Here is a 61,406-nt window from a genome sequence, read left to right as displayed (position 1 = left end):
ATCACCCTTTCATCACATCTCCTGTGGCTGTCATTTCCTGCCCCTTGCTTTAGTGACAGGCAGATCACCACCATTGGGCATTTCCCCTCCCTCTGCGGCCCACTTCCTGCGGGGAAGGGATGTGGCTCAGACTGAAGGCTGCGGAAATCAATGCCCTACCGGTGTCTCATCTCACCCTCCTCCTGCTCTGGATTACGAACTCATCACACAGACAAACCAGAGAGCTTGAGCCACCTTGAGCGGCAGGAGCAAGGTTTGAGAGCCCTAGCCCCCTGCATCACCGTACCTGGGATGCTCATTTCCAGGCCCTGCTTTCTCCTCCAGTGCTCAGCTTAACATAAGAACAGCCATACTGGCTCAGATCAAAAGTCCATCTAGCCCGGTATCCTGTCGTCTGACAATGGCCAGTGCCAGGTGCCCCACAGGGAATGAAAAGAACAAGGAATCATCCAGTGATCCATCCCATCGCCCGTTCCCAGCTTCTGGCACACAGAGGGTAGGGACACCATCCCTGCCCATCCTGGCTAATAGCCATTGATGGACCTATCCTCCATGAATTTATCTAGTTCTTTTTTGAACCCTGGCATAGTCTTGGTCTTCGCAACATCCTCTGGCAGAGTTCTACAGACTGTCTGTGCATTGTGTGACAAAATATTTCCTTTTGTTTTAAACCTGCTGCCTATTAATTTCATTGGGTGACCCCTAGTTCTTGTGTTATGAGTAAGTAACACTACCTTATTTACTTTCTCCAAACCAGTCATGAGTTTATAGACCTCAATCATATCCCCTCTTAGTAATTTCTTTTCCAAGCTGAAAAGTCCCAGTCTTATTAATCTAGCCTCATATGGCAGCTGTCCTATACCCCTAAGCATTTGTGTTGCCCTTTTCTGAACCTTTTCCAATTCCAATACATCTTTTTTGAGATGGGGTGACCACATCTGCACGCAGTATTCAAGGTGTGTGCGTATCATGGATTTATATGGAGGCAATATATTTTCTATCCTATTGTCTATCCCTTTCTTAATGATTCCCAACATTCTCTTCGCTTTTTTGACTGTTGCTGCACATTGAGCGGATGTTACCGTGCTGTGGCCTGGGATTGGATGGGAAACTAAGGAGGCTCCCTGCTGGCCTCCAGTGCAAGGGCAGCAACAGAGCATTGACTAACTCGTCCCCTCTGAAAGCACTTGGCAAACATTCATTAATGGAAAAAACCGTTAACACCTCTTCCCTGTCCAGTGGGGAAACCGCAGCACAGAACAGGGTAGTGACTTGCCCAAGACCGCACACACTAAGTAAATCAGAGCCAGAGCAGGGCAAAGAGCTGCAGGGCCAGGTTTGTAAATGTTTTTACACACCTAAAGTTACAAACAGGCAGCTGGTGGGATTTCAGAACTGCCTAAGTGCACTAGGCACCTGCCTTGTTCATCTCAGTGGGACTTAGGCAGGGCATGTGCCTAGGTCAGGGGTAGGCAAACGTGTTGGCCCGAGGGCCACATCTGGGAACAGAAATCATATGGGGGGCCATGAATGCTCACAAAATTGGGGTTGAGGTGTGGGAAGGGGTGAGAGGCTCTAGTTGGAGGTGCGGACTCCAGGCTAGGGCCAGAAATGAGGAGTAAAGGGTGCGGAAAGGGGCTCCAGACTGGCATGGTGGTGTGGGGTGCAGGGGGGTGAGGGCTCCGGCTAGGGGTGTGGGCTCTGGGGTGGGGCTGAGGATAAGGAGTTTGGGGTGTAGGAGCGTGTTCTGGGCTGGAACTGAGGGGTTCAGAGGGGAATCGGGGCTGGGGCAGGAGTTGGGGAAGGGATGCAGGCTCTGGGGTGGGGATGAGAGGTTTGAGGTGAAGGAGGGTGCTCTGGGCTGGGATTGAGGGGTTTGGAGGGCTGGAGGGGGATCAGGGCTGAGGCTGGGGCATGGGAGGAGGCTCAAGGGTGCTGGCTCCAGCTGGTGCTTACCTCAAGCGACTCCCAGAAGCAGCAGCATATCCCTTCTCCGGCTCCTATGCGCAGGCACCACCCCTGCAGCTCCCATTGACCATGGTTCCCGGCCAATGGGAGCTGTGTGGGTGGTGCTTGGGGCAGGGGCAGGGGCAGCGTGCAGAGCGGAATGCCCTGGCTGCCCCTTTGCATAGGAGCTAGAGGGGGGCCATGCCACTGTTTCCGCGAGCCCTGATCCTGCTCCCTGGCTGGAGCATCAGAGGGGTGACATGCCACTGTTTCTGGAGCAGCATGGAGCGGCCCCCCAACTCCGCTCCCTGGCTGGAGCACCGGAGCGGAGCAAGCCCCGGAACCCACTCCCCAATGGGAGCTTGACAGCCTGGATCTGGCCTGAGGGCCATAGTTTGCCTACCCCGGCCTAATTCTTTTGAAAAAATCCCAGTAGGTGCCTCTCTGCATCTTCAAATCTGGCCCCATGTCCTGGCTCTTGGCACCCTGCTCCAACCACTCACTCACCATCCTCTGCCTGCAGCCCGGGACAGTGCTGTCCTGTGGTTATCACAGAGCATTCATGGGGAGGGACGGAGGGTGTTTCTATGACACACAGATGATGCCACAGGTGCTGCATTTCCAAAGGCAGAAAGGGCTGAGGGCAGCGAGCTCCGGAAGTGCCACTGGTGGAAAGATCCAGCTTCTCTCTCCTGCCTGGGACAGCAGGAGTGACTTCCCTCTGCTCTCTTCCCCCACCCTGCTCAGACTTTGCAGCTCTAAAGCAGCTGCCTGGACAACTACTTGATTAAACAGAATAAGGTGAAGGAGAGAAAGGGGTCCAGTGAAAACGTGCTACAGAGAAAAACCCCAGTAAGTCTCTCCCACAGTATCTATTTCTCCAGTGGAAACAACAGTGATTTGTCCGGGAGCTGAAGAGCCCATGGGAGGATTCTCATAGTGGTTGTCTGTGGGGGCAGGGCACAGACCAGACCCCCACCATGGGAACTGTAGCCATCAGCTTTTGGTGCCATTTCTTTAGGATCATCAGGAATAGTAACATACAAAAGCCAGTAGGAGAACACTTCAATCTCCCTGGACATTCTATAATGGATTTAAAAGTAGCTATACATGAAAAAACCTTCACAAACAGACTTCAAAGAGAAACTGCAGAACTAAAATTCATTTGCAAATTTAACGCCATTAATTTGGGCTTGAATAGGGACTGGGAGTGGCTGGCTGGCTGGCTACAAAAGCAACTTTCATCATCTACATCCACCCTGATTAAATTGGCCCTGTCAACACTGGTTCTCCATGTGTGCAGTAACTCCCTTCTCTTCACGTGTCAGTATAACAGTGCCTGCATCTGTAATCTTCACTCCATGCATCTGAAGAAGTGGGTTTTTACCCAGGAAAGCTTATGCCCAAATAAATCTGTTAGTCTTTAAGGACTCCTCACTTGTTTAGGATTAAACCCAGATTCCTCTTCACGTTTGTGTCTAATGAATCTTCTTTACATAAATGGATTCATTAGGGATGCTCTAAACCACAGCACACGTAGAGCTGCTCACCCTGCATTGTACTGCACACATGCCATCCCTATGCCTCCTGCTGCACAGGGGAGCTGAACTGCTCCCTCACCTCCCAGAGAGCACGTGTAGGGGAGGCCAGGCCCTTTGATGATTGCAGGCCTGTGCCCTTGGATACACCCAACAGACCCATGGCCATGGCAGGGGGCAGAGAGCCCTGGACGTTACTCGGGTGTTCCCACATACACAGAAGAGGCATGTGAAAACCAGCAAGGAAGGAGGAGCTTTTCTTCTCTATCCAACAGGGACAAAGAAATTAAATGCCTGACCCAATGATCCCTCCAGCCCAGTATCCCAACTCTGGCAATGGTCAGACAGAGGAAGACACAAAAATCCTGCCATGGGTTAGGGTGGCATAACATCTTCCTAGGAGAATTTCTTCCTAGCCCCGGCAGGTAGCTTGTGTGTCCTGAAGCATGTGGCTTTAGATTCCTTCCACATCATATTTGCTGTCGCTATTCTTATTTTTCACCTTATTAGAATCCCACTAAGCTCTAAGGGGAGAGCTGGAGAAAGGAGAACCAGGAAAGGGGATTTGGTCTCATTCCCTGGCAGGACTCTATTGCAAAGTTGTTCTGGGAAAGCCACTCCCTGTCCAGAGCACCAGTCACTGCAGGCAGAAAGCCCAGTTAACAGGAAGGCCACAGGGACTCCCTGGAGCCACTTAGAAATTTCTCCCAAAGCCCTCCTGACCTGCAGTCACCAGCTGATCAGGCAAGGCCCTCTCTATGCACATACAAAGGGTGGCAGGGAGTGGGGAGATAATGTATTTGCATTAGAGTTCATTGGCCGACCCTGTTGGAGTGGCCTTGGGTTTGGAGATTAGCTGTGCACCTCCCTCTCCTCTCCCTGAAGCAAATCAGTGCAGACAGAAGCTAAGAGAAGGTCCCTGACCCCCACACTGGGCACTACCAGAAGCAATGGCTCCAAAGCAAAGTCATACAGGATTTCAAGAGCTAAAATGCCAGCCACCAACTCCTCTGCACAACTGTATTTGCTCTGGCAGTGGCACAGCACAGGGAGACAAAGCCTGGGGCAGCTGTGCCATAATCACCACCTGAGCCAGGCTCTCAGACACAACTGAAACCTGCAGACGTCACTGAGATTCTGGCACAAACACTCACTGCACATCACTGTCATGGGGACCACACCTGTCTGCATAGCTAGCGTCTTTGCTGCAGCGTCTGACCTGTAGAAAAGCCTGTAGCCACAGGAATTACTACACTGTAATTAAAAAACCGAGGAGTTCTTGTGGCACCTTAGAGGCTAACAAATTTATTTGAGCAGAAGCTTTTGTGGGCTAGAACCCACTTCATCAGATGTATGAAGTAAAAGATACAGGAGCAGGTATAAATACATGCAAGGATGTGGGTTGCTTTACCAAGTGTTAATTCAGTCTAAGGAGATAAATCAATTAACAGAAGGATACCGAGGAGAAATAACGTTGGAAGTGGTAAGAGAGTGGCCCATTACAGATAGTTGACAAGAAGGTGTGAGTAACAGTAGGGAGAAATTAGTATTGGGGAAAGTACGTTTAGGTTTTGTAAGGACCCAACCACTTCCGGCCTTTATTCAGGCCTAAGCTGATAGTATCTAGTTTGCAAATGAATTCCAGTTCTGCAGCTTCACCTTGGAGTAATTGTGGCCACTCCACACTGTGAGCTGTGTATGCTGCTTTAGCAGATACCCTGCCTGTCCCCACAGGAGGAGCTTCCCAGGGTGCTGTCTGCCCTGCAGGGAGCAATGTCCAATCCAACACCCAGGCCATTCAGCACCCCATTCACCTAATGAGGTACTAACGTCAAAGCTTCCTTTCCCCATTAATACCATCAAGCTGGGAAACAAGCCAGCAGCCCTTTCACACTGTGCTGAGGTAACTTGGTATTTAGCACATTCTGAACATTAAGCTATTGTTCGTCAGCCCCCACACAGAAGGGTCTGCCCAGCACTCTCTCCACTCTCAGCTTTCAGTCACTCCCACTTCTACTATCTGCAATGGAGAATCTATGCTCTGTGCTTTTTGGCTGAATGGATCACCTCATAAAATATCAGGGTTGGAAGGGACCTCAGGTGGTCATCTAGTCCAACCCCCTGCTCAAAGCAGGACCAATCCCCAGCTAAATCATCCCAGCCAGGGCTTTGTCAAGCTGGACCTTAAAAACCTCTAAGGAAGGAGATTCCACCACCTCTCTACACCTGGCAAAGGGCAGTGCTAAAGTGGAGGTGGGCAGGTCACAAGGGGGCACAGACCTGGCAACCAACATTCCATCAAGCCAGGATGCCAGTCTTACTAAGGTGCCGCTCCCCGAGTTTGACACAGACCACCCGCTTTTGTCAGACCATGGTAAGCACTGGTGCCCCTGTGCTTTACTCCCAAGAGGAGGTACTTGTACAGACCTGGAGACTGGAATGCTCGTCAGTGAAAAACTGAGCGGCCCATGGCCGGGCCATGCTGGACGCAGTCTGGAGCACAGGCTGCCGGCTCTCAGGAAGAGACACTGATTGTTTAATGGGTGCTACGAATACACCAAAGTGAATCAAAATTGCTGTCAGGAACGCAGAAGACACCTCCTCCTCATTGAGAGCTAGAGCCAGAGATACGCCACTGGTTTATTTGTGCTCTCTCAGGCCGATCATTCTACTTGCCATCCCTGGCCTGTAAGAGCTCCACAGCTCCTGCAGGTTCCAAACATGACCAGCCCCACCTCAGGCCATTCCGGGCTAGTACCTGCTGCAAACCCACACAAGCACTCATCCATTGTCTAATCCCCTCCCCACACAACATTTTAGCATCTCGCCTAACTTAGCTGCACAGGAGGCTTGGATAGGATCTTGGGCAGTGGGTAGTGGTGCCCTTTTACGCACACATGGAGAATTTGCAGTTGTCTTTATAATGTACCTCGCTCACACTGGCACATCCTCCTCCAACAGTCACTAACTCATTGCAATACCCAGAGCATAAGCATGGCAATGGTGCCACCTGCTGTCTCCACAACAGAGCAGCAGCTTTGTAGAGGCCACAGCTGGGTGGAAGATCTGGCTCAGCTTTCTGTGTCTTCGTTCCCCAGATAGGGGCACTTGCGGATGTCACCTTTCTCTGGCTGTTTGTCTTCCTGTCCTCAGGCTACAGAAAAACCGAGTTTTTCCCCGGGCTGGGGGCAGGATGGGTATTTACAACTGTCCACAACTGTTGTGCGTCCATGCGCTGACTGGCACAGCGACGCTCTCAGGTGGTCTTGTGCACAGCACTTGCCCCCCAGACTGCAGGGCCTCCTGCCTGGCCCCTTTAAGTCTTGTAGTGTCTTAAATTAGCTGAACTGCTCCCGAGGCCACCAGGGGGGCAATGGTTTTGTATCTGATCAGATGCTGTGAGCCCTCCTCCAGGTCAATCACGTATTCCCTGAAGGGTAAAGAGAGACAGGTTTAGATGGAAGAGCTCAGGCTGAGAGGAGAGATGTGCTGCATTCTCCTGGGGCTCCTGCTTACTTTTCAGGGTTGCAGCAGCAGCGTGACCAGATTAGGCAAGGAGGAGTGCTGCTCCATCCAGCCCACCCATCCACCGCTGGACAGGCAACTCACAGAGACACCCCCTGCACTCTCCGCGGCGGGAAGTTGAGCAGAGTACAGTCAGGATGGCATTTCTAAGGCATGCATGTATCAGTGCACAGAAAAGCAATAGGTCACTTACCTCTGCTCATCGGTCTCTGGCTCCACCAATATGTTTTCCTGCCTCTCCTGCACCCTCAGGAATACAAAGGAGTCCAGGTTGGGTTTGGGAACTGCAAGGAAAGTGACACACTCAGAGCCCTGACCCTGGCTCAAGTGATTGAGCACAGGGCACTTTGTGCTGCACAAGCCACTCCTGTGAACAGTCTCTGCTCCTCTCCAGGACCTTCACGAAGAGCAGAAATGCTCATGAGGACACAGTGCAATGCTGGTCAATAGCACCAGCAATGGGGGCATCACAGGCGACTGGCCAACCCCAAATGCACCAGCCAACACATACTTGAGACGGTAGGAAAGTCTGAATACAGAGACCTGTGTGAATAGCTTGGTGACCCCCTTGTCTCTCCCCAGAGGGCGATTCTAGGAGAAGGCCATGTGAATATATCCAGACCACCTAAAGGGCCAGCAGCGTGGAAACGGCCGTGCTCGGACACCTGCTTCTTCTAAGCACTCACTGGAGCTCTAGCGCTTACACTACTTGCTCTCCAGGACTTCAGGTTACTCCAGGGCTCATCCAGGATGTGTCCCCAGGGAACCTATGATAGAATTCTATTGCCTGTGCTGCAGTCGGGCTTCCCTTACCCAGTCTCAGGAGATCCACTTTCTGCAGGTTGGGAGGCATGTGTTTCAGGGCCACGTTTTTCAGGTAGGTTTCTGTGTTCGCCATGTACCTGAAACAAACAGCCCTTATTGTCTGTCAGATCATGGCAAAAGCTGCTGTGCCAGAACTGACTCCAAGTGCCAGCAAGACATGCTGAACCCACAAGCACAATGGGAACACAGCAGCAGCGGCTTGGTCTGGAGGAGCAGAAGCTGAAATTAAGGCTTCTCTGCTCCAGCAGAACAGCGCACGCAAATCCTTCAGTACCCAAGGGCACAGCCTATCTCCATGGGAAGGTGACACAAAAGGCAGCGAGGGCTCTTCCCACCAGCAGGATTCGGGCAGCAGAGGGAACTTTTCTGGCATAAGCAGGAAAGAGTCCTGTGGCACCTTATACACTAACAGACGTTTTGGAGCATGGGCTTTCGTGGGTGAATACCCACTTCATTGGATGCATGTAGTGGCATAGTTTAGGATGGCTGAAGTGAGATCTCCTGGGCCAATGGCCTGCCACAAACTGCCAGCAGAGGGCCGCATAGAGACAGGCGAGGAAGCTGTGCAGCAGGAAAAGGCTCCTGTCATGAATCTGAAATGCACATGAAAGGAGGCAAGTAGCTAGACACCAAGGCCTTGTCTACACCACAAAGTTGCAGCGCTGGTGAGGGGTTTACAGCGCTGCAGCTTAGGAGGTGTATACATCTGCAGGGCATTACCAGCGCTGCAACTCCCTGTTTGCAGCACTGGCCTTACACCCGGTCGAACCTCGGGTGTAGAGGATCCAGCGCTGGTGATCCAGCGCTGGTCATCAGGTGTAGACACTCACCAGCGTTTTTCTTGACCTCCGTGGAATAAGCAGGTATCCCAGCATACCTGAGGAAGCCTCTCTGGTAATCAAGCAGGTATCTTTCCCCGCGGTTTGCTCTCGCGTTCCCCGAACCCCCCCGCAAGCAGGTCTCCTTCCCCGCGGTGTGCTCTCGCGTTCCCCGAACCCCTCTGCAAGCAGGTCTCCTTCCCCGCGGTTTGCAGGGGGGTTGGGGAACGCGAGAGCAAACCGCGGGGAAGGAGACCTGCTTGCGGGGGGGTTCGGGGAACACCGGAGCAAACCGCGGGGAAGGAGACCTGCTTGCAGCGGGGTTCGGGGAACGCGAGAGCACACTGCGGGGAAGGAGACCTGCTTCCCCGCGGTGTGCTCTCGCGTTCCCCGAACCCCCCTGCAAGCAGGTCTCCTTCTCCGCGGTTTGCTCTCGCGTTCCCCGAACCCCCCTGCAAGCCGCCCAACAGCGCTGCAGTGTGGCCACATCTAACACCACTTGCAGCGCTGGTTGCTGTAAGTGTGGCCACTCTGCAGCGCTGGCCCTATACAGCTGTACTAATACAGCTGTAACAACCAGCGCTGCAAAATTGTAGATGTAGACATACCCCAAGACTGATGGAGGCTGAGCAGGGATCTTTTTTCAACCGCTTCCCAGACTGTTAGGAGCACTCAGGGCCAAGCCTCTAGTTTCACTGCAGACCCAACAGAGAGCGAGGGACTTGTCAGCTGGTCACTAGGGGACAAGGTTTTCCAACCAAGATGCCATGGCCAAGTTTGCCAAGGGAAGATCTACACATGTGAAGCATAGGCTCAAAGGGAGAGCCGGAGTGCATACAACCCCAGTTCTCCAGGCCTTGATCTAGCCTGCAGAGTAGACCTGGCTCGCCCCGCTGCCCAGCCTCCTTCCACACCTACTCACTCTTTAGCAAAGGCAAACTCCTCTGGAGAGAGGATGGAAGGCTCTCCTTCCGCTCGGGACTTCTCCTTCTCCAGGATATGGGGGAAAAACTTCTCGATCTGCCAGGGGAAGAAAAACCCCAAAGAAGTATCAGCAGGGATTGAAACAGAGAGCTCCATCATCATCAGCTCCTAGCATTCTCCCTCTCCAAATTCAGGCTTCTATAACCAGATGGAATCTGTCACTGCGGATTGGTGAGGTGCAGAGGTGGCGCATCTACTTTGGGACTAGTTTCTGACCCGCGCAGGGCTGTCTGTGCTTGAGAGGCAGGATGACAATGGAGTTTCCAGGAGGAAGATGGCACTTTGCTGACCCTCCATAGGGTAATAAACTTGCTCACCGCATCACTGTGACACCCCACACCCCGCAAGTCACTGTGATACCCAGAACAAGATGCTGCGCTTGACACCAATGAGGACTGGATTCCCCAAGTGAACCTTGGTCACTCTAACCATATATGTCAAGGGACCGTAACTCAGAGCCCTGGGCCAAAGCAATATGCTTTCGCTGGGGCCAGAATGCTGTCCCTCCAGCCACTCTCCTGAGAGTCATGTTCCTATGGCACAGCACAGCAGAGTGTTACCTTCACAAGCCTGCAGCGCAAGTAGCTGCTGAGGACATAGCGGATCCTCTCAATCTCCATACGGTGGATGCTGACCTTCAGGTCTCCGTGCTTGGCTCGTTTCAGATTTGACTCCTGCAGAAGGGGCACATAGGGGAATATCAGACTGTTCAAACACTCAACACCTAAAGACACAGAGAGGCCAATGGCCACAGACACAGCCCCAGGAAAGAGCCAGACTGCAGCTGCCTCTTGCAGACAGAGCACCTGTACCACGAATGCAGGTTACCGCTCCTTCCTGCCACGTGGGAACCAACACGTGGGACAGCTCCTTGGAGAAGGGAATCCAAGAACCAGGTGCCAGATTTTGCAGCATATATGATTTGGGCAGGTAATGGTCAAGACTGCAGATGGTTGATTCTGTCATCCAGGCAACTGCGAGGGCTGTCTGGCCAGGAGATTTACACCACCTCTGTAGCAAACAACTGCATAAAGAACCAGGTACTGGCTAGCAGCACTGCCCCCAACACCAGCCCACACTGGCAAAAAAGCTGCATGCCAGGATGAACAGCAATCATGCTGAAGGCCCTATGGAATAGCAGATGGGCAACAACAGCTAATGCTTATATTAAACTCTGTGACTAACAGCAACATGCCAGGAGCACGGGGGCTCTTGCTGCTCTTAGCACATAAGCATGAGCCATCACTGCTTGGGCAGAGCATGCAAGTTAATCATAAAGATGCTCAGAACTACATCCACCCCCGTGGAGGACACTGGAGAGGAGGACAGATAGGAGCACTAGCTGGAGCTTAGGCACAGGACTCCAGTGCATGGAGTTTAGCAATGACAGTATGAACCTGCCCAGCCATTCCCAAACCCTGACCCCACCTGTGTCCCCAGACACGCACCATGTGGTCCAGCTGCTCCATGACACATTCCACGATTTCAGACTTGCTCTCCAGCAGTTCTGGGGCAAACTTCTCATTCAGCCAGGCCTGACAGCATAGCAGGACAGCGAGTCATAAACCAGCCTAACAGTGAGCCCCCCGATCTGACCCACCAGGACCTGCTCCCCTCCTAGAATCAAACCCAGGAGTCCTGGCTCCCATCCCCTGCTGCTCTGACCCACCAGCCCCCACTCCCTGCCCAGAGCCGGGGAGAGAACCCAGGAGTCCGGCCCCGCCCACCTGCTCCAGGCTGCGGAGGAGCTGGGCGGGGGTCAGCACCAGCTCCTCGCTGCTCCCATCCGAGTCCGGCTCGCGCAGCTCCAGGCCCTCCGCCATCCCGGCCCGGATCTCCCGCCAACGGCGAGCGCGCGGTGACGTCAGCGCGCTCTGCCCGGCGGCCGGCGCTTCCCCTCCCCCGCGGCGGCTTAAAGGGGCCCCGAGCCTGGCGCAGGGCGGGGCAGCCCGTCGGACGGGCGGATCCGGGGACCGGCCCAGGCAGGGATGGGTGAGGGATGGTCGGTGCCTTGCTCACTGGGATGGGTGGCTCCATGGGGGATGGAGCAGTTCCTGGATGGGCGGACGGACCTTGGTCCTGACTGGCTTGTGCAGGCCCCTGCCAGAGGCACCCACCCAGGTCCCCCCCCCCACAACCCCAGGAGCATCCGCGCCCGCTCCTGCGGTGCAGCCCAGGCCCGCGCTAGCCGCCTCCTCCCCCCAGTATGAGCATAATGGCGCTATGGCCTTGCGGCCCCTTCGCAGTCGGGGGCCTCAGTGGGGAAACGACCCCATCATGCGAGGCACTGCTCCCACACAGGGTCACGAGTATTGTGAGGGTGTGGGGCCAGCCCCCCCGCGGTGGGTGACTGACACACACACACTCTCTCTCTCTGACTGAACTAGGGGACTACCACAATTTTCCTTCAGTTATACACAGCTCTGTAGAGTAACGTGACCAACTAGCCTAAGCCTCAGCTCAGCACAAAGCATCAGTCCCAGTTTTATTAGGCCCCAGAGAACTGTAACAAGGGGAAATTTTTATTTTAATGCCAGGTTCTATAAAACAATTAAACACGACAAGGTAATTTAAGAGTGAAAGGAGATCTAAGAATGTATTGAAAAATATTTTGTGATCAAAGGGGGAGGATTTATTGATGCAATCAATGAGAAATAGGGGTAGCTACATGGTGCAATAAATGTGCAGAGCATTGTTCATTACTTTAAATTACAGCCTTAGCAGACACCCTGAAAGGGCTAGCCTGGCTGGAACACCACTCTGCCTGCAGAAGTCCCAGCTCCAGGGGTGCCAGGCATAGACTGCAGAACTCAGCACCCATGAATCCACTCATGCATCATTCCAAATGGAGCTGGTCAGTACGTACACAGGCCAAGACTCCTCTGGCTGGGATACAGCATCCACGGTCACTCCTCTCAGATCATCAGTCAATAAGGAGGCCCTCACGGACCATCAAGACTTTGGGTATGTCTTCCTTCACATTGACTAGCATGGAGAAGCATCTCGTAAATCAGGAAGAGAAAGATAGAGGGAAAAAAGATACTGAACTGGGGTGGTTTGGTACCACATGATATTGTGATTAAACTAGAATGGTATCAAATTAACATTGCACACATTAAATAGAATAAAAGATGGCTAACTGATAGGTCTCAATGTTATTGTAAATGGGGAATAGTCATTGAGGGGGTATGTTTCCAGTACAGTCCTGCAGTTTTTGGGCCTACACTATTTAACATTTTTATGAATGGCCTGGAAGAAAACATAAAATCATCCCTGATAAAATCTGCAGATGGCACAAATTGGGGGAGAGGTAAATAAGGAAGAGGACAGGTCACTGGTTCCGAGCAAGTTTGATTGGTTGGGAAAATAATATGCATTTTAATCTGGCTAAATGTAAACGTATCCATCTAGGTACAAAGAACGTAGACCGTACTTACAGGATGGTCCACTATATCTAGGGAAGCAGGGACTCTGAAAAAGATTTGGGAGTCATGGTGGATAATGAGCTGAACCTGAGCTGCCAGCGTGATGCTGTTAGCAAAAGAGCTAATGCTATCCTGGGATGCATAAACAGGGGAATCTCAAGAAATAGAGAGGTTATTTTTCTCTCTATTTGGCACTGGTGCAACCATTGCTGGAATACTGTGTTCAGTTCTAGAGTCCACAATTCAAGAAGGGTGTTGATAAACTGGAGACAGTTCAGAGAAGAACTACAAGACTGATTAAAGATTAGAAAACATGCGTTGTAGTGATAGATTGAGCTCTTTGAGGCTATTGAGCTTTAGAAAGATAAGGTTAGGGGGTGACTAGATTACAGTTTATGTAGCTACATGGAGAACAATTATTTAATAATGGGCTTTTCAATCTGGCAGGGTAAGGTTAACACCATCTAGTGACTGGAAGTTGAAGACAAATTCAAACTGGAAATAAGATGTACAATTTCAAGAGAGAGAGTAAATAACCATTGGAACAATTGACCAAGGGATTCTCCATCACTGACAATTTTTAAATCATAATTGAGAATAATATCCATAGATCTCCAGGAATTATGATGGGGAAATTTTCTAACCTGTGTTATACAGGAGATCAGACTAGATGACCACAATGGTCCACTTTGGTCTTGCAATCTATTAATTTATTTACAGCCTGACCTACAAACTCATGATTCTCTGAAGGCGAGCCAGGACACTCCAGAACCAGTCAGTGGATACACAAGTTGAGCTGCCCTAGGAAATGCTGCATCCAGGATCAAGTCTCTCCAGGTTGGTTATGGGCAGGGGGTCACATCCTATTTCTTGATCATTACTGCATTCCTTACAGGGAGGTGCTCAGCTATCTTCTATAAACAACCTTTACTTAACCAAACCAAAAACTAAACTATTCAGAGAGAAACCTATTCATGTCCTCTTGACTGTTAAAAATCCAATTTATCATTAATTCAGACAATTTTGTAATACAGAGCCATTTTTCCATTTACTAAGCTCCCTTACTGTTCCCACTTTTGGGGAACAAACTTCACAAACTTTTGGCTGCTTATCTAAAAATATGGAGTTGCATCCTACATTTGTAAATACTGTCTAATTGTAAGCACTGTCTATAAGATATTGATGTGTGCAGCCTGAGCTACAGTGCGCTCAGACATAGAAACCTCTAGACTGAAACCAACAGTGCGCTCAGACATAGAAACCTCTAGACTGAAACCAACATGGGCTCAACATTAGATGTGATCACTAATGCTGCTGCTAACATTTTGTGTTTACACAAGCAAAAATCTGATGCTTTAATGAAGTAGAAAGCAGGGCTTTGGAGCGGAGCCCGGAGCAGCTCTGGAGCTGCAGGTTTTTGCCTGGGGCTGGAGCACAGCTCCAAAACCCTGGTAGAAAGCCCACTCTCTTAATGTGTAACATTCATTAGATTAGTAAGATAGCAGTGTAAGTGTATACATATTTTAGAATCTTGGTGAGCAGCCATCAGTTTTACTTAGGGAGTTATTATTGGATTCATGTCAGTACCATAAAGTATGACACAGTTTATTTAAGAAAAATTTATTAATCCATTAATATTTATTCAAAATTATTGCAACAGGTCTGAAAAGGCCAACACACTGTTACAGCTTAGAAAAACAAGTATTTTGTACAGTTAAAATATTACACAAGCCTCCAGGAAAAAAAATCAGTGTATGAGAAATTAGATCTGGAAGCTTAGATCCAGTATTAGCACCTACAGTATCACAAAGCAGAAAGCTCTCTCTGTTCTGGACAGTTGTCTTCTTTTGTAAATCCCTTCCATGGGAAAGGATGATAGCTCTCAAAACAGAGGGACTCTGCTAACTTAAGCCAAGGCTAGACAGAGAGCTCACTTTAATAAGGGAGAAAGAGACAACAGAAAAATATTACACCAACTTGATCTGTAGGAAGTTTTACTCAGAAGATGTCCAAGGTATTTTAACAGATGTTGCTGAGGAATGTTTATGCATGGGAAATATGACATACTGCACAGCTCTACTCTTCAGCAGTTTGCCAGACTAGAGTTAAGAAACTATCTTACACACTATTTAGTACTTTGTCAAATCAAATTTTCCTATAAATTATATTTATAATAAAACCATAAAGAAAGTTTATTACACTTCACATATTAAACATTAAGGGATAGAGTAGGGATGATTACATTAATTGGTTCAGCATTCATTTTATTGTGCTTACATAGCTTAATGAAACAAGCAATACATTATCTCCTCCCTATAAATTTAGGACAATGCAGTAACAGTAGATTCTCAAGCAGTAGCAAAACACCCAGCAATAATGTTAGCTAATGGTTCTTAGGAATAAAACAAAAAGCATTTGCATTATAATTCCCAGAGGACATCAGCTCTGGAAACTTAAAATGCTCTATGCCTTGAGTCACTTGCTGCCAGGCAGAGGCACTCTGTGCAACGGACATATCTACCTGCTTCCTGTTCCCCTTCCCCCCCCCCCCCAAGGACTTATTCTGGAGTGAAGATTTTGTTTTTGAGACACACACATGCTCCCAAAGTTAGACTTGTTGCTTTCTGAAGTCTGTCTGCTGTATAGGAAAGCCTGAGTGGCTGTGGAGGAACAGTACTGCTTTCAGGTGGATGATCTGCCAGTTAATTTCAAGTGCAAACAGCTGAACTGCCTTTTCCTTGGAAATTAAGATGATCCTGTCACTTAAAGCTTGCCTAAGGACAGAAAATGGATGCTGACCAGCCAGAGGTTCACCCCATGTGGAGCAGAAGTCTAGGAAGTTAGTCCTTTAGTGGATGACACCATGGATCTGGCAACGGAGAGGAATGATGTTCTAGACAGGAGGTAGGTGAACTTTTTGGTATAGCAAGTCCACCACCTAGCTGGGTGCTAGAAAGCAAGACAGAACAAGTTTAACAACATTAGGGACACTGAATGAACCATGCATGGGACCTTTACATAAGGGTGTCCGTTCTCCCAGAAGTACTGCAGCAGGGAGGAGATAGCATGTGTAATGGTTCACAATAAGGGCCTGGGAGCCAGCACTTAGTTATATTCCCAGCTGTGCCACTAACTTGGCAAGTGCCTTCACCTGTAGGTCCCCTTTTGCAAGACAGGGCATAATACATCTCCGTGTCTCCCCTGCATCCTCTGCCAATGAGGCCAGCATGCCTACTTCACTGCTTCTTCTACAGTTAGCCTTATGCATGGAACATCCTCCTCGTCTAAATCTATAAAGCCATTCTCCTCTCAGGACCCGCTTCTGCTGTGGCATCTACAATCGGCCACCTAATGACGACTGGGCTGTAAGGCAGCCAGGAGAGTTTAATTTGTTTAATGAACAAAAGATTAAAATGATTTGGAACTATCATATAGTGAAACAGCTACCTCTGTGGCCACAAGACCACTACTATTACCATGTCATTTCTCCTATAAGCAGCTGGCTTCCTCAGGAGCCTTGCAAATTATCAGCCACACAAAGTGAGGCTTCACTCCTTGGTTCCAGGCTCTGTTTATTGTCCAAATGACCACAAATGATAACAAAGCTTCCAAGTAGGGCTTCCTATCCTGCCAAGTTTACCACCAGGAGTCTTCCTTCTTCAGGGACTACTGCAGGCCACCATCCCTTCCTGAAGCTTCCCCAGCCATCCACATTCAACAGAGACACTTGCTGGTTTTTACAGTTACCTACTCCCTTCCCAGGTGAGTCTGATAATTGACCAGGGCTGGCTGGCCCCAAGCCTCTGGCCCTTAAGTACACCTCCCCATTTCACTGTAACCCCCTTTGGAGCAGGGGACTATGTCTGTCTGTGTTCGTATGGTACCTGGCCCAAAGGGTTCAATTTCATCGGGAGCCTTTGGCTGCCACTGCAATACAAACGCCTGTGTCTCCAGGTGTAAGGAGTGGATGTGAAGTACTTTGGAAGCCAATAAGGATACTAATTATGTAATTCTAAAATTAATGCAAATTAATCCACTTTTCATAAGTGAACACTGAATATTTTCAGCAGACTTGGTGAGGGACACCCAGATATTTTGATTGTGCAGAGTGGGATGACCACATTCTGCTAGGGAAGATTACTGAGGCACAAAGAGCAGGTAAGCACTCAACTCCACTTCCCCTTTGTACCTCTGAAAATCTCCCCCAGGGACCTGCAAGAAGATTCAGACACACCAGTCAGAAGTCTCTCAGACCATGGTCTTTCCAGACAAAGTAATCAAAGTTAGAGTTAACTTACAGCTAAAGTATCCAGAGAGTTGGACTATTTAGTGTGTACTGGTAAGAGCTACTGGCAGTTTGCATCTCTGCTCCTAGCATGGTAATGTAAGATGCAAGTTAGTGGCAGTGACAAGCTGGAGGGACTGCACTAATGCAATTTCTCGACATTGTTGAGTAAGCTCAGAGCCTGACTTCCCACCAAACAAATCTTCAATGGATCACTGAATCAGCAGGCCACATTCTGATATTAGTAATACTGGTGAAAGTTACTCTGAATTTACAGACATTGCTGAAATCAGAATCTGACTTAGAAAGTGCATCCTGTTTTCAGCTGTAGGCATGTTCCCTGCTGTTCGAGATTCTTTCACTAAACTGTATATGTAACTCACATGCACTATTCAGCAGTCAAACAGATTGTCTAGGACACTTTGCAGGCTGCAGGTTGGGGGTGCTGGTGGTTTAAGTTTGGGAAGACAAACCTAATAAGACCCTTGTTCCAGATTGGGCATGCTCCTGATACATATGCAGCTTCAAAAACAAAGTTGTGCTGAACAAAAATATTTGCAATTCATGAAACTATCCAGAAGTTCCTAATGTAAATCTTTCCCCATTTTAGAAATTTCACAGTTGTTTGAACTTTGATAGAGTAGGCTCTTGTGTGTAATTGCTCAAAACCTACACCACCTAGGAAAAACATTGTTTAGCAATAATAGCTGTGAAATGAGTCATGACAAATGGATTGTGCCAAGCGGATACAGCTGCAACTGATAAAACAAACTTGCTCCCAATGGCAGAAAACAAAAACCACATAGTATATCAGGCTCCAGAGTGCTAATAACTAGAGCAATCAGTTTGGACATTCTAAATCAGAAGAGTCATCTCTAAGTAACACATTGTTACAAACTACTCTGATATCTCACAGCTTATTGTGCAGCTAAAAGAATATTCAGCCATCTACTCTAGGAAAGTTTCCTGTCATGGCTTGGTGAGCCTCTCAGGGCTTGTCTATACGTACAGCGCTGCAGCCGCACAGCTGCACTGATGCAGTTGTGCTGCTGTAGTGTTTAGTGAAGACACTACCTAAGCTGATGGGAAAGCTTCTCCTGTCAGCATAGATATCCCACCTCCCTGAAAGGCAGGAGCTATGTCGATGGGAGAAGCCCTCCAGCAACATACCACTGTCTACACCAAGAGTTTGGGCTATATAACTGCATCACTCAGGGATGCAGATTTTCTATACCCTGATATAGTTATACCGACATAAGTCTGTAGCGTAGACCAAGCCCCAGGGCTTGTCTCCATGGTGCTGGCAAAGCACATTAGAGGGATGTGATTTGTAGAGTGCTCTAACATGCCGTGCTCTAACTGCCCCATGTTGACCCTGATGGGGGGAACTAAAAAATACCCAGACAAAGTTAATGCAGACTAAGTATCTTTTAGTTCACACCAGCAGGGTCTCCATGGAGCGATTAGAGCACAGCAGGTTACTCGCATGTGATTTGTAAAGCTCTCTAACATGATTTATGCACAGTGTAGACAAGCCTTTGAAAAAAAATCCCATTTAGAAGAATTGTAGGCACAGGTTAATCAAGAGGCACCCAGCAAAGCAAAGGAGGGAAAAGCGTTGGGAGGAATTCAGCTGTACATGTTAGGTAGAATTTGGCTTCTGCTGTGTGATATTCCTGCTCAGGCCAGCAGATAAAATACTTTGTACTGAGACTGAGATTCTTGAGTGGGAGGCACTAAGTGCTTTATGAACATGAAGAGTCACAACCTTGGTTGTAATTAAGAGATAAATGGGGGATCACTTCAACCAGCATTGAAATGCAGTGACTTAAGTAGTGCACAGGAAGTGAATACTTCATCTAGTTGAACCAAAAAGGTAATGCCGATGGGGTAAGATAACTACACTCTGCTAGGGAACTGGAGTCAGGATACTGGGGTTAATATCTTGATTCCTATGAAAAGTGCAAGAGGAAGCTTTAAGCACAAGATGGCAGCTCCAGCAACAGAGTCCCTAACCTCAGGCTGTGGCATTGATTCAGTACGGACTATAGGGAGCAAGCGGCACCAGAGCACCTACTAAATTGCCAACACTGCATCTTGCAGCTCCTGGATTTTTCTTAGATGTCTCCCACCCAAGTACTGACCTGGGTTGACCCTACTACTTAGCTTGAAAGAGCCGATAGCATTCACACACTAGTGTGACTACAGTGTTAGCATGTTAGACTGAATGGGAGTCCCATATCACCTTATGCAATAAGTAGGAGTCACTCTGAAATCCAGAATAGCCATTTAAACAGTGATTAAATTCAATCATTACGTTTTAAATATGATTTTTAAAGTTCTGCACTGATCAGCAGAATTGGGATCTACTAAACTTATGAGAATGATTTTTGATGCAGTACGGCAGAAATTAGATTTAGGTTTATGCATGTTTAATTAAAATCTAGTTTTCATCAAGGTTAAATTTGGTGTCATCTGAAGTACATCATCATTCAGCGGCATACTGCCAAGTATTGGTGTTTTTACAACTTCCGCTGGGATTTCAAAATCTAATCCACACATAAGATGTATTTAAAAAGCCTTAGGATTACATGCAGTGGTTGGATAAACATTCAGTCTCAGCAGGGGAGAAGACCTGCATCTTCTGAATTTACAGAAGCAGGTTATTGACCTGATATCTAATGCAAAGTTAATATTTACCTCAGACTCCTTAGTTTTATCTTCCACTGCTCAGTCCTCTGTCTTCGTAAATGGTAATTTCAATCTGCACAGCATGGCTGTTAAGAAAACATGCTATATAGAAAAATCATGGAGATAAAACAGGCAAGTGAAACAAAAGCAAGGCAGTGAAGCACTTGATCTTTCAGCCTCACATCTGCCATCACAGAGAGGGAATTTTGCTAAATTTCTGAACTATAGTAAGCAAAAATTCTTTGTGGCTTTTGGCTTTGCATGCTGTCCTGTGCTACAACCTGCCTTTAGACAAAAATGTCCGTTTGGAGGCATAAAGAATTTGTAATATTGCAGTAAAGCGGTTAACGTTTTTATGAACAGACGGTTTGGTCATTAGGCAAGTTTTTGCTTTCACTCTTCCACTGTTCAATTATTAATCAAATTACCAAATTAAATCACTATTTACATGTCTGTTTACCAAATGCAAGTCACTTTTCTGTACTTACAGTTCCCCAAAAAATGCACAGCACATCAAGGGTAATGAAATTACACAACTGACAGCTGTAAGCTATTTGGGCCACTACTCAGATAGACTCAAGGAACTGCAATTAATTAGGATGACAACTCACCACACACTATGAACCTATGTATTTCAAAAGGGGCTTTGAGTTCAGAATTCTTGACAGATGAAATGTATTACTCATACTTCCTCTTTTATTGCTAAAAGATGCCCCCACAACCACCAAGAAAAATGGTGACTAGAATGCTAAGCCATTTGCAGCCAGGACCAAAGCCTAGAAAAGTTGTAGGGAGGACAGCTGTAGCCAAGAGCTAAATCCAGGGGGACAGACCTCATCACTCAGGCAGATTGTGGAGGAGATTTTACCATAGGCACCAGTGGGAGCAACAATGCATTGTTTCTAAGCCAAGACCAACATTAAAAATAGTTCTACAGAGCATTTATATTCCATGTTTTATTTCTATTAGGAAGTCAGCTAGCCTTTCTAAATGGCTAAGTTGTATCTTCCAGAGGTAGCTGAGGTTGAAGGAAGATACTCTGCTTCTGAATAGTACCGAAGAAAGCTCTAGGGAACAGATTTATCCAATTCATATTTTATTAAACAGACTTTCTAAACGGATAGTATTTTTATCCTAATAAAGTTTGAGAGGAACCGCCGAGTATGTTACACATGAGACCTTATAAAACACATACTCCTTGGTGTTTATAACATCACAGAATCATGGGTGCCTGCAGCATGCAATGCAGCCTCTGTGAGGTAAGATGCACTATTATCGCTCTGAGGACAGAATTCAAAAGAGGATTAAGAAGCCATAAAAAGATACAACTCTTAGTCCTCGCTCGATGGGGTCCGTCAGGAGGAGGCCCTGGGGTGCGTAGATCTTCTCATTCTGTTCCTGAATGAATTTGGCAATTTTCTTAAGAACCTGGTGACAGAACACACAGACTTTACAGTTTTTCCGTTTGAGTTTTCACATCAGCCTTCCTTTAAAAGCCCCATCTACACTACAAATACAACCAGGTCAGGAAAGACCTAGCAACACAGCTCCACTAACACAGCTGGGACTGTAGCCCTGTGGCATAGCTAGGCTATTATTTTTTCTTTTTTGGCAGGAAGTGGGTGGGAAGGATACATGGGTACTGTCTTGTCTATACCAGCACTGAAACTATATTGCAAGGAGGTCAGGAGACAGCTGTATCGTAACAAGATTCTCTGACAGGGGGACATTTGTATAATAGTGTGTCTGTGCTACATGAGGTTAATATAGGCTATAGCCTGGAAAAAAGACCTGTATAGCGCTATGAAAATATGCAGTTTAAATTACTCAAGCAATTTGCTTACTATATGTTATGGTGTGACTCTAAAAGAGAGAAGAGGCCCCTTTCCTTACATGTCAATTTCCCATTAATAATAGAATGCCAAATACAAAGTGCTGATCTTAGCTACTCCAAAAATAACTGTTTTCCCCCTACATGCGTCTTCCACAGATTCAGAGTTCAAGGCCAGAAGGGGCAATTAAATCATCTAGGCAGACTGTCTGTGTATCACAGGCCATTAAATTTCACCCAGTTACCCTTGTATTAAGCCAACAACTTATGTCTGGCTAAAGTATAACTTCCTGAAAGGCATATCGATTTGAAGACTTCAAGAGATGGAGACTCCACCACTTCCCATGGTAGTTTGTTCCAGTGGTTAATCATCCTCACTGCTAAGCCTTATTTCTAAATTGAATTTGTCTGGCTTCAGCTTCCAGCCAGTGGTTCTTGTTATGCCTTTCTTCACTAGATTAGAGAATCCTTTAGTACCTAGTATTTTCTCCCCAGGAAGATACTTAATACACTAATCAAGTCCCCTCTCAATCTTCTTTTTGACAAGATCAATAGATTAAGCTCTTCAAGTTTCTTACCATAAGGAGTTTTCTCAACCCGCCAAATCATTTTTGTATCTGCTCTGATTTTTCACCATCCCTTTTAAAATGCTGACACTAGACTGGTATGTGGCATTCTAGTTTCAGTCTCACGAGGGCCACATACAAAGGTAAAAAGAAATGACCTCTGTGCTCCTATTCACTACACCCTTCATACAGCCAAGCATCACATTAGCCCTTTTTGTCAGAGCACTGTGCTGGGAGCTCATGTTTGGTTGCCTGTCCATTATGATCCCTAAATATTTTTTTCAAGTCACTTCTTTCCAGAATACAATCCCCACTGTGGGTAGGTATGGCCTGCACTCCTTATTCCTAGATGAATTTTTACTACCGTTTAAATGCAAAATTATACATTTTGTTTGAATGGGCCAAGGTTACCAAGCGATTCAGATCAGACTGCCCTGTACTCATTATTTACCACTCCACCAATCTGTGTGTCATCCACAAATTTTATAAGTAGTGTTTTTGCATTTACTTCTAGATTACTGATAAAAATATAGAAAAGCATGAGGCCTTCTTTGCACCATTTGTTCTACTGCTTCGACTCCTCTAGTCCAACAACCGTCTCTTTACTGGATAGCATTCTTCTCCCCCACCCTTCAAAAACTCAGAGGTGCTGTTGCTGTCTCCTAATCCAACAAGTCCTGATACATTACATGGTGGGGGGGGGGGGGGCAGTTTTGAAGAGGTTGAATTCTGCTGGTTGTTGGGTGGGGTGTAAAACTACTATTTTATATTTTGTTCTAATAACTTATGGCAGGCGTACCCAGTGTCTTGGGTGTAAGTCCAAATAAAACAAATGTGTCTGCTGATGAACAATGTAGCTACCCTTTTTCCCTGCATGAATGTCACCTTTGTGATGTACCAGTTGTCACCTGTCTAAGCAGCAGGAGTCCCCAGGCCAGCATTCCCTTTAAATGAATCCTTTTGCATGTTAGCACAGAGCACTGCCCTTATCGAAACAGTGCCTGGGGCAAGTGCTAATTTGCATTTCTGGTCTGTGCGTAAGCCAAGGCAAACAGACTGCACTAGTTTTATATGGTATAATTTCCAAACGCTTTGATCCAAATAGTTCACACACTTGATTGTTAAAGTCAAAACAGAAGAGCCATCCATACACTTCTTGCTTCATACAGGTTCAGTCTACTTTGCCCCAGATAGGACCCTGATAGTAGACTTAATGCAGACACAGGACAGGCTTTTAGACAGATGGTGTTGTTTTTGGTCACTTCACTACAGAAATGTTTGGGAAACTGATAACTTCAAGTACAGAATTCACTGAAAGCTATTTGATAAAAAAAAAAAAATGAACAGAACCCTAAAGCAAGATCAAACCTGGCTTTTGCAGTTGGCTAAGCTCCAACATTACTAGTTCTACCAGTTTTATGGTATTTCCACAACCCCTGAGTCATGCATCTATTTAAATATTTAAGAGACATTAGAAAGAAAGGTGGGAAAATAAACTGAAAAGGGTTCTAGAACATAAAAATACCAGAGCGCTGGGAACGCTTAGTCTGCATATATACTGGGCCAAGAAAAGTTAACATACTTTGAGATATTAGATCTAATAGTCACCAGCAGGGACCCTTAGATAATCTAGTCTGACTTCCTGTCTAACATAGGTTGTAGAATTTCACCCAGTTACCCTTGAACGGAGCCCAACAACTTGTGTTTGACTAAAGCATATCTTCCAGACAGGCATCCAGATTAGGATCAAACCAAGAAAGTAATTTCAGCAAGGACACCTTCATATAAAGCTCTGCATAATACAACTAACTTCTGGAAATTGAGATTATATATGTATGTATAAAGCAAACAGTATCTTGTTTTAAGAGAATAGACTACACACAGTAACAGCAAAAAACCAATACAATCTCTGAAACAGTCTTAGTTGAGTGACTTTTGTATTTTATTAGCAGTGTGAAGTTTCACTTTGGTCTCTCACACACACTGCTCCTTCAGCTTTATGGAAACCTCCCAACATTTCAGTTCAGAAAGCTTTTACTAGGCAGAGTTTTGTTTCTTATCTCTCAATGGGTATGTGTCAGCCTTCTTCAAACACATAATGGAAGCAAGCAAGCCATAAAGATATCCAGCTCAGATCTCTCAACTCTCCCATTTCCTGCTCAGTCAAGCCGCAAGAAGTGGAAACTAGAGATGTCCTATCCATCTTCACAATCTATTACTACTTAAGTCTCTTACAAAATGACTGCATGACTGATTTCAAATAAAGAATGCCTGAAATGCATCCATCCATACTCTGCTAAGGGTTACTACTTAGGGACACACTCTAGCTCAGTTTAATCAAATGTAAGTTTTGATGGATGAGCTTTCTGGTGAGCTTTCTGCAATATTTTGTATTTAGAAAGCTATACTGATTAAAGAAAATGGCCAGATGATCACATTATGGAAATCAATCTTTTATTTTGAGGGAGTCAAAAAAGTTATTTGTAAAACCAACTAGATATTCAAACAAATTACACAGTATAGTAGTAAGAGCAACAGACACAAAGTTAGAGAGAGTTAGTCAAAAGAATTAACCATCTCTTTGCTCTGTTCTCATTACATGACCAGGAATGCTATTTTCTCTGATGAGATTTGAAAAGAAAAATTATCTGCCTTGCCATCCCTGTCCCAATCTATTTCTCAGTTGTAAAAAGACATTTCAGCTGGTGCAGCCTAAGGTTTAAAAAGTCACTCTTCTTACATCAGATAGGCCAAAGATATCTAGATAAATAAAATATCGCAAACAAGCACAATTTATCACCCAGCTCAGAAGGGATGACAAAAGGCTTCTGTTCATATATAACAAGGGTAGGCAACCTATGGCACGGGTGCTGAAGACAGCACGTGAGCTGATTTTCAGTGGCACTTACACTGCCCAGGCCCTGGTCACCGGTCTGGGGGGCTTTGCATTTTAATTTAACTTTAAATGAAGCTTCTTAAACATTTTAAAACCCTTATTTACTTTACATACAACAATAGTTTATAGAAAGAGACCTTCTGAAAACATAAAAATGTATTATCAGCACCTTAAATTAGAGTGAATAAACGAAGACTCGGCACAGCACTTCTGAAAGGTTGCCGACCCCTGATATATAATATGCAGCAGTAATCTTGAATAGAATGATTTGGAACATGTTTTTATTTTAAGTCAGCAATATTAAATTATCAGGCTTCTTTAAACTCTCCTTTCATTTAAAGAAGAGATACTGAATGTATTCAGATACTGACTTGCCCATCTACTCACTGGCTTTATGAACTCAGACTGTATAAAAATAAAATAAAGAGGAACTGCCAATACCAAATTCAGACCACATATGTAAGCATGGATGCATGTGGGTGTGAAAGTATGAATGTTCTTCTAGTTCCTCAAGCCAGTGTGTCAGGGTGTTTAAACAAGAATGAAAATTTTCATTTTTAAAAAGAAGTTATCAGACCACAACATTTTTATAATTTAGAATGATCTAGTCGTTCACCAAAGGACTGGAAGTCAGCAGTTCTGTACAGCACAAAGCAGGTCACTTAAAATCTCTACACTTGGTTTGACCTGTATAATGGGCATAATACTGATTTCACAAGAGGGGAATATGGACTAATCCAATGCTCAATGAAAAACTGGATTTTATTTGGAAATATTGTAATGAGTATTGGAGTGGGCCCTTAATGAATGTTTATCTGGAGCTTGGAGAATCTCAAATAGAGGGTGTTGTATAAGTGTATGAGAGAGGTAGATTTGGAGTAGTTATACCCCCATCATCATCTACCTTAACATCTCACTAAAATCCACACACACAGGAAGACAAGTAATAAAACAAGCAGTGGAAGACAAATAGAGGAAGATGCTGAAAAGTAAGCTAACAGCAGTATAAACGCCAGAGGATTTGTGGTGGTGGACAAAAGCCAGTGACTAGAGTGTTCAGAGGGAATGAGGAGCCTTCCTTGGACTACAGAGCTGTGGAGCAACTCTCCCCTCATCAGTAATTTAATCCCGTAAGAAATTAACGAACATTCAGTGTAAAACTCTCTAGTTTAGTGTTTGTCTAATGGATTTTAAAGTTAAACATGATTGGGTTAGGAATGGTTCAACCAACTGGACACTGGGTGACTGATAGGTTGAAAATGTATCTTTGACTTTTCTCCTAAAACTGCACATTATCTTTGTCTGGTTATAGTTTATGCAAGCAGCAGGATGATCTCTTCACACATCTGGAACATGACATTTTATTTCTTTGCTACTCTCCAACCAGTGACTCAAGTTGGCATTTATTCCCTGCGTATATACTTGCAACTCTCCGATATAAGTGAAAGGAGAACAGACCAGGATTTTTCAGGAAGCTAGGCTAGCAGGTGAAAGCTTATTCTGTATTTGTACTACAGTGATGAACTTTACTTTACATTTACTGTTATAAGAGAAAACCTTATGAACAAAGTTAAAAAGCAAAACACTTCTGTTGACAGATCATAACTTTCATACACAACATCATGAGTTTCATTTGCTTTAAATTTATTGCATGAAACGTAACAGGCTCACCTTTTCATAATGTGTCTCCATACACAAAAAGATAGTGTAGGCAGTCAGACAGGCCAGACATCCTTCCAGATAAGATTGGCCCCCAAGCTTCTCAGCTTCTGCATAAAGGTTATTTAGAGTTTGAACTGTCTCTTCAAACTGCTGCCTATCAATCTGAAAAAGAGACTGAATTTAACAAGACTGACCAGCAAATTTCTCATTCAGAACTCACTGATCCCCAATACAGAGATCTAGCTTCTATGCTAGAACAGACCATTAACCAGCAATGTCACCTCCAGACAGTTTCAAACACAACATGGAGAGCAAAGGTTTTGTTTAGGTACTGAATGACTTCCATAAATTGTAGCATTTGGTTAAATAGCAGCTAAGTGATTTAAAGCTATTAGATCAAATGTGTATTTCCACATTATTTATTTATTTAGTGTGCGCATAGTCATCTAGCCAAGTGATGGCATCTTCAGTGGTGTGATGCAGGTCTTCTATGCCACCGTTGAACCTAGTCAGCAGGCATTCTTTGACAATGTGCTTCATCGTCCGTGTCTCATTTACAGCCCTTGTTTAAACTGCATTATGTGTAAGTTGTTAGGTTCAAACTACAACCTAGTTGAAAACTGCTGATCTAGAGGGGAAGGTCCTCTAGATTTCAAAAATAAATTCTTCACTGAAGGCCTTGACTATTTTGCATTACTATGGTAGAGTTGATCAACCAAGTTATTAAAAAAATTAACACGGAAAAAACAAGGTGATTAGTGTTCCCAACAGGGCAGGAGAGAAGGAAACAGCACCTAAAGTGACATATACCAGCTACAGAAGACAAGAGCAATTGGCAAGGAGGGGTTATTTTGTAGCTTAATAAAACATTACAATTGACAGTAACAAAATGAAAGAAAGTACTTGAGAGGTTACCTGTGAGGCCACTGACGTGCAGGCTCAGCAGAATAGCCTCACCATGAGAGAGCTCTGTGATAGCATATATTGTTGTGCAGTTATGTCTTTCTTTTTCACTAGCATAACAGATGTAGTTTGTGTTATTGTTACAAGGGACGCCTTTCCTCAGGATTACGGAAAGCGTAAATATCAATGTTTCATAAATGATGTGAATGAGCATTTTAAGCATATTGCTGTCTAGATTTTCACATCAAAATCAAATATCTTCTAATAATGATCAATGAACAAAAAAAGAGCAGCTGACAAGAAATAAGAATTTATACAAATGAACAGAATTTCTACTTCTTTATCAACAATAAAGATTATAGTCCACAAGAGAGTTGGGTGCACAAGGGATGTGGGATCTAGCCCTTAGCTTGCATTAAGATAAATACATGGGCTTTAATACACTCCTTCTTATTCAGTGTTTCAACCATTCCCGATATGCGCAAAGTCAGTATTTATAATAAAGACTTTACAGTGTCTAGCGCAAGAGATTGAGACTCAGGTAGGTTTAGTTGTTTTAATCAGACTTTATAGTGAAAGGACTCCTCCCACACTGAGATGACTCCAAGAACACTCACCTCTGATTCTAATTATGCATGTTTCAGAATGTTTGGTATGAACTATAGGTTTATTGACAATTCTGTATTTTAAAGGCTGAACAGCAAATGAAAGGTGGCAGAGTGATATCCAGATAAAGTCTCCATCCCTTTCATAGTATGATATTCAGAGTTGAAAGCAGACAAATACAGACACAAACCACTTCTATATAAAGCAAGTTACGAAAGCTGGAAGGATCGATTTACTAATATTTAAAACATATTAGATTTTATACTAGAACTTCATGTATAAAAATCTTCCCCATAGTCAGAGTTCCCACACTCACAATCGCTCTTTAAGAACTTTATTGATTTACCTCCTAAAGGCTGCTAGTCTGGACAGGACTGTAGAGTTTTCACGTATTTTATCCAGCTTGTGAGGTGCCATTCTCACCCTTGCTACTATTCAGTTTCTTCTGTTAGTGACCAGCTGCATTCTCAACACAAATCATGACACCAGAAGACGTTCCTGAAAGGCACTGCTACAGATTGCTCCCTTATAGCCCTGTCCACACCCTTTTACTCAGTGACAAAGTATCACCTCACCGCCGCAATTACCTCATCAGCACAAGCCACTAGGCTAGCAAGAAAACATTTGTTACTATGTCTACATCTTTCTGACAATTTTCTAATAATTAACACTGAATGCACCCAAGATGACATTGTGCGTTCCCATACAATAAATTTAAAAAAAAATTAAAAGATTATTAATGTGGGTTGGAAGGCAGGCTCCATTTTTATCTATGGTAAATCTGGTACTATTTAAACCATAGTCCTATTAACTGAAAATAAAAGACAGAATGCATCTTACAACCACTTTGATAATCTCATTTCCCATGGGTTCAAGTTTCTTCTAAGCAGAGGCCTTGGTTGAGGAAGTATTGGCAAAGTATAATCTCCAAGAGATAAAGCAGCGCCATCCACTGAACAAAGGCAGTTTAAGATTAACTATTAAAATTCATTTTTAATATATGGTTTCCAATTTAATACTCCATTACTCTTTTAGAGTGCCTCATTCAAGGACCCTAAAATCTTTAGCTAAACAATTAAAGGGAGAATCCATTTTGCCTCTATTTAAAAAAAAAACCAAAATCTCCCCTGATTACTTGAATCAAGCAAGGTCACTGAAAGAGAGCAGAGCAAAAAAATATTTCCTTCTATTTTACCGGTTTTTTCACTTTAGAAAATGTTGTAAAACCACAAAAATTGGCAGAAGATCTCAGGTATAGTTTTATACTAGAGACTACGTTTAACTCTTATAAAATTGGTTAGATTTCAAGCTGGTAGTGTCCTTTAAGACTCAACCACTCCGAGTTAGGCAGGTACAGCTTTTACAGATTTAGGAACTGAGGCACAGAGAGTAAAGTGACGTGTCAAAGATTACACAGTAAACCAGTCACTGAAGTAGGAAAAATAATAATAAAAAATAATCAGTCTTGACTCCCTTTCATCTACTCTAACTACCACCCCACAGCTAACAACTCAGACTGATAAAAAAAAAATTGTGCACGGATAGTTTGTATAAGCATGTAGGAAGTGGTCACCTTAATTACTGGGAAAACACCACATACATGGTTGGCTGTAAATAATAAAGGACTCATTCTGAGCACATCCTATCACATCCTCTTCTTCGGGCACAGGAAGCAGGAAGGAATGTATAGCACATATGCTTTCTGGTCACCCATGTGCAGCTAGCTCAGGCCTTTCTTGATTCCGTCCTTAACACAATCCCTAATAAGTTAAAACAAAACGTTTACCCTGTTCTCCAGCTCCAGGGGAAACTTGGTCTGGAACTGGCACCTGGTGCCACTACTGTAGTCTCGCTGGACAAAGACTTTACCAGAAACAGGTGCCTGCTGCGGCCGCATCGCACAGCTAGAACTGCCTGTTCTGTGAGAAGAAACAAAGGGTCCAACACATTACATGATCACCACCAGCGTCACCCTAAAATTCATCAGTACACCAAGCTGCCCCCCGGACCTACAGCCCCTCCACAGGGATGAGTTTCCAGACAGACTTTGTCCTACCCCTCAGCGGAGCTGCTGTTTTATTGTCACATTCAATGAGTGTTGAAATCTCCCTCATTCAAACTGTCAGCTTGAAACTGACCGGAAACTCACCCCCTGCCCTGCCCCTTTATCCCATCCCCGCAGCCCGCCCGAGAAACCCGCCTCCCTTCCACTCTGGAACAAGAGCCGCCAGGAACCTACTTCCTCTGCAGGTCCCCTGCCCACTCACACTCCCCCCAAACTCCAGCCCCACCAAGGACACTGCCCCCCGAACTCCGGCCCAGGGGCCCCCACCCTTACAGACAAAGCCAGGCCTCCTGCTCCCTCCAGTCCGACTCCAGCGGCTGTCGCGCGCACTCACTTACGACTGCCGTAAAAGCACCACCGCAGTCTCGCTGAGAGCCGTATGTCGGGAGCCCTAGGAAGAGCCCTGCGCATGCGCCGTTCCCACCGGGTGTACAGTTGGGCTGTTGTACGCATGTACCAGCCCCTGCGCCGGGAATGAGATTCTGCGCATGCGTCACTCTTCTGTTCAGAAGCTTGTAACTTGCTGTGGGCCTGTAGACTTCTTGTGGCGCCTCAGGTCCCGCCTGGCGGCACAGCTCCACCCCGCCGTGGCACAGCCCAAGTGCACGGGCCCCATGGCACAGTCTAAGGTACCGTCCCCCCTCCCCATGGCACGGTCTATGGTACAGTCCACATGCACTATCCCCCCTCCCCATGGCACAGTCTGTGGCATGGCCCCTCCCACCTGTGGCACATCTCAATGGCAGTCCCCTGTGGCACAGCCTGTGGCCCAGCCCTTTCTCCCCATGGCACTGGCACGGTGTCTGTGGTGGCAAAGCCCCATAACCTCTTGGTGTGGCCCCTCACCTGAGAGACACGTTTGACAGATGAATGCAGGCTGATAATATGATTGTTTAGCTGGGTTACTCCACTCTCTCCCTCCCTCTGATTTTGATCAATTTCCATGTTTGCACTGGAAGGAAATTTAATACACTTAATATTTAAGCATTAAGAAAGTTAATCATTTTTCAAAGTGCAATGGGAATAGAGGCTGCAATTCACAATAGTATCAGAAACAATCATTTGATTGTAATAATGTTTAATAAGTTCTGATTGTTATATTTCTAATGTGACATCGGATTTAAAAAACTGCTTCAGAGCCGCCACTGGCTATTACAGGCCAGTAAGCCTAACCTCAGCATGCAGAAAATTGGTTGAAACTATATTAAAGAGCAGAATTATCTCACACCTAGGTGAATACGATTTGTTGGGGAAGAGTCAACATGACTTTTGTAAAGGGAAATAATGTCTCACCTCTCTATTAAAATTCCTTGAGGGGTCTATGTCATAACATTTCCTCCCAGATCTGGACCTTAGCGTCCAAAATATGGGTGTTAGCATGAAAACCCCCAAGCTTAGTTACCAGCTTGGACTTGGTATCGCTGCCACCAGCTAGGAATTATACAGTGCCTAGCTCACTGTGGTCTCCCCAAAACCTTCCCTGGGGGACCCCAAGACTCAGATGCCTTGAGTCTTACAACAAAGGGAAATAACCCCCTCCCCTTGTTTCCTTGTTACTTCCTCCCAGGCTCCCCTCCCTGGACGACCCTAGGAGATTCCCTGCTTCCAGTCCTGGAAACACAAGTACCGAGAGATCTAATCTCTCTTCCCCCTCCCCCAGAGGGTATGCAAAGTCAGGTTTAGTAAATCTAACACAAAGAGATATTCCCCCTGACTTCTTCCTCCCACCAATTCCGTGGTGAGCTGCAGACTCAATTCCCTGGAGTCCCCACTAAAGAAAAACTCCAACAGGTCTTAAAAAGAAAGCTTTATATAAAAAGAAAGAAAAAGGACATAAAATGGTCTCCGTATTAAGGTGACAATATACAGGGTCAATTGCTTAAAGGAAAAAATGAATAAACAGCCTTATCCAAAAAGAATACAATTTAACACATTCCAGCAACTACACACATGTAAATTCAAAAAAACAATATAAACCTATTGTCTTACTATCCTTGAACTTACAACTTGGAAACAGAAGATTAGAAAGCCAGGAGATAGAAAAATCACTCTCAGAGCTGAGAGAAAGAACAGACCAAGAACAAAGGACTCACATCCAAAACTTCCCTCCACCCAGATTTGAAAAAGTCTTGTTTTCTGATTGGTCCTCTGGTCAGGTGTTTGGTTACTGTTGTTACCCCTTTACAGGTAAAAGAACATTAACCCTTAGCTATCTGTTTATGACAGTCTACAAACGTGGACAAGTGTGAACCAGTCAATATAGTGCACTTAGACTCTCAGAAAGCTATTGAAGCCAAGAATGGTGTGGAGAAAATGAGTAGGGAAGTGTTATTTACCCCTTCATATAACACAAGGGGTCACCTGATGAAATTAATAGGCAGCAGGTTTAAAACAAAAGGAAGTACTTCACACAATGCACAGCCAATCTATGGAACTCGTTGCCAGGGGATGTTGTGAAGGCCAAAAGTATAACTGGGTTCAAAAAGAATTTGCTAAGTTCCTGGAGGATAGCTCCATCAATGGATATTAGCCAACATGGTCAGGGATGGAATTCCATACTCTGGGTATTCTTAAGCCTCTGATTGCCAGAAGCTGGGACTGGATGATAAAGGATAGATCACTTGATAATTGCCCTGTTCTGTTCATTCCCTCTAATGTAGCTGGCACCGACCTCTGTCAGAAGACAGGATACTGAGCTAGATGGACTATTGGTCTGGCCCAGTGTGGCCATTCTTATGTTCTTATCAAGCATGCTATGACACTGACTATTTTGCTAGAACCATTGGGAACATTCACAGACACAGGGATGCCATACCATGCATTACGGGCCATGTGGAAGAAGGCATGGAAGCAGTTATTTTAAAAGCTGACAAATGGAAAGTAGAGGCAAAGCAGTGTGGATGGGGTGGGAATGGGGTGAAGCTGAACAAGGGAAGATAAGCAGAGAGAGGCAAAGTTATATAGGGCAATGTTTCTCAATGGCCTTTCCGTGGACTGGCACCAGTCCACGAGATCTCCCTGACGCAGTTAAGGAAGGCAGCAAGCCAGTCTCTGGTATCAGAAAGGTTGAGAAATGCTGATATACAGTATGGAAGGTGATCACAAGCAGTTTGAATCTGAAGCAATAGTAGATGAGCAGCCTGTGGAGGGATTTGAGTAGGGGAGAGATATGATCAAAATGGCAATCAGGGAAGGTGACATTAATGACTATATTCAGTCTTGCCAACCCCCAGCATTCAAAATCACGAGTCAGGCCCCATAAATCATGAGATTATTTTTGGGTTTTTTTATTTGTCTTTTGCTTTTTGAGTCTTTAGGGTTAAGTTTTTCCTGCTTTTCTCTGCAACCACAAGATCTGGAAACTTTTTTTTCAGTGAAAGTGGAGACTCTCCCATAATTACATAACTCTAGGAGCTGGGGCTTTAAACCACCAAATGGTGTGAGACTTGTAATAAAATCACAAGAGCTTCGAGTGCTGTGTTTTTGATATGGACTAAAGGGGCTGGGAGCCAATAACTGTACAGAGGAAACCACAGAGGAGGTTTTGGCCATGGTTGAAGTAGGATACAGTGAGGGCCTCAATGATTGATTTGGCTGAGAAAATAAAAGGATGAGTTTTAGAGAGACTGAGTAGGAAGGAATAGCAGGATTTGGACATGGCCTGGATGCAGACACATTCTCTCTTTCTCCATAGGACCAGGACATATTTGCATTTTTTAAAGACATTTTCCCTATCTGTAAAATCAAATTATTGACTGCTATTGATATTTTCATCTATTAAAACTGGTAGCTTTCAAGTCCATCATACATGTGTTATACCAATTATATTAGACCAGTAAAAACCAGCAGGATCTTATTAAAGGAGACAAGACAAAGATGCCATATTTATTATGATAACAATTTCATTTATGACTAATAACTAATATCTTAATTCTTATATGCACACGTTATACCTAATACACACACACACACACACACACACACACACACACACACACACACACACACACACACACACACACACACACACACACACCAGATGTTCTGCAGCTGCGGCATAGTTACCAGTTCTGAAGATAGCTTAAGTTCATAGCTTGATTTTGTAGCTTGGGTTCTTAGCTTGTGGCAGCCAGGCACAAGGACAAGCTGGATCTCTGTTGGGCAGGCACTGATGTCCTTCCATGTTGGCAGCAGAATGTTACCCAGTCTCTCATCTCACCCTTCTTTTTTATAGGCTTTTAGTTTGGATTCAAAGTCTATAGGTCTTGCTGTGTCACGCTGCCTCTGGGTTTAGATTGATCACCCATCAATTGCAGGCGTGACTTTCAGCCTTGAACCTGGCTTTGATCTTCCTTCTGTTGTTCTGTTGTCCTTTTCTTTTTAGGGTGGATGCTTCTTACTTTGTTTAGGGCTGTTGTCTAGGTCTTCAGCCGTTGGTATTGAACTTTATCTCATCAGGACAGGCTGGGGCTGGAAGTTCATTCCGTCATTCATACATACCTCATTCACACATCTAAACTAAACTAATAAGATTACAGCAGGGTTTGCAAAAATGAAGGTTGGAGGAAGCTTTTACAAAATGGAGTGAGTGTTTTAAAATGGGGTTTGAATTACAATATGGAACAGAAGTTACAGTGTAGGCAAGTGTAGTGAATGGTGAACAGAAGTTACATTAAAAAAGTGAACAATTAAAAACAATTTCATTTATCAGTTCTACACATGGGCACCTTTGCTTGTTTGGTTCCTTCATTTCTAGTTTGTAGCAGCGTACTGATCTACACTGTAAATATCATCATCCCTATTGATTATGATATTCATATCTTGCTCTAAATCAACCCTTGCTTCAGACAATCTTGAAGTGTCCTCCTTGCACTGAAAACATCATTAACATACCTGATATTACAACATCTGTGTCATAAACAGATAGTTAAGGGTTAATGTCTATTTTACCTGTAAAAGGTTACAAGCAGTGAACCTGGACCAGCTGACCAGAGGACCAATCAGAAAACAAAATACTTTCAAATCTCGGTGGAGGGAAGTCTTTGTTTTGTGTTGTTTGTTTGTCTATTGTTCTCTCTGGGTTCTGAGAGTGACCAGACATACCTACAGGCTCTCTAATTTTCTATTCAAATAGTAAGTACTGGTAGAAGGCGGTTTAGTCTTTTTGATTTGTTTTCTTTATTTGCAAATGTGTATTTTGCTGGAAGGATTTTAATTTGTATTTGTGCTGAGGGGAAGGCTTCTCTCTAGTGTCTATAAGCTGAAAGACCCTGTAACGTTTACCATCTAAATTACAGAGACAACTTTTACTTTTTTCTTTCTTTTATTAAAAACTTTTCTTTTTTAAGACCTGATTGATTTTTTTCCCCTTGTTGAGGCTCAAGGGAATTGAGTCTGTACTCACCAGGGAATTGGTGGGAGACAGGGAGAGAGAAAGGAGGGGGAAAGGTGGAATTTCCTCTGTTTTAGATTCACGGAGCTTGAATCTATATTACCTCTTGGGGAGGGGAAAAGAGGAGGGGGAGAAAGGTGCATTTCCCTTTGTTTTAAGATTCAAGGAGTTGAATCACAGTGATCTTCCAGGATACCCCAGGGAGGGAAAACCTGGGAGAGGCAACAGTGGCGGAAAGGGTTTACTTTCCTTGTGTTAAGATCCAGAGGCTCTGGGTCTTAGGGTCCCCAGGGAAGGTTTTGGGGGGACCAGAGTGTACCAGGCACTCCAAGTCCTGGTGAGTGGCAGCACTACAGGATCTAAGCTGGTAATTAAGCTTAGAGAAATTCATGCTGGTAACCCATCTTTTGGACTCTAAGGTTCAGAGTGGGGATTTATACCAAGACACTGTTCTCTCCCATTAACACACTCTGTTCAGAACACTACACATTTCCATTTCAGCATAAAGATGGAATAGATGTCATGGCAGAACAGAGCTTGACTCTTGGCCTACTTTCCTGATACTTAACTGCTTTCTTGTGCGTTTTTAATTCTGAATTATGACCTTTTGGTTATGGCACAGACAAATTGGCCAACTGCAACAAAATCCTGTTTTGTGAAAGCAAGTGCTTCTGTTGCATAGACTCATGCTTCCTTTAACCAGATGTTTGCAAAGAATACTCCTTGTACTAAATGTTATTAGAAATACACCCAGGAACATGGATATCTGGATTGTTATAGCCCCTCTTCTGCTTGTTTTTGACACATATTCAGTTGTATGGTGTTCTACTCAACAGCTTCTACTAAAACACATTTCTTTACTTGTTCTGTGTACAATGTGTTGTGTGCTTAGATGTCATGGTGGTACGTGTAATAAATAATAAATGTGCATCCTGTGGATTGTGGACTGCAATGATTTCTAAGGATGAAAGATGAGAAATTCAGATCCTTTAATAATTAGCACAGTGTGAAGAGTGTACGTTTAGCTTTGATAGCAGTGGAGGACAGGAATGGATGGTCTGCAAAAAAAATTGACTTAAGTTCCCAACTCTTTTAAAAAAACTATTCTGATTGGCCATAGGCTAAGAAACACTGTTTTGCAAAGGAAATACACATCCTGCATTCCCTTAAACCTTCTCACATTGCTTCTGAAGTGAGAAGCTGTGATGCAATAGGGACTGTCTGTGTGGGGAGTGGGAGAGCAGGGGAGGACTTTAGGGGATGGACGATGCCAGGGCCTGTAACCTGAGCTAGGTAAGGGAGGGGAAAGGTCAACACCTTTGCCCGGGAAGGGGACAAAGGAAGGGAGCGGCAGGAGGGAAGCAGTTTGAGTTTGGGCTTGGGGCTGTGTGGGCGGAATTCAGGGTATCCTAGCTAGGATCCAAGCACCCTGAAAGCCCAGAAGGACTCGGTGGAGGGGTCCTGACTGTGCCTGCAAGCTCTGCTGTAACCTGTGTTCCTGTTGTCCAATAAACCTTCTGTTTTACTGGCTGGCTAAGAGTCACTGTGGGTCCCAGGAGGAGGGGTGCAGGGCCGGACTCCCCCACACTCCGTGACAACTGGTGGCAGTGGTGGGATATACTGCACCCCGTGGACAGCGCTTCCTGCAGTAAGTGACTGGGGAGCAGTAAAACGAAGGGGTGGTTAACCCCTGGGAGTGTGTGCCCGGTGAGAAGGACTTTGCAGTAACAGGGTCCCCCGGGGGATTGCAGCGAGCGGTCCCAGGGGCGAAGGAGTCTGCAGCTTGACCCTGGCAGAGAGGTGGTGACCTCAAGAAGGGCTGGTGCACTAGGGGTCCCCCTGGAAACCGTGGGGAGCGCCGAGCACCCCGGCCTGTGAGTGGTCAGCAGGGAGATGTATGCCAAGCGGCGCAAGTGTGACCTGGTGGAGCTGTGCAAACAGAGGGGGCTGCACCCAGGGAGGCTCAGCAAGGACCAGCTGATTGCCCAGCTGGAACAGGGAGACTGCATGAATGAACGGAGCCCTGTCTCTGAGGGAAGCAGCCGGGCAGATGCAGCGCAGGCACCAGTGTCTGTCCCCGCTGGGAGTGGTCAGCCGGCGGACGAGGGCTTCCCGAGACCCCCCCTTCCTAGGCCTAGGGGAAGGGCGGGGAGGAGCCCAGTGTATACCGAGGGCACCGTGACACCCCCGGCCAGCAGGGGATCCTCCTGGCGAAGCCCACCCCCCAGCAGGGGATCCTCCCGGCAACGCTCGACATCCGTGGAGCGGACGCGGCTGGAATATGAAAGGGAGAAGCTCGAGTTAGAGGCAAAAGCTGGAGGAGAAGGCGAAACAGCGTGAACATGAGCGGGAGGAGAAGGAGAAACAGCGTAAACATGAGCGGGAGGAGAAGGAGAAACAGCGTAAACATGAGCTGAACCTGGCTCAGCTGATGAGCAGTGGGGCCCCGGCTGCGGTGAGTGAGGGGGGACCAAGCCTACAAAGAGCTTTGATAAGCACTTGCTGCCCCGGCGTAAGGAGGGGGAGGACATAGATACCTTCCTGACGGCCTTTGAGAATGCCTGCGAGCTGCACAGGGTTGACCCTGCAGACAGGATCGCAGTTCTCACCCCCTTACTGGACTCCACAGCCGTGGAGGTGTACAGCCGACTGAAAGGGGCGGAGGCAGGGGACTACGAACTGTTCAAACAGGTCCTGCTCCGCGAGTTTGGGCTGACTCCTGAGATGTACCGGAAAAAGTTCCGGAGCCAGCGTAAAACCCGTGAGGTCACATACCTACAACTGGTCAACCGGGCGCAGGGGTATGCCCGCAAGTGGACAGCTGGGGCCCAAACTAAAGAGGACCTGCTTGACCTATTCATACTGGAGCACCTGTACGAGCAGTGCCCGTCCGACTTGAGGCTGTGGTTGATGGACCAGAAGCCGCAGAACCCACAGCACGCAGGCCAGCTGGCCGACCAATTTGTGGACAGTTGGGCAGGGGATGGCAGGGAGGAGTCTCGAAGGAGCAAGCCTGCCTCAACGCAGAGAGAGAGTCATCATGGGACCTCCCAGCGGGGTCCTATGGAGAACCTCCCCAAAAGGGGAACATCCAGCGGCAGGTCCCTCCGACCCACTCAAGGGGACCCACGAGACATGGGCTGCTATCGCTGTGGCCAACGAGGTCACATATGGGCCCAGTGCCCCAAGCTCAGGGACAGACCAAGCAGACCCAACCCGCAGAGGGTGGACTGGGTAAAAACCCAATCGGAGGAGGGGCTACATTCCCAGGAAAGGGGGGCCGGCAACATACCACCTGTGGATGCTCCAGGCTCCGGGTTTTTGGTTTACCGGGTGGGCGCGGGGCTGCCCCTCCGGAAGGAGTGCATTGTTTCCCTGGAGGTAGATGGGAGGAAGGTCACTGGGTACTGGGACACGGGTGCAGAGGTGACGCTGGCCCGGCCCAAGGTGGTGGCCTCAGATCGGATGGTGCCCGACACCTACCTGACCCTGATGGGCGTGGGCGGGACCCCATTCAAGGTGCCCGTGGCAAGGGTACACCTGAAATGGGGGGCCAAGGAGGGCCCCAAGGATGTGGGGGTACACCGATATTTGCCCACTGACGTGTTAATGTGAGGGGACCTCGAGGACTGGCCTAGTAACACCCAGAGTGCCCTGGTCGTGACTTGTAGTCAGAGTCGGCAAAGGGCACTGCTCCCCGACAACGGGGAAGGTGCTCGACCCGAGGTGCAGGACCCTAACCCAGGGAGCGGGGAACGCCCAGGGGCACGGTGCAGAGAGGCTGCGGCCTCAGACCCAGCCAGCAAGAGAGAGCCGGTCCCCATCCCTGTCCCAGCTGCTGAGTTCCAGGCCGAGTTGCAGAAAGATCCCTCCTTGCGGAAGCACCGGGACCGGGCTGACCTTAGTGCGGTACAGACCATGAGGAGAGGTTGCAAGGAGAGGTTCCTGTGGGAGAAGGGGTTCCTGTACCGAGAATGGGCTCCCCCAGGGGAAGTAGAGTCATGGGGGATCAGGAGGCAGCTGGTGGTTCCCCAGAAGTTTCGTCACAAGCTGCTGTACCTGGCCCATGACATCCCTCTCGCAGGGCACCAGGGAATCCGACGCACCAGGCAGAGGCTGCTACAGAACTTTTACTGGCCTGGGGTCTTTACCCATGTCCGACAGTACTGCCAATCCTGTGACCCCTGCCAGAGGGTGGGGAAGGCCCGGGACAAGGGGAAAGCGGCTTTGAGGCCTTTACCCATCATAGAAGAACCTTTCCAGAAGGTGGCCATGGACATAGTGGGACCCCTCAGCAAGATGACCCGGTCAGGGAAGAAATACATCCTGGTGGTGGTGGATTTTGCCACTCGCTACCCCGAGGCGGTGGCCTTGTCCTCTGTCGAAGCCGACACAGTGGCAGATGCGCTGCTGACAATTTTCAGCCGGGTGGGGTTCCCCAAGGAGGTCTTAACGGACCAGGGGTCCAACTTCATGTCGGCCCTGCTCCGGTCCTTATGGCAGAAATGTGGGGTCCAGCACAACTGGGCCTCAGCGTATCACCCCCAGTCCAACGGGCTGGTAGAAAGGTTCAACGGGACGCTGAAGATGATGCTAAAAACATTTATGAACCAGCACCCGCAGGACTGGAACAAGTACTTACCTCACCTGCTGTTCGCGTACAGGGAGGTGCCCCAGGAATCTACCGGGTTTTCATCTTTCGAACTGTTGTATGGAAGGCAGGTAAGGGGGCCCCTAGACCTGATGAGGGACGAATGAGAGGGGAAGGCCTCTCCCGAGGGAGAGTCAGTGGTGGAGTATGTCCTGACCTTCTGGGAAAGACTGGCCGAGCTCATGGGCCTGGCCAGGGAGAATCTGGCCCGAGCCCAGAGGAGGCAGAAGGTCTGGTATGACCGCACGGCACGGGCCCGTGCCTTCGCCACCGGAGATCAGGTGATGGTTCTCATCCCCGTGAGGAGAAACAAACTCCAGACCGCCTGGGAAGGGCCCTTCAAGGTTATCAAGCAACTGAATGAAGTAAACTATGTGGTGGAGCTGTCCAACCGGGCACATCACCGTCGGGTGTACCATGTGAACATGATGAAACCATACTATGACAGGGGGAATGTGGTGTTGGCCGTGTGTGGACATTGGGAGGGGCAGGGAGATGACCCCTTAGTAGATCTATTCCCTGGGACCAAAGTTGGTTCCCCCCTGGAGGCGATTCCCCTCTCTGATCAGCTGACCCCGGGCCAGCACGCTGAGATCAGAGGGGTGCTGCATCTATACCGACAGCTGTTTTCCAACCAGGCTGGACGCACTAATTTGACTGTCCACCGAGTGGAGACCGGGTCACATCCCTCTATAAGATGCTCCCCTTTTCGGGTCACTGGTAAAACTGCCCAGGATCTTGAAAGAGAGGTCAGGGACATGCTGGCTTTGGCGGTGATCCAGCCATCTTCCAGCCCTTGGGCCTCGCCAGTGGTGCTGGTTCCCAAGAAGGATGGGTCAATCCGGTTCTGTGTGGACTATCGAAAGCTCAATGCCATCACCGTATCTGATGCCTACCCTATGCCCAGGCCTGACGAGCTCCTAGACAAGCTGGGAGGTGCTCGGTACCTCACCACTATGGATCTTACCAAAGGCTACTGGCAAGTGCCGCTGGACGCAGATGCCAGGCTGAAGTCGGCCTTTATCACCCCTCTGGGGCTCTATGAGTTTCTGACCCTGCCCTTTGGCCTCAAGGGAGCACCGGCCACCTTCCAGCGCCTGGTGGATCAGCTACTGAGGGGGATGGAGAGTTTTGCCGTGGTGTATATTGACGACATCCGCGTCTTCAGCCAGACCTGGGAGGACCACATGTCCCAGGTTAAACAAGTCCTGGACCGACTCCGAAAGGCTGGGTTAACAGTAAAGGCTGAGAAGTGCAAGGTGGGGATGGCTGAAGTATCTTACCTGGGCCATCGGGTGGGAAGCGGCTGCCTGAAGCCGGAACCAGCCAAGGTGGAGGTAATCAGAGACTGGCCTGCCCCCCAAACCAAAAAGCAGGTCCAGGCCTTTATTGGGATGGCGGGGTACTATCGAAGGTTCGTGCCCCACTTTAGTGCCATAGCCGGCCCCATCACTGAACTGTGCAAAAAGGGGAAGCCAGACAAGGTGATCTGGACTGAGCAGTGCCAGGAGGCTTTCCGGGCGCCGAAGGAGGGTGTGGTTAGTGGCCCAGTTCTGGCAAACCCATATTTTGACAAACCCTTTATGGTGTTCACCGATGCCTCAGACACGGGACTGGGGGCAGTGTTAATGCAGGAGGATGTAAAGGGGGAAAGACACCCCATCGTGTACCTGAGTAAGAAGCTGCTACCCCGGGAACAAAGCTACGCGGCCATCGAGAAGGAATGCCTGGCCATGGTGTGGGCCCTTAAGAAGCTAGAGCCATATCTCTTTGGGCGACACTTCACCGTGTACACCGACCACTCTCCTCTGACCTGGCTGCACCAAATGAAAGGAGCCAACGCCAAGCTCCTGAGGTGGAGCCTGCTCCTACAGGACTATGACATGAACGTGGTCCATGTGAAGGGAAGTGCCAACCTGACAGCGGATGCGTTGTCCCGGAGAGGGGGCCCTGAACTTCCCCAGGTCACTGGGCAGAGTGACCCCACTCAGTTCAGTCTCGAAGGGGGGAGAGATGTGATGCAGTAGGGACTGTCTGTGTGGGGGAGTGGGAGAGCAGGAGAGGACTTTAGGGGATGGACAATGCCAGGGCCTGTAACCTGAGCTAGGTAAGGGAGGGGAAAGGTCAACACCTTTGCCCGGGAAGGGGAAAAAGGAAGGGAGTGGCAGGAGGGAAGCAGTTTGAGTTTGGGCTTGGGGCTGTGTGGGCGGAATTCAGGGTATCCTAGCTAGGATCCAAGCACCCTGAAAGCCCAGAAGGACTCAGTGGAGGGGTCCTGACTGTGCCTGCAAGCTCTGCTGTAACCTGTGTTCCTGTTGTCCAATAAACCTTCTGTTTTACTGGCTGGCTAAGAGTCACTGTGGGTCCCAGGAAGAGGGGTGCAGGGCCGGACTCCCCCACACTCCGTGACAGAAGCAAACACAGGAAATCTTGATGTTTAAAGTGTCAGTGGAATTCAGATGAAAGTGAGCCATAAATGTCCTCTGGACTTTCTTTATATTTGATATATTGAACTCCATCCAGCGTTCTGTGGACATTTTTTCTAGGAAAGTTGATAGAGATTAGCCATCGTGTCTCTTGCCCGTCTCCACATTGCTGTGCAACATCTTGTGTGCCATTTGCGTCCTGGCTGTCACCTTTTTACCCAGAGGGGGCTGCATTTCTGGGGTGATACAATGTAGATATCAATAGAGAGAGAATTGAGGAAGTGCTTGGGGCTCATTGGATGGAATGTGATGTATAAATGTAAAATATTACTGTATTAGATGTTACAACAAAGGGTCAGATCTCAGAGAGATGTTCATCTAATTACTGACTCATTGACTCATACTGATCCATCTGTATAAGTGTGATCAGTATTCAGGAAACAGGAGTAAGAACTGATTTAAATTTCATGTTGGTAAATGAACATGTTTTGCTGCATATATGTACTACAAGATCACCATATTTATCACCTGCAAAGGAATGCTCAAGAAAGAGCAGTCTTTTATGAAGGATAGTGCAGCCCCAATCAACCTTTGCCAAGGTCTGCCAATGAGTTTTCTTCGAACTTCTCATATGAGTGGAGCTCTCACGCTGGCTAGTTGATGTACCATACTAGTTGCCACTCAGCATGTAGTCCCACACAGGAGGTTTCTTAACTCAACCTGGATCTTCATAAGGAACATTATGGGATGTACACATGTTCTGAAAGGAAAATGGGCACACTGCCCCTATGGAATGAGCTAAATCCTGCTGTGCAGAAGATCTAGATATGTGAGCAGAATTTGGGCTCTTAATTTTGCAGGGGGAATGATAGCAGAAAATGAGCATGTTGCTGAGTTGCAGGCAGCCATGAAGTCCTCTTAGAGTCCAAGCATTGTATAGGTTTATGGGCCAGATTCTGGCCCCTCTGCTCCCTGACTCACTGACCAGTCCCCTGTTACCACCAAGGAAATGATCACTGTCCTCTTTAATTATTTACATTTTCAAGGGACATTTCATCACTACCCTTTTCTCTCAACCTTGTTTTTTCTGCTCTGCCCTTGAAACTTCAGGACCCTTTACGGGCACTGCTTTGTTCTTCTCTGCACAGTTGGTTTGTACAGATGCGCCCCTACCCAAAGATGCTTCATTTCAGGTGCTGTGTGTATTCCTGAATGGTTTTTCTGGTGTTTGTAGACATATTTAGCATGAGGCTGTTTATACCTAATATCCCCACCCTGCCCCAGCAGACTGGTTTAGAGACGCATACAGATTCCACAGCCTCTAGTAGGTCAGGAAGAAAACATTTTGTTTTGCAGAAACAATCTCTCCAACTTTAGCAAGTGAGTTCAAGAAACTCACCATATGACCAGAGAGCCCAGACCTGTCACAGTGGTGACTGAAACCCACAGACAAATTGTGTCTCAGCTATATTTTGTATTTGTTTTACAAGACCTCCTGTGTCAGATGCTTTCTAATGCCAAATATTGTCTTCCTGGGCTCAGAGGAGCTGCTGTATTTGGAGAGTAAAGAGAGGCCAAGACCTCAGCAAGCTTCAAGCAGGGTTTGGACATTTCTATGGAGAACACCCATTGTCATAGTATAATTCCCAAATCTGGACCTTAGCGTCCAAAATATGGGTACTAGCATGAATTCCCCTAAGCTTAATTACCAGCTTAGATCTGATAGGCTGCCACCAATCAGGACTTATGTAGAGCACCTGATAGACTCTGGTCTCCCCAAACCCTTCCCTGGGGACCCCCAGACCCAGATTCCTTGAGTCTCACAACAACAGGAAATAAACCATTCCTTCCCCCCCTCTTTACCTCCTCCCAGATCTTCCCTGCCCTGGGTACACTAGGAGCTTACCCTGCTTCAACTCCTTGAAACACAACGCAGAGGGATCAGGTTTCTCCCCCCTTTCTCCCAGAGGCAATACAGATTCAGTTCCGTGAATCTAACACAAAGAGGAAATTTACCTTTCCCTCCCTGCTCTCTTTCCCTTCTCCCCACCAATTCCCTGGTGTTTAACTACGAGAAAAAAAAATCAAACAGGTCTTAAAGCAAAGCTTTTAATAAAAAAAGAAAGAAAAAAGTAAAAGGTTTATCTCTGCAATTTAGATGGTAAACAGTTACAGGGTCTTTTAGCTTATAGAAAACGGATAAACAGCCTTATCCAGAAAAAATATAATTTAAACTATTTCCAGCAGACTACACATTTGCAAATACAGAAAAACAATGTAAAAGCCTATATTGTCTTTCTACCGTTGTACTTACAAATTGGAAACAGAAGATTAGAGAGCCTGGAGATTCGTGTAGTCACTCTCAGAGCCCAGAGAGAGAACAGAAAAAGAACAAAGGACTTACACCCAAACTTCCCTCCACCCAGATTTGAAAGTATCTTGTTTCCTGACTGGTCCTCTGGTCAGGTGTTGTTTGTTAACCCTTTCCAGGTGAAAGAGACATTAACCCTTAGCTATCTGTTTATGACACCCATATCCAGAGTTAAATAGTTAATGCTAAAAAGACTTTTAAGGCGTTAAAAACCTCATGCTTCAGGGCTAAAGCCAACCTCTAACTACAAGGCCTTAGGAGGAGATCTGCCCATAACTGCCCTAAATGTATCTGTTAGTTCTGACCCAGTCTGCCAATTCCTAGTTTCTAAGGTAAGGAGTTTTCCTCTTTTATTATCCCATCCCAAGAGCACTCTACCCAGCTCACTCTTCCCACACTCCTCCAATAAAAAGGAGAACTCACTTCTCCTTTTGCTGAGTTATAGTTTCTATTTAGGGAGTGAATAAGGCACTGCTGATGTAATGCTGGGTTCTGAGCCTCATCTTTAAAACTTCCAAAGTCCTTTTCAAGATAGATCTCCTCCCCCCTCGCACTTCATCCTATTTAATTGGCTCTGCAGTTTGCAGATAGCCATGCGACTGGCCATATGGATTCAATAAGCCTGTTTTCAGTATCTCCTATGTTGTCTCTTAGATGATATAGAAAGATGTGTCAAACACATTTAATTAGAAACAGATGGATCCTCTTGGAAATGAATCCTTATCAATTAACTGCCCAGCGCTATCTGGGCAACTTTTAATCATGTAGGTAATTATTAAAATCCCAAAGCTGTTTGGGTTCAGATTCAGACCCACATTAGTATGTTGATGTCCCAGTGACTTGGTCTCCCAATGTGACACCAAGTGTTGCCTGCTCCACTTACAGTGTCTGATATTCTGCCTTTGGTGTTAAAGGGAGTTTTGCCATTAACTTCATGGGAACAGGATTGGGACCCAAGTTTCTTTCTCAGGGTTAGAAAGCAGCAAATAAACAGCTCCCTTTGTGTCACTGGGCTGCTCAGAATGTCAGCAACTGACATGCAAATAAGTAGTCCACATGAAAGTCCACCACAGAGCCTCGCAGGCTTGTGAAAATATTCACTCTACAGGCTGTTACTGCCCAGAGTGTTAATTTCATTGTGTTTTCTTAGGAAGCTGAGCTGGTGGGAACAGATTGGCATTTGCTCCAACATTATTCCAAGTTTATTTTGCTGATAAACATATGATAATTTCCAGGCCCATTAACCTTTGACCTTCAAACTCCTGCTTTTGCTAGATGCAAGCAGGGTCAAAGATTATTTAGTTTGAGGAAACCTTGAAAACTAGTTATGAGAGCTGGGCAATCAGCAAGAAAAATTATTAACATCTCTGTGAGTTTTAGACTAGAATTTTGCATCCATTGTATTCACACCCATTTTTATTCACTTTATATTAACATTAATCAAAACAAATGGTTGTGCAAAGTGCATTTCAGGCTAGTAGCTGAAATTACAAATTCATGGTGAAGCAAAATTTGGGGCAGAGATAGTTTATGAAGGTTAGATTATACACTCACGAAACAAATAATGCCACATGACTTAGTGTGACACAACTCAAATAGTGAACCCACTAGGTCTTTAGAAAGCTTATTATATTATGGGAACGTTTCTGTTCATTAAGGGCCTGATCCAAAACGCACTGAAAGACTGACATGGATTCAGTAACAGCTGGATCACACTGTGACTGTTAGTGCTCATTTCAAACTCTCTTGTCTTAACAGTAACACAGTATTCTCAAGAAGCTCTGTACAGCTAAACCTGGAACAAGTTTTAGCCATTTTAGGTAGTTTTAGTTGGTGTTCGCCAGAACACTGTATCATTTGCAGCTCTCTGTCACCTTGACTTGCAGCACTTTAAAAGCACTTTTTACAAGACAAAATATAGTAAAAATGATAACATGAAGCAGTTGGGAAAGCTCAAGGTCTCACAGAGGAAAGATACTGCACTTCCTACATAGCTCCTGCATACCCCTCCCAGAGGCAAGGTAATTATTGAAAGAGCTTTCTCTGATATTCCACACTCTCTGCCATGTGCCCATAGGGCTATCCACTGCTGTTCTTACCCTAACGCTCATCTGCATGTATAGTAAATACATACATAAAGAATAACTCATCTTATGCAGTGCCACTGGTAGGCATAGAGCTTTGTAGGTAATTTAAAAGCAACAGGTCCTTGCCCCAGGGACACTATAGTCTAAATTAGCCTAAACACAGTGAGCAATGAGAGTAAATAAAAGGCAGTGCATAGGAAGATGAAGGATGCAGCAGTGACTGAACCTGAGATGTGCTTACTGTTACATACAAGTCTCATTAGTTCATCTTTTTAATGTATTAAAATTAGGCTTCCCTGGATAGTCAGTAGGTGGCACTCTTCCCCTCTAAGTGAGTAATGATCGGATGCCCCACATGGTGCTAGGGGGCACGTTGCTGCTGGATGGGCAGGCTTTGAGAGGGGATGCAAAACTGGATTACTGACCCATGGGACTTTTGCAAGAGCAGGCATGTTAACCCCAACGTCCAGGCCAAATTCCACTTAGGGTAATTACATCCTGCCTTTGTAAATTCTCCCTGGAGTTTCATATGATGCAGTATTCTTCTTCACTCTTGGAAATGCAAGATTCTTTGAAGCTAGCTAGGAGACCCTAGAAGTGTCAGTCGGAGGAGAATGAAGATGTTCCCTATCCGTATGGAACTTCTGAGGGTCCTGTAGGATATTTTCTCTTTGTGTGTACAGGTGTCACATTACCAAGCTGATTCAGAGCTGAAAAGACAGGGTTGAAAGAGCAAGAGTACATTTTCCAGAACCACCGGGAGCCCAGCATGGATATGTTCTGGGCAACAGGAAATTACATTTGCCCAGAGATAGTTTAGTTTGAAAGCTGTTTATATAGTGGGAAAATCCATATGCTACAGCTAAATGGAATCTGGATTTAATGACATTATTTAGAAACATTTTAACTAAACAAAAATGTAAGACAAGAGTGAGTGAGTCTTCCCGGGAGGTGGAATGCTTCTGTTTAGTATAACAAGTGTAAATGTGGCCTCCACAAAACCTCGGAGAGAGGGCAGTGCACTCTCAGCAAATTAAAAGACGAGGAGAACAGGAGAATGAGGGAAAGAGTTGAAAATTTTAGAGCTTTCTCTGTTAAGTGGGGGATGTGGGGTTAAAACAAGGCAGCCCCTCAGAGTACTGCATGCCCGAAGCCCCGCTTATCAACAAGCAGAGTTTAAGTCACACAGGAGACATAATGGGATGGAACATTTTTGCAAGACTTGTTGGTCATTTATTTAATGCACGTGCATGTTAATTAACCAAGTATTTACAAAGAATCCCTGTAGAACCTTGTGCTAGTAAAGACACACAACTTCCTCCCCCAACCTCCACAGCAGGGAATAGTTCTATAATTTGCCTACCAAGAAAAATCATCTAGAATCTTTTCTTTTCATTTCATTTATTGAACGCTTGAAGTATGAGGTGGTGACACATTCGGTTGCCTCTTCAGATGTGGACTCAGAAATAGCTGTGATAGGACTTGACCTTTCTGGCTCCCAGTCTGATTTAGGCAGAGAATGTCACAGATGGAATGCACTGTGCCCCCGAGGAAGAAAGCTGACCACCCTATGCACTAAGACGGGTTACCATCCAGACAAAGGGCCACAGGACTCACAGTGTTAATGAATCCTGGCACCTGCTTTACTAATTTGAGGAAAGCAGATCAGATAGTAACAATTAGCGGAAATCTGGAAAGAAAAAAATAAAGTGAAAGATATGGCAAGTGCTCATGGGCCAAGTAGTTTAGGTTGTTAATTATTCAGTATTATTCCTAAACACTAATCCGGAGCTAATAGGGGGTTTCACCCTGAAACTGTGGGTAATTTTGGTCCTTCTGAAAGTAAAACACTGATTGCATAAGCATCTATAGAGATTTAACCCGCATGCCCAGCCTCCCTGAGCTGTGACTGCCAAGAGTGAATGTTTGTCTGATGATAGAGAAAGAAGCCTTGCATGGATTAAGTAGAGGTCATTACATTCATTTCACTGGTGACCTAATGTGGACATGACCTTCCTGTCCAGGTGTTAGGCTAACTCACTGTGTCCCCTAGGCATCTATCGGCACTAATATTGGCCAGAAATAACTCGGTCCGTTCTACTCATGTTCATATTGACACAACAGCTCACAACCAGTGATGGTTACTACTTTGTTCTAACATGTAGCTTTATCGTCGCCATCTATAAAGCATTTTCCATAGTATCATTGACACAGGAGCTGGGCTCTCTTGTCCACTTCTCATTGGAGCTGGATTTCTTTGCTCATCTAACTTCCCCCATCACATAAGGGGAATTCAGCTCTCTTGTAAAGTTTTCTTCCATTAAGAAGTATTACTCAAGCATCACAGAAATTAGAGATGGCAAATCAAAAGCTACTGGGAAACCACAAGGCTGGGTCACTAGAGGCCACCAAACAACGTCCAGGCTCTTGGACTGACGTCTTCTTCCTCTTGGAAGGAGGGGGAGGTCTAGCTTGAGCCATAATTGAGTGTTTTTGGCTAAGCCCTGCCTGTATAATCTGCAGTCTTAGTTCCATGGTTCATTAGTCAGACCCCAGATGGCCTTTTGTCTTTGCTTTTTCTGGGGTTCTTTTTCTCCCTTGGAAGTTGTGAAATCACAAAGCATCAGAAGATATTGCACTGAGGCTAGGAAATTAGCTAATCAGTGAAATGCTTATTAAGAAAATTATTGGAAATCATTATTTAGTGCAAGAATCACGGGTGGTTACGTTTTATTATTATTGTTTTCCTCTCCTTCCCCAGTGCAGTTACACCTCCCTGTTTGTCATCCCTGCATAATTGCTGCAGTGCGTTTGTTCAGTTGCTGGCAACGCTCAGACCAAAATGGCTGCTCAGCAGGATGTGTTGGTGGCTGTTCAAACTTCCGGTAATGTGCAGGATAGATGGTAAAGTTTTCCCAGGCTGCACCGTGGGCAAGGAGTTAGAGCAGCCACATTTCAGGAGAGTGTTCGGAAGTCCAGGCCCAGGCCTGTGTGCTGTCGTGAAGACGCCAGAGCCCCAGGTTTGAAACTCGGCTATAACAGCCTTAACCTAGGGTCAAAAATCAGCATAGAGGCTAAATCCCTGGTTTCTATAACCCAGCATCTGCTGACTCAAGTCCCATTAATCCTAGGCTTACGTTGTAGTGTAGGCATCCCTTTATAGTCTATCAGAGGGGCTGGTTGGGCTCTTGAAAAGTTTGATGTCCGTATACATTTTGTATCTGTTACCGCTCTACCCCTTTACTAACTTTTATCCCTCTTCTTGCTACCCTGTGTAGGAGATTGTATTGTTATTAAAAATAATAGGAATAAAGTTAGAAAAAGTGGGAAAATGCCTTTATCATAGGGAATCATTGTACTTTTCTCTTGACGCCCACTTGCTCCAGCTCTGAGGCTTTAATAAAAGAGCAATTTATTACAACCCATTATAAACAGCAAGTCATGTTGGGACTTAGAGACATTCCTTTCAGATTCATGTTTCAGTGCCTTTGTCTGGAGCTCTACTGAACAATTGATAACCTAGAAGCCACTGCTTAATTACAGGTGTCCATTTCCATGCCCACTGCCTCTTTCCTCCTCAGCATCAGAAGGCTCAGTGCAGAACGAGGTACTGTATCAATTACATGAAGGGTTCTCATGCAGCTTTTGTATTAAATACATCCAAATGAAGAAAGCTAGCTAGCTGTCTGGCTGGCTACACAGCCACTAATAGGGCCATTCTGGGATTACTCTGGACTTCTAGGCCAGTCGAAGCAAAACATTTTGGGCTGGTCAGTTGCATTATTTGTTTAACTCTAACATGATGTACAATGCTGTTCAGGACATGAATTGAAGAGACTCCTTGAGCCAAAGAGTTTACAGTCTAAAAGATGATGTATAGCAAATAGGTCACAGGATTAACTCAAACCCAAACTTCTCCACCATGCATGGTCTTTGGATCTGGTGTTGGAGGTTCAAGTCCCATCTCTGATTTATTTTGAGGAGCACCCCCTGGTGGGATGATGGCAGCATAATGCTTTGTGCAGCTTGGACAGTCCTGTATCTATGCCAAAACTCATAGAACTGAACAGAACACCAGCCCAGCTGGTCTCAAAGAGAAATAGTTTGGATGTCTGTCTAAAAGATATGTTCTAGGCCCACCAGAAGTCACTCAATAGTGCTTGATGTAGTGTTCACTTGTATTACAGGTAAGAATAACTCCCTGCTTTGCTGGAATCACTGGAAGACATTTTATGGGCTGTGTTATGCAGGAGGTTGGACTAGACAGTCTAATGATCCCTTCTGGCCTTAAACTCTGTGAATCAAGTTTGTGTGGAATAGTCATTAATACGTCCAAAAGGAGAGGCATCATAGCTTACACTGTATAGAACTTCACAACAGTACCAGTCCAAGCACCAGGAGATCAGAAGGATAGAGACAGGGCCGGCGCTTCCATTTAGGCGACCTAGGCGGTCGCCTAGGGCACCAGGATTTGGGAGGGCGGCATTTTGCGGCCCTCCGCGGCAATTCAGCGGCGGGGGGTCCCTCCGCACTCCGGGTCTTCAGCGGCAATTCGGTGGCAGGTCCTTCACTCGCTCCAGGACCCGCCGCTGAAGAGCCTTGAAGACCAGGAGCGCAGAAGGACCCCCCCGCCGCAGAATTGCCGCCAATGACTGGGGGTGCAGAAGGACCCCCGCCAAGGGTGCCAAAAACCCTGGTGCCGCTCCTGGATAGAGATGCACAAGTCTGTTTAGAACACCATCAACAAATGACAGAAATGTGGGGCAGCTTTGCTTCCTGGTCAGCAGACAATGCTGCAGACCTCCCAAGAGCTTTTCAGAAACTCTCCTGGAGAAGTTTGCGGCCCTTAGCTCCATGAAGGTGAACCTCTTTGGCTCCTTGACAGCTCTTATCTGAAAACTGTCTCAGCTTCAGATCAGAACTGGGCTGACCAAATATTAATGGAAATGAAGGTCCTCTGATCATTTGGAATTATAGTTATGGGAGTGGGGGGAGGATATGATAATATATTTATCTGCTTAAGACCAAGGAAAGAAGCTCATCCTAAGTCACTTCACTGGCCAGGAATTCACCCAGGATTCTAGATTGAAATTTGCTGGTGGAAACACTTTTGTTTCATATTTTGTTGAAGTTGAATGTTGCACAGTTTGGAGAACATGTTTTTTTTTTTTCCTCCTGAAACTTTGTTCTGTTGCAAGCAGATGGATGAATGGACAATCTGAAATGATTAACCCTGGGTGGGTACAGATAGCCTGCAAACCTTGTAGGCAGCTCTAGCCTACTGGCTGACTCACTCCTGCTCACATGTGGCTTGGGCCCACTGGTCCGAGTGTCTAGCTGGGATGCATCCTGCAAAGAAGAAGAGGAGTACAGAGATCCAGTTAATGTTCATGAACCAGCAAGCACATCATCATCATCATCAGAGATCAGGGCCCCATTGCACTGTGTGATTTGCATGGTACGAGATGGCCCAGTCTCCAAAGAGCTTTAAATCCGAATCGACAAGGTAGACAAAACTTGAGAGAAAGGAATTATTCTTTTAATAGTTAATACAATATAAGTATTGCCTTCAACAATGTTACTGTCCAAATTAATTTGGAACTGTTTGGCAAATCTCTAGTTACCATGGCAACAAAACTACACATTTGAATGTATTAAAAATCAGACAGTAAATAACATCACGTAAAATTTCAGAAGTTGCATGTCAATAACTTTGGGTGCATGTATGTGAGAGGGAGGGCAATGTCCACAGACAGCTCAGCCTGTGTAGCTCCCATATCTGAACAGGCCTAGATTAAAGAAGTGTGGAGTACTCTGTGCAGTTCTGAGTGGATTTAAGACCAGGTTTCTTAACAAATTGTTGGTGCTCTTGTTTGGCATATCTGCAAATGTAAATGACCAAGCCTAAGTGCCAGAAAATGCAAAATGACTCAGCCTATCTTTTCATTAAGGAAATTCTCTTTTTCTGTTAGTTCTTGACATCATTTTGTTAAAACATTTTATTTTTTCCCCAACATCTTTTTCATTGTTGCTGAGAAAAGGAATATGAAATTTTACAGTGCAGTAATAAACCATTATTATTTATTAAATAAGAAGGCCCTTTAAAAATAGAAGGCAAATTCAATCCAGATGCTATCTATTTCAAGGGCATTTGAATTCCAGATGTTGGTAGTAAAATGTGGTATCTAATTCATGTTGTTGGACAGAAAATGCTCCTGGCTGGGTAACCTGCCCTTACTTATTGAGATTGTGTATTGTTTCCTAGGCCCGCCCACCTCAGGCATGTTAGAAAAAGAGACAGTATCTAACTGTGGGATTAGACTTTATTCCTCTGCTGAACATACTTTTCTGCATTTTTATGGCCCAAGGTGAGATTGTAAGCACATCCAATCGACTTAGTACTTGCTTTATGAAGGTCATAAACCAACAGTTCATAGAACGCCGCAGCCATGTTTGTACAAATGATCTGAGAGGATCAGAGCCATTTTGGACACAAACAGTTACGCACAAATCACTAGCAAGTGTTAGGATAAAAAAAGATCAGAGTGTGTTACCTCATTCACCTGCACTACTTGTTATTTGTGTCCCTTGAGAGGATGCAAGCGTGCCCTTTTCACACTGAGGCAGTGGGTTCCACTCCACGTTTCATATTATCACTTACCCATGTTCTGAAGGGATCCTGGGCAGGGGAAAGGAGTTTGATTGGTAGCCCTGGAGAGCAGTGTATTCTGCTTAGCCCTAGGCCAGGTACAGCATCAACAGTGGTAGTGCAGCATTGCCTCCCCAAGCCCCAGGCCTCCCATCAATGTGCAGCATCACTGCTGTGAAGGGACAATAATAAGCATGCTCGCTTAATACGTATACGCTGTCTGCTCTGAGAATGTCTGTAGGGCACTATCCAGCCCAAATATTTGCTCTGTGCCATAACCACAGTCTGTTCTGAGGGGAAATTTCCCTAGAGAGCCACTTCTGCCTTTCATGGCTGCCCAGCCTCTTAGGGCAGAAGTTTCAGACTCTACCTAGCCTGTTACGGAGATTAGACTCCATGGAAATATGTGTCTGTGCCCAGCCAACTACGACCCCTGGGTGTGTGGCCCAAAGGCCTGTGCCTGCCTGGGCTCTGTTACGGGCTGAGCAGACACAAGAGTGATTGCGGTGAGTAGAGTGGCCGTACCAAGGGGAACCATGTAGCAAATGACATACAGCATAATAGATAAACATCTCAAACACACCACGTCATCTGCTAAGGATGCTGAAAGCAGATAGCTCTTCACAGTTTGGATGCAGTGAATGGGTACTGTAGGCAGCCATGTGGTAAAAATGGGTACTTAGTTACCACCATTGTGGGGGCATTAGAAATAGCTGGATAGATACATCCAGAGTCATTTTAGTAACAAAGGGAAATTGAATTGGTCCCTGAAGGTATTGTAAGGAGTCAAATGGCCAGTATAGAGGTTTGCTGGGGGAGCCCTTAAAGGCACACCAGATCCATAGAGATTTTACTTCCATGAGGAAGGAGGAAAAGCCTCGGCCTTGAACCCTTAGATCATTGAAGAATGGACCCTGGATGTTGCAGTGTAAGGAGTCAGCAAGTCTGTCCAATTGATCAATCACACTCCGTTAGTGCCTCCCTCCCAGGATGTGGTACCCAACCAGGCACTGATATGCAGGCATCCGTCTCACCACTGATGACACTGGTGATACAGGTTTCAGAGTAGCAGCCATGTTAGTCTGTATCCGCAAAAAGAACAGGAGTTCTTGTGGCACCTTAGAGACTAGCAAATTTATTTGGGCATAAGCTTTCATGGGTTACAGCCTACTTCTTTGGATGCATAGAATGGAACACACAGGCAGAAGATATTTATACATACAGAGAACATGGAAAGGTGGAAGTAGCCATACCAATTGTAAGAGGCCAGTCAATTGAGATGAGCTATCGTCAGCAGGGGAAAAAAACCAGAAGGCCTGGAAACTCCACCTAAACCTTCCTCTACTTGGTTGCATTATATAGAACCATAGAATATTAGGGTTGGAAGAGACCTCAGGAGGTCATCTAGTCCAATCCCCTGCTCAAAGCAGGACCAACACCAACTAAATCTTCTAGATGATGCTTACATATAACTGTCCCACTGTTCCCACACTGGGCAAAGTCTATGGAGACTCCATTGGTAATGATGGTAGGAGAATCTTTCTCCACTGCTGTCTGCCTCTTGTGATGCTCCATCAAGAGGAGAAGGCAAAGAAACAGACGAAGAGAAACAGCTGTTTATGCCTCTGAAGTGCCTGATATGTAACAAATTCGGTTAATGGGTCTCCTTCCATTAACATAAATGTTTTCCCACGGACTGCAAAGGGAGCAGCACTGGACTGTCAAAGAGAAACTACAAAGGACAGAAAACAAGTTTTATAAAAAGATAGCGGGTCTTAAATTTGAGCAAGCTCCCACTGGGGGATTTCCCTGAGAAGCAGAGCTTCCTTTTGTTGCTTTCATCTGCTGTTTCTGTCAATATCTGCTCAAGGTTGAGGAGCTATTTTAATGAGGATAGGTTTGGCAAGGCTGCTGTTTATTTTCATTGTAACTGTAAAGTAGATAGATTGATAGCTGCACCCTTCCATTGATTTCAGTGGCACTCCATGCATCACCACCAGCAGAGGATTTGTTCCTGTATATCTGAGAACTTCCACTATTAAATGTGTTCTGTGAAAACTTTCTAGTCCCTCTTTGCCTCCTCCTGCTTGAGTGCCTCGGAGACTCTGTTCTAAGGCGTCATCCACAGTCTGTTTGTCACATTTACAGTTTGGTGAAGATATTGCTCTTATATGGGTAGTTTTTGGTCAGTTCACTCCAGCTGTGGGGCATTGCCAGCACCCTGAGAGGGAGATGGCAGTTTCTAACAGTGTCACTAAACACTCTGACTTTCGAGGACTTCTCCTTTTTGATGATGGATTGAGCAATAACACAGAAGTACACCAGGAGCTGGTAAATAAAATAAAAATCAGACATTAGTGCTGGAAATTCCAAAGGATCTTGGCACCTACATGCTCGGGAGTTGGGTGCCTTAGAGCTGCACAGTTAGAAAGGTGTGGATTAGCCTGCTACAGGGAATTTTCCTGGGAGGTCCCAGGACTTGAAGACCCCCCCGATTACATCTCTCAAAGCAGAGGAAGATTGAGCACAGACTCACTGATGTGTGGATCCAAGTTCTGGCTGGCTGCAACATAGGCCAAGATAAAGTCATTCCCTTCCTGTTAACCAGCCAGTCCTGTGAGGTGCATGGGGTACCACACAAAGGAGGCGGGATTTTAGGGCAAAGTTCTAACTGCAACAGACCTTTCTGTACAGTAATTATAAAATGCTAATACGCAATGACAAGCTCTCCAGGGAGTCCTCCTTCAAAGCCCTCATGTGGCTGTGGCAGGGGAGTCTTGGAGAAGTTACAGCTTCAGATCAGAATCACCAGCCTAAAGATCACACAGAGTGGCTTTTAAGTGGAAATCACTGTTTTTTCACAATTAGATGGAGTGGGAATAATCAAGCGGGGCCAGAGCAATAATTATTGTTTATCTAATTGCCAAACATAGTTTGGTATGACAGCTAGTTGTTGCATTGTTCCACTATTTTTCCACCTCTCTGCGCTATAAAGCTGGTTATGTCTGCACACCACAAACAAACATTTTTTACTGAGAGCTTTGATAACACCCAAAAGTGAGCTAAGTGTTTTACAGGCAAATAAATCACCTAGGCTGCTTATAATCTAGTCAGTTTACAGGTATCCAACATGGCATCCATGAATGTGTGTGCATACACATGCATGTGGAAAGGAGGAAGCACAAGATAATTTTGAAAAGGCCTTTTCCTCTTCATGTTTAACCCTGTCTTATTAGTCCGTTGTGTTCTTGGAGCTGAGACTGCTCTTACTTACCTGGGAGACTAGGCAAACCTGCAACACAGTGAGGAGTGAAGTCACCTTCTCTCATCCCTGTGCTGAATGGTGCTTGAGTGGGATGGAGAACCAGCCTTTGGGTTTCTCATGCGGACATGAATCATAGGTCCTGCAGTAGCAGCATTTCTTTTGCATGTTGCATATTCATTACTGCGGGGCTGGTTATTCCTGGCAAGCTGTGTCCTGCTGCATCACCTAATTCACGAGGTTATTTGGTGCCCAGTTACAAGGACAGCAACCTTGGAGTGATAGAAGTAGGGCATTAGGGTCCCAAGGCTTCAAAAGGCACATGAGTTATTAAAAAAAACCACACAGAAAAGAGAGTTCCTGCCTGAGAGAGAGTCTGTGTTATTGCTATTGCAATACACATTTATCAGGGGTGAACTGTTGTGGTATCTGGGTGGGAGCACGTGAGGACAGCATGGCAACACTTTACTGTAGGGGTAGCTGACTAGGATATGCTAATCAGAGGTTTGTTGGCATTCCCATCAGACACCCAAGGATTTCTAGCAGAGCAGTTATATTCATATCACATTGAAACTTGATGCAGAATTGTCCTTCTGCCACAAGGGGACCTTTTGTGGCTGAGATGAATGTAGTGTTCATGAAAAAGCTGGAGACCAAATTGCTCTGCTCAGCCAGACCAGGTACAGCATGGCCTGCAGCAGGGCAAGCTTCCCACGGGTCCTGCCCACCAAAATGACTCAATCCTGACCCAGAGGGACCAGGGGCGGGGAGAAGTTTAGTCTCCACAGCCCGGTCAGTCCTGGGTCACTCTGCTGCCCTGGGTAACAGAAAGTTCTCTGAGTTCCAAATAACCCCTCAGTGTCCACATGCAGCGGGACCACCATTTGCCGCATTGCAGCAGAACCTGCAGAAGGAGCACAAGTCACCTAGCAAACTCCATCCCCTGAGTGGACCCGCCACCGCTGACATCATGAATGAGACTGGTGCACAAACACAGGAATAACAAAGGGCCTGGGACCAAGTCAGCCTGTTGGTTTCAGCACCACTGAAAGCAGCAGAACAGCAGGACTTCCCACAGGGAAACAGCACCAACTGGCTGGGGGACTCTGCTCCTTCCCAGCTGCTGCCTGGGCACTGCAAAGAGGGAGACTATCAAGAAGAGGCTAAATACCAATCTTGGTAAAAACAGACAGAGAAGTCCCTGTGGAGCTGCCTCTCCTGCCATCTCACGCTAGGCCTTTCACTTTGGGTTTCGTGTTTGTGAGTCTGAGAATAACCATCCCAAAGATTCCGCTAGGCCCCAGGAATTGCCATTCCTACTCACACCCATGACATCCACAGCCCAGGCTCCTGTCTCCAGCAGGGGCCAGCACCAGCTGGTTCAGAGCATGATGCAGAACCCCCTGAGGGGGACAATTATGGATTCCAGTCTCTTTAAATGAAAGAAAAATACAGACACATTGCCCTGGTAAATCAGTGTTGAGGTATTTTATTTCCTTTGACTAGTGTCACAGGCTCATCTTTTAACGTTTAACTGGGGACTGGGAAAAGCCCGAATGCTGTTGTACCTGATTAAAAATACATGGCGGGGCAGCCTGCAGGCATCAGTATATTATTTATTGATTTGGCATCCATGAGGCCACAGGAGACCCTTTCCCATGGTCTCTATGTATCTACAAGGGGAGAAGATTTTGGATGATAGATGACTCTTTAATGTAGCAGAAAATGGCAGAATAAAATCCAGTGTCTGGAAGCTGAAGCTAGACAAATTCTGACTAGAAATAATCTGCAACTTTTGTACCATGAGGGTTATTATTTATTTATATTATTGTAGTGCCTACGAGCTGTAGTGATGGACCAGGATCCCAGGGTGCTAGGTGCTGTACAGACATAGAGCAAAAGGATGGCCCCTGCCCCAGACAGCTTATACTCGAAATATGAGACAATAGATGACTACAGGCTGCCCAGTGGGAGTACAAGGAAACAATGAGACAATATTGGTCAGCATGACTCACAGTAGTCTTATTGGAGCAGCTTGCTTGGGAATGTGGGGGATGTCCTTGCATCAAGACTGGATGTCTGGCTGAAAGGCCTTCTTTCGCGCTGCCAGAAGTTGTGAGCTTGATGCAGGCATTCTGGTAGAATTCAGTGGTCTGTGTTATGCAGGAGCTCAGACTGGATGATCATATATAATGGTCTCTTCCGGCCTTAAATCTGTGGCTCAGCCACTGCCACCCATAAACTGAAGCATAATGCAGCAGTGAAGGGGTTAATATGAGACATATTGATTTACTTATCTATATACAGAATATAGTAAAAGATCTTCCACCCAATGCCCTAGGCACTGCAGGCAACGTTTGAAACAATTTAAAATACACAGACCTGTCACTCCCCTTGGATCAGTGTTGACACATAGCAACAAGAGCACTATAACCAGAATTCATTGGCCTCCCATTCCACACAACCCTCCTGGCATCCCACCTCTAGTCCTATTTCCTCGTGATGAGCCTTGGAGAGAAGATGGACCTTGCAGCATGTTGGCATGGCCGACAAAGCTGGTCTGTTGCAGAGCTGGAGAGAGTTCCAAAGGCCCGAGACCATGATAGAGAACACCCTGCTACTGCCCCCCACCTTTATATCCAAGGGGCTATAGCTCAGAAGGAGACACTTCTTTTCTACAGGCAGGTCCCAGACCATATAGGTCTTTGTAGGTCAAAACCAGCATCTGACTGTTGGCAAATGTTCATCTTCCAAGGCCGCCAGATGACCCCTGGTTGGCTGCCTGTTTATTGATTCATTCTGGTGGGAGGCGGGAGCATGTGGGAGAGCTGTGGGCGTGTTTATCCTTTCAGTGCACTAGCACTGTGGTGTGGAAGCTATTTCCCAATGCAGCCCTGTTCAGAACCTGTGCGCACCCTCCGGCCCCTCTCCCACATACCCTCTCTTTGGGCTAAGCAGTTGGTAAATGTGATAATGACAGTTCTAATTTGCTTAGCTAAAGATAAAACAAAAAAGCAGGCTAAGCAGTGGGGTTGCCCTGGGAACCTGAATATCAGCTGTGCCTGCTATTGCTTCCTCCTCCACCCCTCTGCAGGAACAGCCTGAACTAATTAGCCCTCTAGCACTCCATAATGAAGGCTAATAAACACCTAATGGGTTTGCTTGAACAAACAAGCCCTTTACAGACTATAGGAAACCTAAAGTCACATGGAGAGGCTGGGGGAAGACTGAGGTTGAGGGCTTGTGTTACCATTGCCTCTTACCAACTATTGCATATTGTGCACCTGAGGCTGAGGGACTGCCTTACCCTGCTGTCCACAGTTAGGTCAGTCACCAGAGCAAACAATTGTGGATCCTGCCCAGGATGAAATATCACAGTGAGAAACGAAAAGAATTCTCGCTGTGCAGGTGACAAGCCTCAACAATGGCTACTTGGTCTGCAAAACACTGGCTCATTTTATTGTTAGCTCGTCTTCCTGACCCTAACCTCTGTCACTAGCCTCTATTGTCAGCTTTTTGGGGGCAGGGACTACTTGTTTGTTCCTCAGTTGTGAAGAGTGCCATTCAATAGGGCTCTGGGCCTTGGCAAGGCACCAGAGTAATACCATAATAAATTCAAATAATAATTGCTGTTAGTAATGACATTAATGTCTCAGCTTGTGTTACCCAAGAGATCCATCTTAGCCCGGCACATACATACCTGACTATTCAGATCCCAGAGGAAATGTGCTCAGAAAATAATCTGTTTAAAATACTGTACCAGATGGACTGCATTTTCCTAACCTTTAACTGGTTCCAATGTGCAAACAGTTAAGATCGTAATGTTAACATTTTCTCAGATGTTTTATGTGCATATAAAATATTCTCAAAGAATGTGCTTTTGAATGCAAAGTTTAATCCAATTATAATTTTACTAGAGTTTATAAAAACATAAAAAGTATGTTTTCAGGGTGTCTAAGATCCTGTTGGCTTTTGTAGTAAACTCTGAGGCTCTTGCAGTG

General features: G+C 46.0%; 2 protein-coding genes and 1 long non-coding RNA gene across 4 annotated transcripts; all 3 read right to left on the bottom strand.

The window, feature by feature from the left end:
* Positions 1-6,093: 6,093 nt before the first annotated feature.
* On the bottom strand, positions 6,094-11,746 carry GINS4 (GINS complex subunit 4). Of its 2 annotated transcripts, none has more exons than XM_050940301.1 (7): positions 11,657-11,746; positions 11,086-11,172; positions 10,198-10,311; positions 9,576-9,673; positions 7,824-7,912; positions 7,204-7,294; positions 6,094-6,915 (listed from the first exon to the last, which is right to left on the bottom strand). In XM_050940301.1, exons 1-7 carry the CDS (start codon positions 11,672-11,674, stop codon positions 6,819-6,821), a joined length of 594 nt encoding a protein of 197 aa, XP_050796258.1. In that variant the 5' UTR covers positions 11,675-11,746; the 3' UTR covers positions 6,094-6,818. The 2 variants fall into 2 exon arrangements, with proteins under 2 accessions (XP_050796258.1, XP_050796257.1); XM_050940300.1 differs by lacking the exon at positions 11,657-11,746 and adding an exon at positions 11,365-11,486.
* A 2,004-nt stretch (positions 11,747-13,750) lies between these two features.
* On the bottom strand, positions 13,751-14,442 carry LOC127045037 (uncharacterized). The gene is made up of 2 exons (XR_007772605.1): positions 14,325-14,442; positions 13,751-14,285 (listed from the first exon to the last, which is right to left on the bottom strand). It is a non-coding gene; the product is annotated as an uncharacterized LOC127045037 (long non-coding RNA).
* Positions 14,443-14,666: 224 nt separating this feature from the next.
* Positions 14,667-30,925, bottom strand: GOLGA7 (golgin A7). The gene is made up of 6 exons (XM_050940349.1): positions 30,841-30,925; positions 30,289-30,421; positions 27,003-27,155; positions 21,365-21,466; positions 20,048-20,111; positions 14,667-16,011 (listed from the first exon to the last, which is right to left on the bottom strand). Exons 2-5 carry the CDS (start codon positions 30,397-30,399, stop codon positions 20,064-20,066), a joined length of 414 nt encoding a protein of 137 aa, XP_050796306.1. The 5' UTR covers positions 30,400-30,421; positions 30,841-30,925; the 3' UTR covers positions 14,667-16,011; positions 20,048-20,063.
* Between the last annotated feature and the right edge of the window lie 30,481 nt (positions 30,926-61,406).

Source organism: Gopherus flavomarginatus, chromosome 2, assembly GCF_025201925.1.
Source record: "Gopherus flavomarginatus isolate rGopFla2 chromosome 2, rGopFla2.mat.asm, whole genome shotgun sequence".
In the NCBI taxonomy this organism is placed as follows: Eukaryota; Metazoa; Chordata; order Testudines; family Testudinidae; genus Gopherus; species Gopherus flavomarginatus.
Note: the sequence above shows the minus strand (reverse complement) of the source record. Positions and strands in the feature narration are given on the sequence as shown.

Coding starts and splice junctions, on each gene's coding strand:
- GINS4 (XM_050940300.1), bottom strand. CDS start 11,460: ATGGCGGAGGGCCTGGAGCTGCGCGAGCCGGACTCGGATGGGAGCAGC. Junction 11,173..11,364: donor TCCTCCGCAGCCTGGAGCAG/GTGGGCGGGGCC, acceptor CTATGCTGTCAG/GCCTGGCTGAATGAGAAGTT. Junction 9,674..10,197: donor TGCGCTGCAGGCTTGTGAAG/GTAACACTCTGC, acceptor TTCCCCTGGCAG/ATCGAGAAGTTTTTCCCCCA.
- GOLGA7 (XM_050940349.1), bottom strand. CDS start 30,399: ATGCGGCCGCAGCAGGCACCTGTTTCTGGTAAAGTCTTTGTCCAGCGA. Junction 27,156..30,288: donor CCCTGGAGCTGGAGAACAGG/GTAAACGTTTTG, acceptor TCTCTTTTTCAG/ATTGATAGGCAGCAGTTTGA. Junction 21,467..27,002: donor TGGAGACACATTATGAAAAG/GTGAGCCTGTTA, acceptor TTCTGTCACCAG/GTTCTTAAGAAAATTGCCAA.